Below are 72,089 nucleotides of genomic sequence, written 5' to 3' on the forward strand. Positions count from 1 at the left end.
TGTACGTTTTTGTTTTCTTTATTTTGCTAATTATATAAAAATTTATTCGTCTTATTGGCATTTTATATGGTTGGTAAGATTCACATAAGTATTTACACATTTTTTTCTAGTGGAAAATTGTTTACATTTAAAACTATGTATTTCCAATTGTGTAATTTATAATTTAAAAATTAAAAATTTAACATATTTGTTTAATTCTAATTTTGTGACAAGTTTAATTTGGATTTTGTAATAATTTGGTTTTCAAATTAGTTGTTTATTAGTTTATATACTTTTATCATTTCTTTTGGAAATATTTGAATTATGCCCCCAATGTTGACTCAAACCACAATTAATGAAGTAATTAAAAATTTGATAGTAATCAACTTATGAAATAATGACGAAAACGACAAATATAAGAAGATTTGCATCTATAAAATTTTATGGCCAATAGAATGCTTATGATTTGAGATCATAACTTTTTTATAGTAACAATTTTTAGGGTAGAAGAGTCTATTAAAAAAGAGTAAGTAGTACAATGAAAAATAACATTTATTAATATGTAATTGTTTTTTGAAAAATAATTTAGTTAGAATGAATATGTATGACCTACTTATACACTAGAAAAATATTTATGGTAATTTTACAATTATAGTTTCAACTATATTAAACTTTGTAATTTGTAAAAATATCTTTGCATTTTTTATTTAAAGTAAGTCTTTTCACATATAGTTTTATATATAAAATTTTAATATAAGTTCATCAGTTTATATTATATAATAAATATACATCATTTCATAGAAATAAACATCATGATGATAACCATCTAACAAACATAAACATAATCTATAATACACATTCAAATTCATTAACATCATCTAATTATATACACCTCTAGCATGTACAAACGTCATTAGATAGCACACAAATCTAATAAGTTAATAGGTCATCATCATCATGATCACATCTAACAATATCCCATGCTAATTATATTATTTTTTATTTGCCTTGTTCGCGTTTTATATAATTGGTAAGATATTAAATTTAAATTTAAATTGATAAGAGTTGGTATAAATATTAAATTTAAATTGCTTGAAACTCTCATAACTTTAGTGATAAATTAAATCGAAATTAATTATAAAAAAATCTAACTTAAGTTATTTAAATTTAACAATAGATTGAATTTTATAAATAAACTTAAAAAAATATTTTTATATTATTTAAATAAATGTTATTTATAATAAGTTATTGATTGCAATTTTTTATTTATTAATTTAAACATTAGAAAAAATATAATTAAAATTTAAAAAAACATATTAATTCAAAAATTGTATTTTAAATAATAATTTTAATTAATAAATATATGTTTTAATGATGCTTCATTCACAATTATTATTAGTAAATAAACTTTAATTTATTAAATTTATAAAATCAAATTAATTGTAATGTTATTTTTATAATCCAATATTCTATGAACAATTTTTTTTTTTTTTTTTTTTAAATTATAATTGATTTTAATAAGAATTTAGTTAGAATGAATATGTATGAACTATCTATGCAATAGAAAAATATTTATGGTAATTTTACAATTATAGTTTCAACTATATTAAACTTTGTAATTTATATAAATTATTTTTTCCTCTTTTATTTAAAGTAAGTCATTTTGCATGTAATTTAATATATAAAATTTTGATATAATTTAACCAATACATAATCTATAATAAATATTATTTCATAAAAATAAACATCATGATGATAACTATCTAATAAACATAAACATCGTCTAAAATACACATTCAAATTTTCTAACATCATCTAATTATATACACCTCTAGCACATATAAACATCATTAGCTAGCACACAAATCTAATAACCTAATAATGTATCATCATTGTCATCATATCTCACAAAACAAAACCATTCTCTAACATCATCATCACACACACCCTCAAATATGAATCTCATGTCAAATAACTGCTATAACATACACATCTATCTGCAATCACATTAAATGAACATATCTAACATGACCTAACAATATACACATCAACACTAACATATAAATTAAGTACATCAACATGAACACAAAAAATGCACCATATATATTTAAACAAGTCAAATAAGTACTATAAAATATATGATACAACGATACTCATGGTGCCTGGTTTGTAGCAAAAGATGATGGATTGTCAACTGCCCCAAGAGTTGAAGAATGAGGTGGAGGATGAGGTGGATGGTATTCTATATGAGAAGAAACATGAGGTAGTGGGTCATGAGGTGAATGAGGATGAGGTGGAGTGCTACCAGAAGGATCACCACCCTGATAATCATCTGATAGGCTAGTATTTCTGGGTGAAGACTATGTATTTGCTACAGGGCCATTTGGAGGAGGTGGAGTACTACCAGAAGGATCACCACCATGATCACCATATGATGGCGTAGTACTTGGTGAAGACTGTATATTTCTAAATGGTCAATATCCCTCCTAAATGCTAGTATAAACCTGGTAGCTCTGAATATATGATGCATAATGACTCATCATATCATGTGAAAAAATCCTCCAAAGCTCCAAGAGCCTAAGATCTACCCTGATGTCTCAATCCATTGCAAGGTGGACTCCCGCCTCAACCAAAATCCTAGAGAGTCGGTCACCTAACTCCATGTTGAATCTAATATCAAGCCTATGGTGCAGCCGCATGCCCACGTGTATCTACATTCAATCAAGACATCCCTCACCCTCCGCAACCTCAACCATCTTTGCATTTGCATCTAGTGGGGGAAGAGGCATGTCTTAAACAAATGTGTCAATTTTTACAAAATATATAGTACACACCAATAATTAGATAATTTCATTAAATAATTTAATAAAATACGTTTAAGAACGTACTAGAATAAATTTTATTCCAACTAATTAAGATAATAAAATGAAACCAGATTAATTTAAAGAAAATATTAACATTACATCTATCATCTGCTAGCTCATCCTGTGTGGATAGGATGTTGGGAAGTTGTCGCCAATACATCCCCATGTAAGGACACGACACCAAGATGAACATATGGTCGGCCTGACTTTCTAGTAGCCCTAGTGCGTCAGTGGAAATCTTGGTCGGATACTCCAGGTGGCCCCTCTTGGGCATCATCTCTTCCCACATGTGCATCTGCACCTCAATTATTGGCCTAGGAGGGTGATGGTCAAAAGTAGGCCTCGTCTCCAGAAACCTCTCAAAAAATAAATAAAATGGCTCTAAAGAAAAAGGGAATTTTACCCTCCCATGTATCATAGCACAAAATCTATATAAAGATATAAAAAATTGTCACCAAAACTGGCGTACCATCAGATACATCGTGGCCTCTACACCATATAATCAACATAAAATAAAAGAGGGCAAATAATGCACTTCCCATCACTAGTAGAGTATGAAATGGTACTCACTAATAATGTGAGGCACCTAACCTCCTCTACACCAAAGGAAGTGATCCTTAGTTGTCCACCAGACACCTAAAAATCTACTAGAGAAGCTACATGATCCCCATAATATCTCTAAGAGTAGAGAAGTTGACTCTCTATTTCAAAACCATGGGGGACATAAGGAACTGGGGAAAATCCCCCCCTCTCCTAGATAGGTCAGTGATAAAATAAATTTCCTCCTTAGTGGGCTCATACCACATGTCAGGATTGACACAAAAAGCTTATTGGTGGACATCCCACAGATGGATCAGTTGTGACAAAAACTCAGTGTGCCCCTTCAGGGCTGTAGCCTCCTCATAGTTCTTAAGGTGGCCTACATTCCTCAAGAGGCCTTGGGTCACTGAGGTAATAGGGTGAGGGTACACATCCCTCTTCCTCTCTCATGCCTCCCAGTCTTATACCATATTGTATTCGTCCACTCTTTTCTCTTGTTGTTATTGTTCCTCTCCCCTCTAATGTCTCTGCATGACAAACATATAAAATAAATCATCCTCATACATAAAACACTATTTTTTTTATTAAATGAAAAATATGTTTATAAATATGGACATATAACTTTCAATTAAAAATGAAAAATTCAACCTTGGTTGTCCAAAAAAACATGAGCGCATTAGACACGGTGCGCCAAAAAAGTAGGCATTCATTGAAAATGGCACTTACATTTACTTGACACACCACATTCGATTCACATAAATACATAACATTAGTTAATTTATTTTTCAATGTAGTGCATTGACATAAAATTTCACAAAGGTGCATTAAATTTACATCGACACAGTTCAATGGAACATTTAGGTTAATGAATGCACCGAGATATATTTTTTTAAATATTAAGGTGTGTGTTTAGAAAAAATAAACACTAGGAAGTTACTTTTACCAGTCACACCGCTGTAAAAATTATAATTTTTAAATTGTGTATCGCGGAACTTTATGGGCATGTACATTTCCATTTACCAAATTCAACGAACCACTAACAACGTGTTAACAATAAGCACCAACTTACGGTGCACCTTGTAAATTTATAGGGTGCACCATGAATGGTGTGAGCCTGTCAAGCCATGAGTAACTCTGAATGAAATTGTTGTATTTTTGTTAAGATAGAACATAGAAATTTACAAGGAGATGGAGACTATTTGGTTTCATCTTCTAATGTATCTTCATCTTTCAACTTCCTTTATTTCTCTATTTACAATATTTACATAGTATTTCCTAATCCCAATGACTAGGTGTCAACACTCCGGCCCTCAATTTCAAGGGATGTTGGTGATTCCAAGCATCATTCTGAATCTTCCAAACTTTTCCTTTCCAAGTTATTTGGTGAAGATGTCTGCAATTGACTCATTTGTGGAACAATTTCGTAGTTGGAGTGTTTTTGCCTCAACATGATGTTGAATTAGATGGTGTTTGTATTGATGTGATTTGCTCGATCATGGAACTTTGGGTTATTAACCAATTTTATTGTAGAAGTGTTTTCAATAAAAAGAGTTGAATGTACTTGTTTCTCCTACAAATAATCTAGAATTTTCCTAAGCCACACAATTTCCTTTGTTGCTTCAGCCGCTGCCACATATTCTGCCTTAGTTGTGGAATCTATTGAAACTGATTGTTTGTGTGACCTCTAGGAGATAGCTCCTGATCCAAGACTCATAACATAACCTGAAGTATATACTCTAGTTTATTTATCTCCATCAAAATCTGAGTCAAAGTATCCAATCAAGATAAGGGCATCCACCTATGTATACTTGATTCCAAAGTCTTGAGTTCCCTTCAAGTACTTTAGAACTCCTTTTTCTAGTCCAATGACTCTCACAAGGCTTTTACATAAACCTAGAGAGGATTCCAATAGTAAATGAAATGATTCGTTTGGTAGTAGTAAGGTAGTTCATACTTCCTACGAGTTGTCTATACTTTGTTGCATCCTCAAACTATTTTCCTTTAGTGGATGTGAGCTTTAAGTTCCTGTTTAAATAGGTTAGTCAAAGGATTTCACTCAACCATGCCAAACCTATTCAATGGATCTCCAATATACTTCTTCTAAGAGAGGAATATAAACTTTGCATGTTGATTTACTTCAATACTAATATAGTAGTGAACATAGCTCAAATCTTTCATTTCAAAACCTTTCCTCAGTTCATTCTTTATGGATGCAATGTAGTTCTCATTGTTCCATGTCGTCAAAATATCATTGACACACACTAAAAGATATACAAATGTTTTTCCAACTTTCTTGAAAAATAAATTTGCATCATCAAGATCATAATGTTTGAAATTTAGTTTCAGAAGATGCTCAGTTAATTTCTTGTACAGGGATCGTGGTGCTTACTTGTGTCCATAAAAGGATATTACAAGCTTGCATACTTGGTGTTCCTGTCCCTTCATAACAATTCCCTTTGGCTGGGAAATAAAAACACTCTCTTTCAAATCTCCATTCAAGAAATAATTTTTTACATCCATTTGATGGAATTTCAAACCTTTCTGAGATGTCAAGGCATAGAGTGTCCGAATTGTTTCCCATTTTGTTGTGGGGGAAAAAATTTGCTCATAATCGACCCCTTATTTCTATACTAAGCATTTTTCCATAAGAATGGCTTTGTGCTTGTCAATTGAGCCATTTTCTTTATACATGTTCTTGAAGACCCACTTGCAACCTATTGGTTTGGTTCCCAATGGAGGATCAACCAGCTTCTAGGTGCCATTCTTTATCAAAGCATCATATTATTTCTACATTGCTTCTTTCCATTCATCATGACAAGTGACTTCTTTGAAGAAAGTTGGTTTAAAATATGTAGAAAAATTCAATTTACAATCATAAGAAACATCCATATCAACAAGTGAATCAAGATCGTCTAAATCACCTCCATTTTATTTAACAGATCTTTTCATTCCTATATTTCCAACCTCATCAGGATGAACACATTCAAGTGTCTTTGTCAGCCATTTTGGAGGACCTTTTTGAGATGGCCCAGGTTGCTCAGTTGACTAATATGGGCCTAAATCAATATTTATCCCTACAATTTTGTTAATAAAATCACTCAAAGTGTCATCTTGATCAGTGGTTGGAGCTTCATGAGGGAGAGAGAGTGCTTCAGAAGAAGATTCCATAGATTGTTCTAGTAAATAGATCCCTCCTTCAGGATGTGGAATCTCATTATCAAACTCTTGAAAAGTCTTTGCATGTTTGAATCTATCCAAGTGATCATGCTGATGCTCAACAACATTTTCAGTTTTGGAAGATTCAAGAAATAGCACATCTCTAGATATTTTGAACTAGTTATTCACTTCATCATATAAACGATATTGTTAGCTCTACTACAGGTTGTTGATGTTCAAGGAGCATAAATAAGCTCGGACCTCAGTTCTACTCAAAGAAGGCCTGCACCAGATGTCCTCACCTTTCTCCATTTCCTTGTCCATTCCCCTTTTACCTCCTTTGCTTATGCTCCTGTTTAAAATCACATAAAGTGCTTTTCTTAAGCCTTGGGCCTTTAAAGACCCCAAAACCCATATAACCGCGTGCTTTTGCAAAACCCCAACCCGCTGTTTCCCTGTCACATCAAACGAAACCTACACAGTTAAGTCCCTACCATCCAATCATCTCCACCATGATTGGACGACGTTCACTCTCCCTACGCTCGCAAACTAACTACCCGTTAACTCGCGATCAAAGCAGTTTCCACTGCCACGCGTCATCCTCTGAGTGGTATCGCATGCTGTAGTACTATTACCACCTAGCCTCCATCGATAGTGTGAGAAATACCACCCATCGCCGAAACCGCTCGTCCTCGCCAGTTAACACCCGCGTATCTCCTCTGCCTGATGGCCATCGGATCTGTCTGCCCGAGATCTAACGGCTCATAATTGTTCGCTCCCGCTTCTGCCCAATACCTCCCGATAAGAGATCTCCATTGTCCATTCATTTGATCCAATGGCTGATACCTATTCTTGTCCTGCCTATGCATCTGCCATGCAGTCCTCTCACCCTTGACTTGTCCCATGCATCCGAAGGACAAAGGTGGCCAGTGTCCAGTACTCGGCGTAATAGATCATCAACAACTACATTCAAGAGGCAATATGGGCAAGAAGGAAAGGTACAAAGTCAAGCAAGGAAATGCATTCAATAACTATGGGACTTCATCCCATATAACACTCCACCTACCCGAGAAGGACAGCAGAGCACCCGAGAATATCAAATCATTCACTACAGCAAGCAATTGCACTCAAAAGTTCTAACAGACAGTTAATGTGGTTGGTGGTCCATTATGGCCCCTCCACACATAGAACAACAAAACATTTTTGTAATCAAACTCTATATATACCCAGAAACCAGATGTAATTAGGGTTGATGGTTGTTGCTTTGATGTGACGTTCAACTTCTGGAGACTGTAACTGCTTTGATACTTGCAGCGTCTCATCTTCATTTTCAGCTAATACAAGCTTCTTTTGCTATTAGTTGCTCACTTTGCATTTCTATTCTGTTTTAGGTTGTGCTTGATATGCATTCTTCCCAAACTCTTGATGTTTAGCATTAGAGGGGCTGTCATACCACCTCTGTGTTATAATCTTGCATGTATCAGTTAATGTGTTAATCAGGTTTCTTTTCTCTTAGTGACAGAGAGCTGTCATCCTGTCTGTGCACTAAGGAATTGAATTTGCAGACCTTTTTATTGGTTGCAGTTGGCCATCATAGGGTCTTGTGCATCCGCTGGTGTGGTCAGTGTTCTCCACAATCACCCAATCCTTAAATTGTGAGTAGTTGGTTGTCCAAAGCCTTGTAGTCTGGGGGTGTTCACGCATGTCTAGATTCAAGCAAAGTAGAAGTGGTTATCTAGCTTGAACAAGCATCACTCCTTCCATTCATCCATTTCCAACATTAAGTTGAGTTTGTAATGTTCCCGAGCATCTCTGAGATACAACCTAGGAGAGTTTCTTGGGGTGATAACATTGATTGGCGCTGCTGCCAAGGAGAGGAGATTGAAGCTCTGCTTCCCTGGGAGAATGACACAGCTCCATGCTTTGATGATAGACAAAGCCTGGACACATTTCTGGTTGTAATAATCTATCTGGCGACTCTACTGGAGAACCTACCTGGTGGTGACTCCACATTTCAGTTCTGGCTTAGTTTGTGAGGCATACTCAGAGAAATCCTCAGAAATCACCAGCTGACCCAGTGCCTGACCCTGAGAAGATTGCTAAGCGAGGGAAAACATCACATAAAGGAGAATCAAGGTCAGGTAAGCCCAAGAAATCTTATGTATCTTTGAAGGAGAAGGTTATAGCTGAGGATATACAGTTTCAAGATTTAGAGCCTAGCACTGTTAGTAAAGAAATACCTTCAGAGATTCATAAAGCTCCTTGTTCATTCAGTTCCCCTTTGGATCTCAGTCCAAAGAAAGCCTTCCATACGGTCCATCATATTCCTTTGTGTCTGTCATCTATTTGATTACTTCCTACCATTCAATCTGCTAGTATCCTTCCACCTAGCCTAGTCATGGCAGGTCAGCAAGCTCCCACGAAGATGGAAAGAATTATAGCTGCTAGGTATGGACCCCTGGTCTTGCCTGTTCCTTTGAATTCTATGCCTGCAGGAGAGTATCAGAAATATATGCCCAAATTCACTGGTACAGAGGGAGTAACAGCTGAAGAGCACCTTGAATCTTTTTATAGTTATGCTGATAACTTAGATATCAGTGAAGATGATGTGTGGATGAGAGTGTTTGTCCAGAGCCTTGATGGAGAGGCTAGGAAGTGGTTCAAAGAATTTCCCCATAGGTCCATAATAGACATTGAAGCATTGGATGATGCATTCCTAAAGCAATGGGGAGATAGAAAAGATCTGCTCTATTACCATACAGAGTTTGGAAACCTAAAGAGGGAGAATGGGAAATCATTTCCAGATTTTAATAAAAGATTTAACTGTATGTATAGTAAGATACCCGCTGAAGTAAAACCTACTCCCACCTCTGCCAAACTCACTTATGCTAATGCTTTTGACTCTGATTTCTGCCTGCTTTTGAGAGAAAGGAGATGTTCCACTCTAGCTGATATGCAAGATGCAACACTGGAGGTGGAATCAAATATTATGGCTGCAGAAAAGCTTAAAATTCATGCTGAGAAAAGAAGGCAGAGAAGTGAGGCTTCTTCTTCCTCTGCTTCATCTTCAAAACCCAAATTAGATAAAATGACTAAAATGATAGAGTCATTGGTTGCTGAGATATCCAAGCTAAAAGTTGAGCAGCGTTCTGGGAAAGAAAGGTTTCAAAACACACTTGCTCCAAAAAATCCAAATCCATTCAGAAGAGCAAATGAACAATTACAAATCCTTCAAAGGGGTAAAGAAGCAAATGAAGAACAAAAGGTTAAGGCTCCTTTCCAAAATGTAGTCATGGAGGAGGAGCAGTTTGAAAAGGAGGATGAAATCCGTTGCATGGAAGAGAAAGGTAGTGCTACCTTTTTGACATTAGCTACATATAAAGAATCATTACTACTGGACCAAACCAGTCAAGATTAGGACAGAGAGGCTATTTTGTAGACTGGTGAACAACAAAGATATAATCTGAGGACAAAAGCAAACAATGTCAAGGAGACTCCTTCCCAAAAAGCTAATGTCTAGACAGAGTCATAGAATATCAGATAAAAAAGACCAGCAACTGATCCAGTCATCCTCAAAGTGCAAACCCAAGAGGTAAGAGGTCCTGATAAGTCCCCTTCCCCTTTCATTTTTGAGTCAAAAGTATAGAAGTTAAAAATATTTGTGCCTCTGTTAGAACTTGTAAGGAGTGAAGTTTTTAGAAAGCCTATCCTTGAGGCTCTTGAGCTGAAAGCCACACAAACCCCTACTAACTATGTCAATTTGCAATATGACAAGCCTACAATTGTGCTTAGCCCTATGATCAAACTTGTTGATAATAATTCTCCATCATTTTATGTCTCCTTGACCATTCATGACAAAATCCTCCACAATTGCCTGCTAGACATAGGGGCCAGCCACAATCTGATGCCTAAAGCTGTCATGGAAGAGTTAGGCCTTGATATCACTAGACCATATCATGCCTTATTCTCATTTGATTCAAGGAAGGTAAAATGCCTAGGATTAATCAAAGACCTAGCCATTACCCTGACTCAACTGCCCATGAAGAGCATGATGATGGATATTATGGTGGCAGATGTCCCTCCTAAGTTTGGCATGTTGCTGTCTAGAGGGTGGATTAAGATATTAGGTGGGACACTACAAAATGATCTATCTTATTCCACTGTCCCATTTTTTGGAGGAGAAAGCAGGAGATTGTACACAGAAGCACAACTGGCATACATCATCAGTGATGAGAAGAAACCTTCTAATCATCCCATTTACGTTGTGGGCACCGAATTTGGAGCTTGTATTCTCCAAATTGAAGAATCCTAGAAGGCCTCAATGTAGATCAAGAAACTAGTCAATCAGACCAAAGGTGAGCAAGGAAGTCAGGTTTGGAAAATGTTCTTTGATGGAGCATGTTCTAGGGAGACCACAGGAGCAGGGGTGGTGCTGATATCTCCAGAACAAGAAAGCACACATCTATCTTTTAAGCTAGCCTTTCAAGTCACAAAGAATATATCAGAGTATGAGGCTTTGATATTGGGCCTTAACGTAGCCAAAGAGAGAGGAATCAGGAACATAAAGGTGTTTGGAGATGCTGATCTCATCATTCAATAAGTGAATAAAAAATTTCAAACAAAGCACCCAAGGCTAAAAGCATACAGAGATGAGGTATGGAGACTCAAAGATTCTTTTGATAATTTTTGTATCTCATATATCCCTAGAGCCAAAAATCAGCTTTCTGATTCCCTTGCTATGTTTGCTAGCATGTTTATCCCTCCCATGCCTCCCAGACTAGTTTATGAAGTCCATATGAAATACAGACCATCCTTGCCTGATAATGTCCAGCATTGGAAAGTATTTGAAGATGATGATGAAGTAAATAGGTTCCTGCAAGTCATTGACGAATTTTCTGAAATGCAAATTGATCAAGAAAATGAAGCCTTGGAAGAAAATCCCTAGTCCCAACTTAGAAACAGAATTGGTAAAGATAGCATTGTCCAACTTCCCAGCAATCGTATACCTAAGGGTCTAATTCCATTAGAAACGCAGTTTGACTAGAATGATGTGCCTTATAAGGCTACCCAGAAAGAAGACCAATCTACAGTCTGTAAGCATAATATAGGGAGTCCAGATCAGCCCAGATACATAAATCTGTCCACTCATCCATCTGCTGCCCATAGTGCTAAATATTGCAATTTAATGAAGCAATTTGTTGATGTCTTTGCCTGGGAGTATAAAGACCTGAAAACATATGAAAAGAAGATCATCTAGCATAAAATCCCTTTAGAGAAAGACACCATCCCTTTCAAGCAGAAGCTAAGACCAATAATTCCTTTGCTCCTCCCTTTCATTGAAAAAGAAATAAAAAAGTCACTGGCTACCAAAATCATAGTCCCTCTCAGATATTCCAAATGGGTAGCCAACTTAGTAGTAGTGAGGAAGAAAAGTGGAGAAATCAAACTCTATGTTGATTTCAGAAACTTAAACAAATTCTCTAAAAAAGACAATTACCCTCTGCCCAAGATGGAGCATTTGCTGCAAAAGGTCTCAGGGGCGAAAGTGATGTCTTTCCTGGATGGGTTTTTAGGCTATAACCAGGTTGTTGTACATCCAAATGACCAAGAGAAGACTGCATTCACCACTCCTTGGGGAACTTTTATGTATTCCAAGATTCCTTTCGGGCTGATGAATGCTGGAGCCACCTTTCAGAGAGCTATGGATATAGCATTTGTGGGAGAGAATGATAATTTTGTCCTTATTTACCTTGATGATATAACAGTATACTCCAGCAACCATCATGACCATTTGCAGCATTTACAAAAAGTGATCCTGAAGTGCAGAAGGTTTGATATTTCAATCAATCCTAAAAAGTCACAGTTTGCTTTAGAGGAGGGCAAGTTGTTAGGACATGTTATTTCTGTTGTAGGGGTCAATATTGACCCAGAAAGAGTAAGAGTAATACAGACCTTGTCTGTCCCGAGATCAAAGAGAGACATTCAGTCCTTTCTGGGCAAAATAAATTTTGAGAGGAGGTTTATCCCAAATTTTGCAGAACTTGTGAAACATATTACCTCCATGTTGAGAAAGGGGTCAGAGATCAAATGGACTGATATAGCAAGAAGATATGTTGAGTCCATTAAGAAAGCTATTATGGAGGCTCCCATTTTAAGAAGTCCAGATACAGCCAGGAGTTCAATATATTTTCATTTGCCTCTGAAGACACCCTTGCAGCAGTTTTATTGCAAGCAGATGAGGAAGGCTCAAAGCATCCAGTGGCATTCTTCAGCAAAACCTTAAGGGATGCTGAGATAAGGTATGATATCATTGAAAAATAGGCATATGCTCTTATAAAGTCTTTGAAAGCTTTCAGAGTTTATATCTTGCATTCCAAGATAATTGCATATGTACCCTTTGCTTCAATAAAAGATGTCTTAATAGAGCCTGATGCTGATGGAAGAAGGGATAAATGGATTGCAAAGTTAATTGAATTTGATATGGAATTGAAGCCCACCAAGCTTGTCAGAGGTCAGGGCCTTGCTAGACTATTGGCTGAAGAAAATTGTAGAACATTGGACATAAATATCATAAGCATAGTTGCAGAAAATGCTCAAATAGAAGAAGAAACAACTGAACAAGGAAGAAATCAATCAGTGGCAAAAAGTCTAGCTTCTTGTGATTGGTACTATGCAATATTCAAATTCTTGTTGAAGCTAGAAATCCCTCTAGACTTTAGTCCAAGCCAAGCCAGAACTGTTAAGCTCATGGCAGCAAAATATTACATTCATGAAAATTTGCTCTATTGGAGGGATCCCTCTGGAATCTTGCTAAGGTGTCTGGACAAAGAACAATCCATTGAAGTCATGTAGCAATTTCATTCTAGCATACGTGGAGGGCATCATTATTGGAAAAGTACAGCCCACAAAATTCTCAGAGTTGGGTACTATTGGCCCACCTTGTTTTCTAATGTCTTTTCATTTGTTAAATCTTGTGACAGGTGCCAAAGATTTGAAGGAAAGCAACAATTGAAGTCCTTGCCCTTGAAACCAATACATGCAAATGGTCCTTTTCAACAGTGGGGCTTGGATTTCATTGGAGAAATCAATCCACATTCTAGTGGCCAACATAGATGGATCTTAGTAGCCACTGATTATTTCACCAAGTGGATTGAAGCAATTCCTACCAGAAAGGTTGATCATCATGTGGTCATGAGGTTCTTGACAGAGAATATCTTCACTAGATTTGGTTTTCCACATAAAATAATTACAGACAATGCAGCAGCCTTCAGGGCAAAAGAATTGGTGGACATGTGTGATTCAATGGGCGTTAAGCTAGTTCATTCCACCTCATACTACCCTCAAGGCAATGGTCTAGTAGAATCTTCCAACAAAAGCCTGATAAGGATAATTAAAAAGCTGCTGGAAGACAATAAAAAGAGCTGGGATTCTAAGCTCAAATATGCACTATGGGCTGACAGAGTGACCACTAAGAAATCCACAGGAAATTCTCCATTCAGGTTGGTGTATGGCACTAAAGTTGTATTTCCAATTTAGTTAATTCTCCCTGTGGCAAACTTCTTACAGGAAGGACAAAATGAGGATGAAGACATGGCAAAGAGGATCACTGATTTAGCGGAGGTACATCAAATTAGAGAATAGCTGGTTGAAATGTCTGCAACACATCAGAGGAAGATCAAGGAAGATTTTGATAGAAAGACAAAATCAGATAATTTTCAGGTTGGAGATCTGGTTCTGAAGTGGGATGCATTGAAAGAAAAGAAAGGCAACCATGGGAAGTTTGATGCCATCTGGACAGGGCCTTCTATTATTTTTTGGATCCAAGGGAAAAATACCTTCATGTTGAAAAGTATGGGAGGAGAAGCGATTTTTGATGGCCCAGTTAATGGGCGTTTTCTAAAAACTTATGTGGTTTAAGGTCTTTGGCCTTAAAGTTGTAAATATGTTGTTTTATTAGTTTTAGTGTAAGATTAGTTAGACTCCATACCCAATGGAATACTAGGAAATTTTGCTAATTTGTTTTCATAGGAAAGGCATTGATCTGCAAGTTCTTGAGACCTCATAGGGAGGATCTCATCCCTAGAAGGAGCCAGTGTTAGCTCTGCTATAGGTTGTTGATGTTCAAGGAGCAGAAATAAGCTTGGACCTCGGTTCTACTCAAAGAAGGCCTGCACCGGATGTCCTCACCTTTCTCCATTTCCTTGTCCATTTCCCTTTTTCCTCCTTTGCTTATGCTCCTGTTTAAAATCACATAAAGTGCTTTTCTTAAGCCCCGGGCCTTTAAAGACCCCAAAACCCATATAACCGCGTGCTTTCGCAAAACCCCAACCTGCCATTTTCCTGTCACATCAAAGGAAACCCGCACGGTTAAGTCCCTACTGTTCGATCATCTCCGCCTTGATCGGATGACGTTTGCTCTCCCCGCACCCACAAACTAACCGTGTGTTAACTTATGATCAAAGCAGTTTCCACTGCCATGCATCATCTTCCGAGTGGTATTGAACGCTGCTAGATTATTACCGCCTAGCCTCCATCAGCGGTGCGAGCAATACCGCCCACTAATGAAACCACTCATCCCAGTCCGTTAACCCCCGCGTATCTCCTACGCCCGATGGCTGTCGGATCTGTCTGCTTGAGATCCAATGGCTCACAATTGTCTGCTCCCGCTTCCACCTGATACCTCCCGATGAGAGATCTCTGTTGTCCATTCATTTGATCCAATGGCTAATACCTATTCCCATCCTGCCTATGCATCTGCCATGTAGTCCTCTCGCCCTTGACCTATCCCATGCATCCGAAGGACAAAGGTGGCTAGTGTCCAGTACTCGGCGTAATAGATCATCAACAACTGCATTCAAGAGACAATATGGCCAAGAAGGAAAGGTACAAAGTCAAGTAGGTAAATGCATTCAATAACTATGGGAATTCATACCATATAACACTCCACCTGCTCAAGAAGGACAACAGAGCACCTGACAAGATCAAATCATTCACTACAGCAAGCAATTGCACTCAGAAGTTCTGCCAGGCAGTTAAAGTGGTTGGTGGTCCATTATGGCCCCTCCACACTGTTGTGACCAGCAACAACCCCCCCTTCTCATTTAAGTGTTATCCAAAATACTAAATGTGTGGGGACCCTTAGTTAAAATTTAGGAAAAGCAAGAGTAGGGATTAGCTTTCTTTTCCTCAAAATAAAGTTACCATCATAAGCTTAGAAAACTCCTTTGAATACTTAAAACGTAAAGCTTATGATGAGGAAGAAATCTTTAAAAACACATCGTATAATGGTAGTAGAATCCCACCATACAAGTACAATCCTGACATGTGCAAGATTATGGTATTAAAACAACTATCGCATCGCAATAAGTAAAACTTATAAGAAAAACTTCAAGATTTACCGATTTGCGATGACGCCGATCGCAAGATCGCATATCGCAGGAAACAAGTTAAATAAATTTGTCATACATAAACTTCTGCGATCTGCGATATTGCGATATCGCGATATAGTGATGGTTGCGATGTCAAGCCACACCAACGCTGCAATATTACATTTGTGTGATTTTACAATGGTGCGATCTGCGATGTTGCGAAGAAAATCGCAAAATCGCTCCATCGCAGATCGTTCGGGCACAATATTCAAGAAAAGCCACTTGCCATAAGCTGACACATAATTACGCGCTTTAAATGCTAATACAGGAGTTAGTTGCCAGTTATTAATAAAATATGGACGCGTGCTTTTCAAAGAATCACTTCACGTAAGGTGGTGTATTTGGTATGTCTGAGGCATTTAAAACTCTCCCATCACCTGTCCGGGTCATTCATTTCCATTTCACTTGTGAATTGTAGGAACGGAGAACGAAGGATGATACAAAGCAATACACAGGTTGAAATGGAGAAGAAAAACAAGGCTCAGAGCTCTGAAGAGAAGGAAATGGCACCTTTATACACAGACACAGCCTGTAACAGAGACGCAGGAATATCAATGTGGGAAGGAATGTACAGATTGATCGAAGAAGAGAATCCTAGAGTAATGAAGGTTACTACTGTCGTGGGCTCACAGGGCTCTTCTGAAGCATCCCTAGAAGAGCTAGCATGCTCATTCCTACATCGGATAGCAGCGAGGCCCAAAATTCTCCCATACACAGATATGATCAAGTGATACTTGATAGCGCAGAAATGAAAAATAGACAGTTCAAGATTCATGGTCAAGGGCTCATTGGGTCATTCGCTGCATAGGATTTAAAGCTTATGTATCATCTGCCTGAGCCACAGGCAACTTATAATACGCAATTCATAGAAAACTTTGTGGCGGAAAACCCGAACCTATCGGAGACCACTAAAGATTGGTCCAGAAAAGATGAACCGCTCAAGAAAGATAAACACGGTATGTACAGTACTGGTTCCCTTACCTCCCCATATTTCTTTGCTGCTGCCATGCTCTGTAGATTATTTGGAATGCCAGATATCAACAAATTTTCATCCAAATGGTTACCATTACTAGATGTTGCCACAAATGCCACTATTGTAGATTGGGCCAAGATTTTATTTGATAACCTAATCACGACTATTGTCAGTTACCGGTCCAAAAGATCTACGTCTCAAAGGATTTATCCTCCTTTTTATCTAGCCGCATATGTTATGGATTCAATATGTTATGTTTCTAAGTTCCCTGTTATGGGTTGGAAGTGGACAACTCAAGACCCCTTACCTATCCATGTCTATCATAAGATATTGTGGGACTCTCAGTTCACTTCATATTTCTACCAGATTTGTCATGGACTCATGCTGCCCTTGTATAGAATGTTGTATGATAAAGAACCCCCGAGGTGCTCACCTGAAGCACAGATAGATATCCTCCCCATCGCAAGATGGTTCGGAGAAGAATTGTTTACTTCTGTTAGAGTTTTTGGAAGTATTGTACCCCCTCATGTTCTACCTTTGTATATCCCTGATAAGCTCCTAGCTCGAGAAATTGCATATCAAACCTGTTCAAAAGGCGGCCTAACTAAAAACTTAAAGGACAAAAAGAAGGCTATATGGCCACAGTTTCCTGTGGCTTGTGGGGCCTTTTCGATGTTTGATGTAGGTCACGCGTTCACTGAAGTACAAAATATGATGTGTCTACAACTATTTAAATTCCCGGGAAGACCATTTGACCCAAATGAGGTTGCCCAGAATTTCACAACTACAGTCAAGATAAAAGTGTTCTTTGGAAAAAAGGATTTATTTGATGATATATTCCAAAATAAAATCTCACTTCAAGAAATTTTGCGTGAAGCCCAATTGCAATTGTCTCCAGAAGACTTTCAAAAGTTCATGGTATACAGGGAAAGAAGACTAGCCAGTGTTCCTCTAGAAAAGTTGCGACTATCTGCAAGAGAACCAACTCCAAGCGTTAGTCTCAGTGGGAGTTCAAGAACTAACGGATCTAAAGCTAAGTCTGTACAAGAAATGCCTGAAAATTCTAAAAGATCCGGAAACGACCAACATAGGAGCGAGGAGTCAGCTAAAGACACCGCTCAGTCAATGGAACTTCCACAACAGCAAGTTATTACCTCCCCGCAAAGAGATCCTCCCCCTCTCGTCATTGAAGCACCACCCGTCACGACAGAATTAGATAAGGAATGGGAAACCTTCAACGAACTGATCAGTCTTGAAGGACAAACCCAAAAAATACCTGTGAGCAATACACAGGTAGCACAGGAAGTGGTCCCAACCATAGTCAGTGATGTCTCAGAAACAGAGCATATTCCTATCGCTCCATCTTCTGAGCTTCTACTTAATGTAGAAGAAATTCCCCCTCTAGACATATTTTATAGTCCCCAACATAAAGCAGTGGTAAGAAGACAGAGAAAGAAGAGGAAGTTAGAAAATACACTCTCTCAGGATGCTGAGCAATTAGACGTCTTATGGAAAGATCCCACCAGTAATCCGACTGAAAATCTCACCAAACTATCTCAGATCGCCGGAGCGTATGCCTCTGCAACTATTGACAAAGCATCAAAAGTACAACAATTGTTGAAAGAGCGAGAAGATCAAATACAGGTACTGCAACTACAATTGCAACAAGCCAATACCAATAATGAGGCACACAAACAGCTTAAAAAGTTGCAAGAAGACTTCCAGCAAATGCAGATAAGTTATCAGAGAAGTTTGGACAAAAAGGGAAAACAGTTACAGGATGTACAAGAAATGCATAGGGACGACCCTAAGCTTACAGATTTTATTTTAGAATCTATTTCCTTGAATGAACAACTACTGCAGCAGCAAGAAGTGTTGGGCCAAAAGATATCACAGTGGAATTATTATTGCGAAATGAGTGATAAGATCACTAATCAAGTGGTCGACTTACGAAGTGATTATGATCTGATTGAAAAACGAGTGACTGAGTACTTGGCTTGGCAGGATGAAGACGAGGGAAAAAGAGCAGGTGTACCCAAGATAAATGAGAATCATAAAGAGCTGCTCTTTAACAAGTGGGACGATCAAATCAGCGAGGCAGAACAAGCGGCAGAAACAACAGCCACGACAACAAGCATTCTTATTGACTGTGTAAATGAGAATTTTCACAGAGCAAATTTAATCGCAGAAACCACCCCGGGGTATTTACCAAAGAAACTACAACTAGAGGCAGAATGGAAGTAGAGAGTGCAAGAAAAGGGAAAGGTAATCCAAGCACTAAACAGGTTAAATTGGGAATGTTACTGAACATACTTGGTGAAGCCGCATAGTCAGTGGATGACTGTGAAGTGTATCATAAATGTGGCCGAAAAGGTTGGTACCAGCTCTCATCGATTCTGTTTTCACAGCCCAGCTCAAAGCAAAAGTCAACCAGCCGACTCTCCTTAAAACAATGCTGAATACATGCAGTTTTAAAGACCAGATACAAAAGTAGTTTAGTTCTGAATTTAATTTTCGCTTTAAGTTTTTCTTAGAAAAAGGGCGGTCATTTTAAAACCGCATCTTGAATTTTTGTAAATAAACTATTATTAGATTTAGGAAGTAGTATTTAAACCCTTCTCATGCATTTAGAGAAGGGTCCAGAAATTTATCAAAAACTTGTCCTCAGAACATGCACTTTTGCACCCTCAGAGGAGGTTTTGGTGAATGAATGGATCAAGATTTGTTGATGTTTGCATTTGATATCTGCTACTGATGTTGCACTTCTGTACTCTTAGTAGATGTTAGAGCAAGGAGAAATAAATCATTGTTGCTTGAAGCTTATGAGTAGGACTAGTCATAAATGGTACTTTTATCTCTTGACCATTTCTGCTTATATGTTAAAGTGATATGCAGTTTTTAGTTGTTTATATGTTATTGCATGAATGCTTGAGTTATCATTTGGCACTTTTTTACGGTGGTAGCTATTTATTTATGTTTAATGTATGAATAGCTTATTATGCGATATGCTGTTCACAACTGTTTTTCCTAACTTTTTATGCGAAGTGGTTCATCTTAATTGATTTCCTTTCTTATATTTGCTTAATGATCTTTATTACCAGTTGTTATTTGAAATCTCTTTAGATCGCATAATAAAAGAATTACATCCCGGGTTAGCATAGATTAGATGTGTTGTTTTTATTAGATTACAATAGCATAGAATTATATTAAAGTTTGAATTAGAATAGCTTAGATAGGAACTATTAGATCAGCAACATCCAATTCTACACAGACACACCCATAGATTGGGAAACTGGTCCCATTATCCCCAATCGGACCCGCTATACCAAACGGATAAGGAGTTTCCAACCAAGGTCCGGACCGGGCGGGTATCCCCCTATTGTCGACTCGATTTTCAGGGCTTCAACACACACATAGAACAAAAAAACATTTTTTTAATCAAACTCTATATATACCTAGTAAACAGAAGTAATCAGGGTTGATGGTTGTTGCTTTGATGTGAGGTTCAACTTTTGCAGATTGTAATTTCTTTGATACTTGCAGCATCTTGTCTTCATTTTTAGCTAATACAAGCTTCTTTTGTTGTTAATTTCTCACTTTGCATTTCTATTCTATTCTAGGTTGTTCTTGATATGCATTCTTCCTGAACTCTTGATGTTTAGCATTAAAGGGGTTGTCATCCCACCTCTGTGTTATAATCTTGCATGTATCAGTTAATGTGTTAATCAGGTTTCTTTTCTCTTAGTGACAGAGAGCTTTCATCCTGTATGTGCACTAGGGAATTGGATTTGTGGACCTTTTTACTAGTTGCAACTAGCCATCACAGGGTCCTGTGCATCTGTTGGTGTGGTCAATGTTCTCCACATTCACCCAATCCTTAAACTGTGAGTAATTGGTGGTCTAAAGCCTTGTAGTCTGGGTGTGTTCACACATGTCTGGAGTCAAGAAAAGTAGAAGTGGTTATCTGGCTTGAACAAGCATTACTCCTTCCATTCATCCATTTCCAACATTAAGTTGAGTTTGTAATGTTCTCGAGCATCTCCGAGCTACAACCTAGGAGAGTTTCTTGGGGTGATAATAGATATTATTTGGATTTATTTGAGTACCCCAAGAAGATACATTTGTGACTCCTTGCACCAAGTTTCTTTCTTTATTCGTTAGGTATCAAGGTATAACAAGTTGAACCAAAAGGCCTAAGATGCCTCGCCAAAGGAATGCTGGCATACCACATTTCATAGGGAGTCTTATTTTTGATAGCATGAGATGGACACCTATTCTTTATATACACAACACATAGAACTATATCAGCCCAAAGTATCAACTTAACATTCTTAAAAAACGTCATCGAATGTACGATATTTAAAATTGTCATGTTCATTCTTTTAGCTACTTCGTTCTATCGGGGATTACAAGGTATGGTTGTTTGATGTTTGATCCCATGCCGACGAAGATAGTTTTCAAATTCATTTGAAGTATATTCTTTTCCATTATCAATACGAATAGAGCCAATATGAGATTGTGCATCATTTTCAATCCATGCATGAAAGTTCTTGAATGTTTCAAAGGCTTCATATTTGTTCTTAGATAAATAAACCCAACACATTATGGTGTAGCCATCAATAAATTTCATCATATATTCATTACCATTTGCAGAAGGAAAGGGCATTGGGCCCATAAATCAAAATGATTGAGTTCAAGTTTTCTATGTGCTTTGGAATGAGAATCATGAAATGGTTGTTTTTTTTGCTTTCCTAAGATACAAGCATCACATTGCTTAAGTTTCCTAGGAATAGTAGGAAAACTAGTAACACTATTTTTCTTCAAAAAATGAAGGTTTTCATAGTTCAAGTGTCCAAATATAGCATGCCACAAAAGACTTGATGGAAGTGTACCTTCATCATAGTGAGAACTGCATGCAAAATTTTGTGCACGAGCAAAGGTTCCTTGTAACTTTAGTACTATTTCTTTTTCTATCCCAGTCATGACAAGTGAGTGATTTGATGCTTTTTTGACCTCAACCTTGCCCTCAAATATATGAATGGAGTTTCCTTTTTGGTGGATGTAGACCAAATACAACAAGTTTATTTTAAGCTCCAGGAGGTATAGAACATCATGCTGAAGAAAGTATGGAAGACTAGGCAGTTTGAGCCAGATGGTGCAAAGCCCTGATGGCTTGAGTTTTGACTTGTCTGTTAAGTATAATGCTCCATCAAAATTATCATTGAATTCTTCAAAGCAATCTCCTATGAAATTCATGTAGCAATTTTCTCCTAAAGCAAGCAACCAAGCATCTTTCTATGAAGCAAGTCAAGCATTAATATAGTCTTCAGTTACTCCAATGTTGCAATGTGCTACAACATAATGAGCAGACTCGGGTGCTTTTCCTTTCCCTTTACCAGGTGTTTTACCTTTTTCTTCATTTGTTTCCTGCTCAATTTTTTCCCAAGGAAACTTACATGTGGAAGCATCATTTCCATCTCTATTTCATCATATGCAATGAATATCAAACCTTTCTCCTTGGAAATGTCTGCCCCCCTGCCTCTAAAATTCTTCCATCCTCTTCCTCTTTGGCCACCTCTTCCTCTAGAATAATCTTGTGAACAATTCTTCTCTTTTTGTGCAAGGAAAAAAATATTCTTCATATGACTGAGGAGTTTTATTCTTCCCAAAATTCTTCTCTCTTTCAACAAACTTATTCTCAAGGGAGTTAAAGGAAATCTCCTTAATTTTTCCAATTGCTTGCAAGGACTCAATATAATGTGAATAGGCAAGATATATTTTCTTGACATAGGCCATGAGAGGAACATCTATTTAGACACTAGTGGCCTTTATTTCATGCATAATGGATGTTGTTTATGATGCTAAGGCAAGAGGGTCATCGTTTTTCAACTCACGATTGAACAACTTGATCATTAATTGAACAACTTCAAGTTCAGAGTGTGAGTCATACAATTCCTTCAACTTCTTTAAGAATTCAAAGGAATTTGAAAATGGTGAAGTATGTCAAATTTCCTCTTCATTTACTGGCACTATAATCAAGGCATAGGCCTTGTTGTTCTTGTTTTCCCAAATGGCAATCTCCTTATCTAAAGTGGGATTTTCAAGTACATTGTCTCCTTCTCCTTCAAAAATTCCTTTCCAAAGTTTATTGAGAGGGTGTGTTTTATCTTCCTAGACAACTCATGATAGTTATCCTTTCCATAGAGAAATATTCCCACAATGGAGATTAGTGAATTCATCCTCAAAAGGGACTATGTGCTTTTGATTTCCAAAATAATTGAATCCTTACTTGATATCTTCTTACAAAACCGATTTAAAAACTTAATCAATTCACTACAAGAAAAAAGGACATTGGTGAGGGGTGAAAAATGTCACCATAATCTCATTTGTGATGGTCAAAAGAGCATTCGTCAACAAAAATTGAATGTCACCAAAGATGGTGTCGCCAAAAGTATAGGTGTTGTAGTGACATACAAAGTCTATCACCAATAATTATTTATAATGATGGATAATGACTGTCACCATTTCATATGAGTAATGGTGATGGACCATAGCCTCCATCAGCAAAAATTGAACGTCACCAAAGGTGGCATCACAAAAAGTATAGGTGTTGTAGTGACATTCAAAGTTCATCACCAATAATGATTTATAATGATAGATAGCGACTGTCACTAGTGCATGTGAGCAATGGTGATGGACCATAGTCTCGATCACCAAAAACTGAATGTCACCAAAGATGCCATCGCCAAAGTATAGGTGTTATGGTGACATTCAAGGTCCATCATGAATATTGATTATAATGATGGATAATGACCATCACCATTTCATATGATCAATAATGATTTATTGTGATGGCTATTTAATGGTCGTCACTATTGATGCATATATATGGTGACGTTCATTGACCGTCACCAAAAGCTGCATTGCTAGAAGTATAGGTGTTGTGGTGACATTGAATGTCCATCACGAATAATGAATATAATGATGGACAATGATCGTCACCATTTCATATCAAAAACAACGATTTATGGTTACGGACCTTTGAGGGTCATCACTATTGATGCGTATATATGGTGGCGTTCGTTGACCGTCACCATTTCATATTTTTGGTGAGGGTCAAAAAATGTCACCAAATCTCATTGGTGATGGTCAAAAGAGCCTCTGTCACCAAAAATTGATCGTCGCCATTCCATATGGATGTTAGGGCACGATGGAATCGAACCACCAACCTCCTGCTTGTAAAGCATGTGCTCTTCCATTGAGCTAGCACCCTTTAAAGAATTATATTTTTTAAAATTAGACCTTGAAACTTCATAAATTGTAAATTCTAAAACTTTCAATAAATTAAAGTCTCAGCAATATTTTACTAAACAAGCAAAGAAACATTGAAGATGTAGGTCCCTACCTAATGGTTATTGAAGTTATGAAAATTGGGTGGAGAGAAAAATAGTTATGTATAAGAGAATCAATATGTTTAGTTGAATACTCAATTAGAAGTGAAACTGTGAAGACATTTATAACCTATAAATGACCTATAATTTTCAAATGCACCAAATATTGCAAAGGAAATTTCATAAGTGGATATCATATGGAAGAATAGGAGGCAGGAACTTCGAACCCTTGTACATATTGGCATGCCTTAGCACTTGGCACATCTTAGCTTGCATGTCTTCATACTATCTGGCACATCTTAGCATATCCTAGAATTCCCTAACACACCTTGGTAGTCATGACCTCACAACTAGCATTGCATTTTTCCATGACTTTGGAACCTTACATTCACTAGAACACCTTAGCACTCCCAAGCTGATGAAGAGATCAACGGAGGTAACCACTGACCAAGATTTTAGTTTGGTAGCTAGCCCTACCAAACTAGAGAGGACTCTTTCTCTGAAATCACAGCCAAGAGATGAATGGAATGTAAATGATTTTAGGCTAGATAGCTACGGTCAGGTAGGCTTTTGTAAAATTTAGGGACTTGGAACTCTATCCACTGGTGTCTTGTCTGGTAGGGACTTTGTCAAGGAGGCAAGGACTTGGAACTCTATCTAGGATAAAGCACCTAACATGCATGACAAAAGCTCCCTAGAATAAAGTACCTCCGACATAGAAGAGTGTCCCCTGCTCAAAATATAGAACCCTTTTCTACTGTGCACTTTTCTTAAAGATAAATATGTGCATAAAATAGTACTAAGAAAAAAACCTAAATTAAGAAAAGTGAGCATCTAAGTCAAACTATAAAAGTATAATAAATATGGCTCTATATAAGTTTGGGAAACACTAGACAAGCATGCTTTCATACAACAACAATAAGATGCCTCAAATCGATGCGATCCTTTCATCGTTGTTATACCCTCACAGTAAAACTGGAATCTATAGCATGTACCCCAAGGCTATATGCATTTGTTGAAGGTGTAGATTGAAAGGATCTATTGAGATGAAGTACTATTGAAGGAGAAACACCTTCAAAACAATAGATAAAGTCTATTGTGAATTCAACCCATTTTCACACAGACCAAGGCTGCTACTGGGTACACTTCTCTACTGAATGGAAACTACAATGTATTGTAGTGTTGCTGAAGGAAAAACACATTTAGTCCAACACGGATAAAACTCTAACAAATATTTTCACTGTGGCCTCAGTTGTTGATGATCTCATCAATATAGGTAACAACTTCAATAATTGAAAAACCAAAAGGTGAGATGCATAGATCATTTGAAATGACAGATTTGGGCATACTGTATTATTGTTTAAGAGTGTTAGTATAGAAAATGCAAGGTAAATTTTTGCGTCTTTAGGTCACAGGCCAAGTATGCGAAGAAACACATAAAATATTAAATAGCATGATATAAGTCAATTGCAGGTTATTTTGAAACAGGAATGGAATTCTCCTTGTGCAGGTTCTAATCTATTGCGTATAACTTTAAATAAGAAACTCATAGTTATGGGGTTGAAATTGTCTCACAATTCATGAAAAGCCCCAAATTTTTTCACTAGAAATAAGTAGAGCGAGTCGTCAGGTTTATGGAAGGGAACACCCTATTCGCAGGAAGATAACTTGAAATTAGTCGGGCATATTATTTCTCATGTTCTTGTACATGTGTGGTTTGAAAAGATAACCACATCCAAAAACTCAATAACAAATATGGTAAAGTTTATGGATGTGAAGCACTTCTGAGAAAACCCATCACTTAATGACAATTGAGCGAGGAATATGTCGAAGGATTCAATCTTGCACTCAGTCATAAAAAGGAAGTTGGGGTATCCAACATCTTGCCAACAAATCGACTCCAACCATAATGTGAAAGGCAGGTTAAATGCAAAACCTCTTTCCCACTTTGTAGTATTGTTCCCTCTTGAATTCCAACAGGTATCTGGCTGCTTAGATCCACAAAACTCATGCCAGGTAAACTCTGCATGATACAATTGTGACGTGCAAGCTTGACACACACTCTAGTTTCCCTCTAAAAGAGGGTAAGTCAAAATATTATGACAATCTTAACTATAATTTGATCATACAATATTGAGGTATTGCATGGAATAAACAATATACTATCAATGCACTAATGAAGAACTCAAAATAAATGAATTTCTTATTGCTACAATAGTGCCTCTTGGGATTCTCGGATAAAGCACCTAACCTACATGGAAAAAGCTTCCTAGAATAGAGTACCTCCTACCTAGAAGTGTGTCCCCTGCTCAAAATATAGAACCCTTCTCTACTGTGCATTTTTCTTAAAGATAAATCTGTGCATAAAACAGAACTAAGAAGAAAACATAAATTAAGAAAATTGAGCGTCTAAGTCAAGCTATGAAAGCATAGTAAATATGGTTGTATACAATATTGAGGTATTGCATGGAATAAACAAAATGCTATCAATGCACTAATGAAGAACTCAAAATAAACGAATTTCTTATTGCTACAATAGCACCTATTGGGATTCTCGGATAAAGCAACTAACCTACATGGGAAAAGCTTCCTATAATATATTACATCCTACCTAGAAGTGTGTCCCCTGCTCAAAATATAGAACCCTTCTCTACTGTGCACTTTTCTTAAAGATAAATTTGTGCATAAAATAGAACTAATAAAAACACCTAAATTAATAAAAGTGAGCATCTAAGTCAAACTATAAAAGCATACTAAATATTCCTAAAATCGATGCACTTCTTTCATCACTGCTACAACCTCATAGGAGAACTATAATATACAACATGTATCCCAAGGCTGCATGCATCTACAAAAGGTGCAGACTGAAATTATCTACTAAGATGAAGTATTGTTGAAGGAGAAACACCTTCAAAACAACAGATAGAGTCTAATGTGCATTCAACCCATCTACACACATGCCAAGGTTGCTACTGGGTACACTTCTCACCTAAATGGAAACTACAGTGTATTGCTGCTCTACTGAAGGAGAAACACCTTAAGAGAAACACAGATAGAACTATAACATATATTGTCGCTGTGGTATCGGTTGTAGAAGTTCTCATCAATATAGGTGACAACTTCGATAATTGAAAAACCAAAAGGTGTGCTACATAGATCATTTGAAATGATAGATTTGGGCATACTTTATTATTTTTTAGGAGTGTTAGTATAGAAAATGCAAGGTAGCCTGTTGCATCTTTATGTCATAGTCCAAGGATGCGAATAAATACAAAAAATATTAAATATCATGGTACAAGTCGATTGCAGGTTCTTTCGAAACAAGAATGGAGTTCTCCTTGTGTAGATTCTAATCTATTGGGTATAGATTTAAATAAGAAATTTATAGTTATGGGGTTGGAATTGTCTCACAATTCATGGAAAATCCCAAAGTTATTCACTAGAAAGAAGTAGAGAGATTCATCAGGTTTATGAATGGGAACACCCTATTCACGGGTAGATAACTTCAAATTAGCCGAGCATATTATTTCTCCTCTTCTTGTACGTGTGTGCTTTGAAAAGCTAACCACCTCAGAAGACTCAAGAACAACTCTAGTAAAGTTTATAGGTGTGTAGCACTTCTAAGAAAACCCATCACTTAATGCAAATGAGCGAGGAATATGTCAAAGGATTCAATCTTGCACTCAATCATAAAAAGGAAGTTGGGGTGTCCAGAATCTCGCCAACAAACCAACTCCAACCGTAATGTGAAATCTAGGTTAACTGTGAAACCTCTTTCCCACTTTGTAGTATTGTTGCCTCTTGAATTCCAACAGGTATCTTTCTGCTTAGATCCACAAAACTTGTCCCAGGTAAACTTTGCATGATACAATTATGATGTGCAAGCTTGACATGCACTCTAGCTTCCCTCTAAAAGAGGGTAAGTCAAAATATTATGATAGGCTTAACTATAATTTGATCATACACTGTTGAGGTATTGTATGGAATAAACAATATACTATCAATGCACTAATGAAGAACTCAAAATAAATGAATTTCTTGTTGCTACAATAGCGCCACTCTTGGGATTCTCCAAGGAGCCACTAATTTATACACATTTGGAATCTTTACTTGGTCTACAAAAAGATTAAGCAATGTTAGTGATCACTCTTTGCCCTCCCATTGAAGGTCTATACAGAGTCAGCAATAAATTGATTTAAAAGTGAGGTATATGCTTGAAAAATAGAAGTTTGACTCTTCAACTCTAATTTAGCGGCAAGGAAATATTCAACTGTAAATTCTTGATCTTCTACAGTGTAAATTTCTTGATAAATGGTTAGCGTAAATCTATCCATTGTCCACATATCCCAAAAAACCATGTATGTTTGGACTTTGGTTGTGTGTAAGAGGGGATATCACATAAATAATCCATTATGAAAAGAAAACGTTAACGCACAACATTCTATGGAGATTTTTTTTTAATTTTATTACATACCTTAGAAATTTTGAAAGGATATAACTGAAGCTTCCCTCTCCTTCCACACTTCATTAAATATGCCCCTTTTCCAATGCAGATGTGGCCTGCAAAGTCACAATTAGCAAATAGAATATGAAAAGTAAGTTTAATGAATTAAAATAGCTTTGTTATACCTCAAGAAAATGGACTATGAGAAATTGGATTCATTCTCTACAAAAGATGATATAGCAATATCTAATTACATTTTTAACTGAAACAAAGGTAAATTGGATTCATGCTCTGCAATAGATTGTATAATGATATATAATGACATTTTCAACTCAAAAAAAGGTAAGTTGAGTAAGCTCAAGCTCTAAAATGATGGGATCCAACTTCTGAGTGGCAGTTACTATATATATCTAGCTAGACGCTATAACATAAAGATATTTTTTATATGTGAAGATAAAAAAATGAAACGAATGTGAAATTTTGACCATCAACTATAAGTTCCTTTCAAGGAATAGATCAAACCATAACATTGTTATCAAGATAATCAACTCACCCATTATAGTACGCTTCTAGTAGTTTCATCATAAAGCTCAAAGTCAATAAACTTCAAACAACATAAATTAACCAACAATATGTCTAAGGTTGGTTGCCTAAGGATTATATCATACTAAATTACCTTTTGCATCTAACATTAAAAATTACTGTGAAAGAAATGAAGACAAATCGGTGATTATGATGGATGCATTTGATGAAATAAAATAAAAATATACCTTTCTTCTTGCCACTGATGAGCCTTCTAGGGGATTCTTGAATGAAGTTGATCCTGGTCTTCTTTCTAAAAATCAAAGAGACACTTTCTAGCTACTCTGATTTGATGGACAATAACCCTAATGCTTATGAAAATGAATATGGAAAGCAATAAGCATCGATGAACCTATTCTTGAAGAAGGTGTCTCAAAGTCTAATATGGATAGTATTTTAAATTTCTACAGCTAGCAGAGGGTTTTCCCAGTTGGGTTCCCTAGATTTTTTTTTTTTTTTTTGCTATAGTGTGATTGTGTTTTATTTATGTTCTATTCCACTACAAATTTGTAGAGATATTTTTTGTCTTCATGCTACAATTAGTTTCAGATTTATTCATTCAAGAAGTAGCAGAATTTCAAGGAAATTCTACACAAGGGACAATTAATCTATATTTTCACTTATATCTTTTGCAAGTAAAATTCACAACTAAATTTTCATCCAAAGTGTTTAGGTTACTAGCAAGTGATATCACAACATATCTCAACATTGCAAGGCATAAATCATACTATTCAGTAAGGTTGAGACTTGAGATACAAAAATCTTCCCAACTTATGCAAGTAAGAAAACTGCTCATTTTTAGTTCTAAATCTATCCAACCAGAACAAAATTATGCCATTTTCAACACCCTCTAGTCAAAGATTTTCATGGCCTCATTCAACCCAATTAAGAATATGTCAATCTAGTTGAGATTTATTCTTCATTTCATGCTTCTAAGTTATATATTTATGCAGCCTAATATATCATTTATGTTAAGTGATTATTCATTAAAAATTATTTAGCCCATCCAGCTCATCTACCTATGTTTCTGATCAGATTATGGGAAGAATCTATTAGACATTTGCAACAGAAAATAGAAGACTATTTTAGTACCTAGTGTTATAAAACTCTAATCGGGAAAAAGTATTTTGGGTTGTTTCCCTAAAAATATTTACAAAATTTTCAATCCCAAAGCCATTTCAGGGAGAATTTTAGTCAAGGAGAAATTTAGTATTATTTTTGGAAAATTTGAATGCAACTAAAAGAAATTCTTCTCGTTTGCTCAAAAGATTCCAACACCAAATATGAGTGAATTCACGGAACTTAAGATTCGAAAATAATTAAATTTCACTTTGCTTTTCCACGACCATATATGAGTGAATTCACAAAACCTGAGATTTGGATTCTGGAAACACTTAAATTTCACCTCATTTATTAGTATTCGAAGTTCCCTGAGATACAAAAATTTATCATTTAGGATCTACTTTGCTTGTTTAAGGACAATGTTTGGTTTATAAATAGTGATACAAGAATCCTTGTATACATGCCTGACACAGTTCTTTGGTCACAACTAATGAACCTGAACTCCATCAATACATAATAGACATGGTAGAATGTAAGAGAGCATCTACTTTTCAACATATACTCTAACAAAAATAAACATCTATACAGTCATATAAAGTTGTCACCACACCAAAGAAGGAATTAAAAACCAAAATAAAAATAGGAACAGGCTTGGATTATTATGGTTACTCTAACAAAATGTTAAATAGGATCAATATGTTAATATGGAAAATAGTGTAGTTGATTATGATTTATTGGGCCCAAGGGGTTAGCCCAACCGAATGCCATTAATGTTACTGGGTATTTGGCTAGTTCTGTGCTGGCAGGGCCCTGTTTGAAATCCCTTGGGTGAGGTGAACTAGTCAATGCCAATGGGTTTACTAGGGATGCCATCCATGAATGTGGGGAAACATCCATTGGGATTCCCCAGAGAGTTTTTCTCGGAGAGAATAAAAATAGGATTTCCTAAAGAGAAATTTTGAGATGCATACAGTGTACACCTAGTAAAACCAACTCTATAGAGACAAACCATAAAAGAAGGAAAAAATACATATGCTTTTACCTATGATCCCTCATTTTCCCTCCTACCCTGTGAAAAGTGAAAATATGTTACTCTTAAACTTAAAAGAAAGGATGAAAAAAATAGTGAATTTTGAACTAATCCTCCTTGTGTGGAAGAAGACTAAAAGTGGGGTGGAAATGCAGCTAGGTTAGAAATGAAACATACCTGGGTGCCATTAATGGATTTAAGAGTTAAAACCTTAACTCACAACTCGACAAACCATAAAATAAGGAAAAATACATATGCTTTTACCTATGTTCCCTCGTTTTCCCTCCTGCGCTGTGAAAAGTGAAAATATGTTACTCTTAAACTTGAAAGAAAGGATGAAAAAAATAGTTAATTTTGAACCAGTCCTCCTTGTGTGGAAGAAGACTAAAAGTGGGGTGTAAATGCAGCGAGGTTAGAAATGAAACATACCTGGGAACCATTAATGGATTGAGGATCTAATGGTAGGGGATCTGAGGTGTGTGTACTCCTCCCTGTGTGGAAGAAGACTAAAAGTGGGTGGAAATGCAACGAGGGTAGAAATGAAACATACCTGGGTGCCATTAATGGATTGAAGATCCAATGGTGGGGTTCGATATCAGTCTGCTACTGGTAAAACATTAATTCACAACACTCTTCAATCTCCTTTTCCCTCCCACCCTATGAAAAGTGAAAATATGCTACTCTTGAACTTAAAAGAAAGGATGAAAAAAATAGTGAATTTTGAACTAGTCCTCCATGTGTGGAAGAAGACTAAAAGTGGGGTGGAGGTTAGAAATGAAACATACCTGGCTGCCATTAATGGATTGAAGATCCAATGGTGGGATTCAATATTAGTCTGCTATTGGTAAAACCTTAATTCACAAATCTCTTCAATCTCGTTTTCCCTCCCTCCCTGTGAAAAGTGAAAATATGCTACTCGTAAACTGAAAAGAAAGGATGAAAAAAATAGTGGATTTTCAACTAGAGATTTGTGGTGTGTGTACTCCTCCCTGTGGAAGAAGACTAAAATTGGGGTGTAAATGCAGCGAGGTTAGAAATGAAACATACCTGGGTGCCATTAATGGATTGAATATCTAATGGTGGGGTTCCATATCAATCTGCTATTGGTAAAACCTTAATTCCCAACTCTCTTCAATCTCGTTTTCCCTCCTACCCTATGAAAAGTAAAAATATGCTACTAGTTTTCCCTCCCTCCACCTTATGAAAAGTGAAAATTTAATTCACAACTCTCTTCAATCTTGTTTTACCTCCCACCCTGTGAAAAGTGAAAATGCCTACTAGTTTTCTCTCCACTCTATGAAAATTGAAAATATACTACTTATTTTAGAAAGTAAATGAAGATTGGAATTAGGAGGGCTTTGTTACATCAAAATTAAGGCTGAATTTTTTCAAAAATGTTAAAATTTCCCTCCTTAAAAAACAATAAATACAATCTCTATAGAGCATAGAGTAGATGTGTAGGTGTAATGTAAGTATGTAAACAATTCTAAATATGGGCTTTGTTAAAGAATAATATTAATAATGATAATAAAAGTCAAAAGTATGGGGATGAGTGTAGAAATCTAAATGTTGGCTCAATTAATAATAAAAATAATAAAATTCAATTTGGTATATTTTTATTTTGTTATTAACTTGTGAATAGGTTTTGTTACAATACCATGAACCAATACCATGGCTTATCAATACCTCAAGTCCAAAAACCATAACTTATTTCACAACCAAAATCTTTTATAACAATATGACAAGATTCTTAACCACGGATATTCAGCTCCCACTTTACGATGGATATTATTAACTTGTAAAAAATTGGTTTTGCTATAATAGCATGGGCCAATACTATGGCTTATCAATACCACATGCTCTAAAAACATAACTTATTTCACAATAAAAATATTTTATAACAATATGAAAATATTCTTAACCATGGATATTCATTCTCACTTTACCATGGATATTATTAACTTGGAAATAGAATTTGTTACAATACCATGGGCCAATACTATGGCTTATCAATATCACATGCCCAAAACAACATAACTTATTTCAAAATCAAAATATTTTATAAGAATATGACAGGATTCTTAATCATGGATATTCAACCCTGCTTTGGCATTGGTATTATGAACTTTTGAATAGGCTTTGTTACAATAGCATGGGCTAATACCATGGCTTATCAATACCACATGCCAAAAAATCATATCTTATTTCACAATCAAAATATTTTTATAACAATATGACAAGATTCTTAACCATCAATATTCACCCCCACTTTACCATGGATTTTATTAACTTGTAAATAGGCTTTGTTACAATACCATGGGCCAATATCATGCCTTATCAATATCACATGCCCAAAAACCATAACTTATTTCACAATAAAAATATTTTAATTTAAGTTTATAACATTTTTTATTTGAAGCTAATAGGAAAAGGGTTGTAATTAGATTTGAGATATATATAAACCCTGTATCCTCACTACTACTAAAATTATTCCCATAAAAATTAAATTAAGGTTTTAATAAAATTAAAAATGAGAATACTTTTGTATTTAAAGATGTGAAATTTATATAATACAAATATTAGTAAGAACCAACATAGATCTATCTTTACTAAGGATCCAAGTGATGATAGTAAGCAAAGTGAAGGGAAGAGAGGGGGAGGGAGATAGTGACAAATATGGAGGGTGGAGAGAGAGAGAGAGAGAGAGAGAGAGAGAGAGAGTGAGTGATGGGGGGAGACAGAGAGAAGGAGGTAGGAAGAGAGATAGGGAGAGAGAGAAGAAGAGAGTGGGGGAGAGAGAGGGAGGAAAGAACTAAGGCATAGGGAGATAGAGGTGGAGAGAGAGGGAGGAAAGATTTAAGGCATAGGAAGATAGAGGTGGAGAGAGAGAGGGAGAGAAGAGAGGAGGGGAGAGAGAGAATAGGTGGGGATAAAGATAGGGAGAGAAGGGAAAGAGAGAGAGAGGGAGGCACAAAGATGGAGGAGGGTGAGAGAGAGAGTGATGGGGGGGTACATAGGGAGGTGAGAGAGAAAGGGAGAGAGAGGAATTAGAGAGAGATGAAGTTAGAAGGGGAGAGGGAGGAAAGGAAGAAGAAAGAAATAGAGGGAGAAAGGTAGAGAGAGAGAGGGAGTGACAAGGGAGCGATGGAGAGATGAGAGATAGAGGGAAGAGAGAGAGGTGGAGAGGAAGAGGGAGGGAGAGAGAGATAGATATCGAGAGAGTGTGTATGTTTGGGGGGTGAGATGGAGAGAGGGAATAAGAAAGAGACACATAGATACAAATATAGATATTATGTAGTATTATATAACCAGCCTAGATCCATCTTAACCTGGATCTACCAAGAATCAGAAAAGAGGTTTGCACATTGAGAGATTGGATCCCTCTCGGCACTTGATAGATCCAGTTTAATATGCATCTAGGCTGGCATAATAAGTTTGTAGTTGTATTTGATAAACTAACATTTTTTTTATGGTTTTGTTTGAAAACAATTTTTCCATATTTGGTGTATTTATCATAATAATAATAATCCAATTTTAATTTAATTTTAAGCTTACATTTTTTATGCAATGAGTTTGTTTTTAGTTTATAGAGATAGATGTGTTATACATTTGGAATTTGAAAAGGAAACACATGCTCTTAACTTGGTTGTATTGAAAACATTTAAGTGTAAGAAAGAAACATGCCCTCTTAACTTGGTTTTATTAAAACATAAGTGTTATTGTATACTAGGTGGGTGCAAACAAGAGAGAGTATATGGTAAGTGTTGGAAATAATACTGCTGCAATTTGTTTCTATCTTCCTTTAATAAGAAACTTCTTTTACAATGTACTGGTGCAATCCTTTACCAGCACGCAGGCTACAACCTGCAGAGGGCTACAACCCTCTCTTGTTTTCCAGCTTCTTCTAGAAGGGAGCTACAACCCCCTCAGCTCTTGTACTAGCTGATATACTAGTACGTAGGTGCTAACCTACAGAAGGCTACAACCTTAGTTTCTTCTAGGGGCCACGTTTCATACATTTTTAGACTGGATCCATAAGTACAAAACAATCACTACTGCAATACAATCATCAACTTATACTTGCATCATAAATCTCTAAATCACCCAATACTGAATCATTGAAACCCTGTCATCAAAAACACAGAACGCAGACTAGAGCCTAGAACTCTGCAACAACCACTAGAATCAACAGCAACCTGAAACACAAAATCTCATAATGCATACGCTACTTGACTATATCAAAACCGTGTGTATATGCACTTTCACCAGAGACAACCCGCGTACAGATCTAAAGATAATTACTTATACCTTCGCTGTCATATCCAACCTGAGCCAAGAATCACAAACCCATAACTAGATCTTCCCACTTCGTCAGACATCCATTCCTTGCATACCCCTTTGCCTAATGATCTTCTCCTTATATAGGTTAGGCTTCTCTCAATACCATGGTCCAAAACCATGTAGAAACAATACCATGGACCCAATACTTGGGATCAACACTTCTAACGAGATACCATGGTCCACAACCATAGGTTCAAATACCAAGGACTAAATACCATAGACCAAAACATAAGTTCTCCCACATGTACGCACTTTTCCTTGCGTGAAAGTGCGTGTATACGCATACACGTCTTCGGAATGTCTAACCCGCGTGTATACGCGGCTTTGTCACAATGAACCTGCGTATATCTCTCTCTTGACCTATTGTACTAAGATCTGTCCTCTGATTAAGTTGCCATCACCTGTATCAAACCTCTGAGTGAGTTGCCATCAAGGACAACACTTGTATCATAATGCCAACAATCTCCCCCTTTGGACTTGATGGCAACCACCACACCAAGTCACTCTCCCCCTTTGACATCAAGGGTAAAGGGCAGACCAAGAAGTTCTTTCCCTCTGCTGTTCATACTCCCCTGAGTACCTGTTGAAATCTCTGATTGGGCTCCCCTTTGTATATGCCAAGTTGTATCAATCCATCCATGCTCCCCCTGAGCAGATGCAAGTTCTAAGACCAGCAATCCATTCAAGACCATGACTATCATATATCATATATGATCTACACCATAAGCATCAGAATCCAAACCTGCATTACCATTCCTTTGATCAAACAGCAAGATGTATCATTTAGCTTTATAAACTTCATCAAAAACTTCTAACCATAATGCCAACAATGTGTTATTTGAAGTATATGCTCCCCCTGAGCCTGTGCCAACCATTACATATCATGACTGAACCATTTCTTGAGTCTATTCTGCTGCCTTTTCTTTTGATCTCCATATACGCGACTCTGCAACCTGTAACTCACATATATATGCGACTTATCTTCATTATATCAGCGTATGCAAGATGGAATACTGAATTTCTTCACTTTCAGTTTCCCCTGTGTCTGTTATGTCAGCTAACTAAGTTATGTCACACCTTTCTGTCTCTAATTCTGTCTTCTTCAATTCCTGGAACTGTGATGATGTATGGTCGTCTTGTTTTGAATTCTGAAATTTTCTCTTGCATTCCCTTGCTTTATGTCTAAGTTTGTTGCATGTATAACATCTTACATATTTCATGTTCCTTCTATTGCAATCAATTGCTTTGTGTCCAAACGCATTGCAAGCAAAACAATATCCTCTTAAATACCTGGAATGTGATGATCTTTTGTGATGGTCTTGAACCATTCTACTTCTACATCTGGCTGCAACATGTCCAAGATTATGACATACATAACATTCAACATTATTCAGTGGTGGAAATAATCGTCTATCACTTCCATAGTTAGGAGCAAAGGATTTTCTTTGAGGATTTTCTTTCCTTGGTTGTTCCTTGCTGAGCATTTCAGATTTCTCATTAGAGTTTCTTGCCTCAACTTGTGAGCTAGATTCACCTTCAATAGATTCATAAAAGCCAAGACCAGTTTTGATAATAGGGGATCTTTGACTACCAAGAATGTCATCCAAAATCTTAGTACTGTCTTGAAATCGCAACAATTTATTCTTTTCTTCTAATTTACCTTTTAAGATATTTACCTCAACCTGATGTTGCTCTTCCTTTTCCAGGTACTGTTTCCTTAGGTCTTCTTCAGCTTTTCTTCCTTCTTCCACTTGCTGCTTTAATTTGATCACTTCATGTTCTTGTTCTTCAAGAGCTTCTCTTTTTTGCTTCTTTGATTTTTCAAGATCTTCTTTTAGAGAGAGGATCTTTGATTCAAGTCTTTGAATTGTTATGCTCTGATCTTTTACTATATCTTGCAAGTTCTCCCTTACCCTGGTTACTGACTCCAATTGTTCGTTTAATTTGGTAACTTCTTCAGCTTCTGCATCCTTCTTTTCATATGCCATGAGACTTCTAATGTCTTCACTACCATTGAATGAGTCATTACTTTTAACATGGCTATAATAGCTTCTATTACCTTCTCCAGACATATTTCCTTTGTTATGGGGGCATCTAGCAGTGTAGTGACCAACTCTACCACATGAAAAGCATTTGAAAGGTAGCTTACCTTCGAACCGTCCAATTCCCCGTTCAAGGTTCTTGACAAAATTTACCTCATCTTCTTCTTCTGACATGTATCCTGATGCTTTGAATGCGGCTTCTGATGGTCCCTCTTTTCTCATCTCAAAAGCCGTTAAGATTTCGTGAAGCTGTGACATGGTGATTTTCTGTAGATTCTCCTTTTCTTCTATGGCAGTCACTTTGGAATCAAATTTAGCAGACAGGGATCTCAAAACCTTTTCAACTAAGACAACTTCCTTAAATTCCTCACCCAAATACCTCATACAATTTACAATCTCATCTATACGCAGGAAGTAATTAGCTATGCTTTCATTACTATGCATCTTAAGATTTTCATACCGGATTCTGAGAGTTTGAAGCTTTGCTCTTTTTACCTGTTCATCTCCTTCGTAGCTTAGAATGATTTTGTCCCATATTTCCTTAGCTGATTTGAAATGCATGACCTTCATAAATTCTGATTGTGTCAAACTTCCCAATAAGATAGTAACAACTTTGGCATTGAGCTCATATTTCTTTCTCTCTGTTGTATCTATAGGAATTGCTGATGGGTATTGTATCCTCCTTCCACGATTCCCCAAACTTCTGCTCCAAGCGATTGTAGATATGCCATGGTTCTTATCTTCCAGTGGGTAAAGTTGTTCCCGTTAAAGATTGGTGGCCTGATGTGTGCCTCTCTTTCTAGATTAACCATTCTGATGGATCTTTCCTTCAAGCGGTCAAGCTTCTTCTAAAGGACCTACTCTGATACCAATTGTTGGAAATAACACTGTTATAATTTGTTTATATATTCCTTTAATAAGAAACTTCTTTTACAATGTACTGGTGAAGTCCTTTACCAGCACGCAGGCTGCAACTTGCAGAGGGCTACAACCCTCTCTCGTTTTCCAGCTTCTTCTGGAAGGGAGCTACAACCCCCTCAGCTCTTGTACTAGCTGATATACTAGTACATAGGTGCTGACCTATAGAAGGCTACAACCTTCTTTTCTTCTAGGGACCACGTTTCATACATTTTCAGATTGGATCCATAAGTACAAAACAATCACTACTGCAATACAATCATCAAGTTATACTTGCATCATAAATCTCTAAATCACCCAATACTAAATCATTGAAACCCTATCATCAAAAAAATAGAAAGCAGACCAAAGCCCAGAACTCTGCAACAACCACTATAATCAACAGCAACCTGAAACACCAAATCTCATAATGCATACGCTACTTGACTATATCAAAACCATGTGTATACACGCTTTCACCAGAGACAACCCGCGTACAGATCTAAAGATAATTACTTATACCTTCGCTGTCATATCCAACCTGAGCCAAGCATCACAAACCCATAACTAGATCTTCCCACTTCGTCAGACATCCATTCCTTGCATACCCCTTTGCCTAATGATCTTCTCCTTATATAGGTTAGGCTTCTCTCAATACCATGGTCCAAAACCATGTAGAAACAATACCATGGACCCAATACTTGGGATCAACACTTCTGACGAGATACCATGGTCCACAACCATAGGTTCAAATACCAAGGACTAAATACCACGGACCAAAACATAAGTTCTCCCACATGTACGCGCTTTTCCTTGCGTGAAAGTGCGTGTATACGCATACGCGTCTTCGGAACGTCTAACCTGCATGTATACGCGGCTTTGTCATAATGAACCTGTGTATATCTCTCTCTTGACCTGCTGTACTAAGGTCTGTCCTCTGATTAAGTTGTCATCACTAGTATCAAACCTCTGAGTGAGTTGCCATCAAGGACAACACTTGTATCATAATGCCAATAGTAAGTGGATTAAATAGTTAAAAGCAAATGTTAGTTAAGGAGAAAGCTACAAAAATCTAACAAATATGCTAGGGTTGGGATATTACTGTTTTTGGACATCTAAAGTTGAAGGTACATTTTATGGAGGTGTAGTCTAAGCCCTTGGGTGTAGGGTACATATTATGGGTATCTTTGACTTTTGGTGTGTGTTAGTGGTGTCAAATAGTGGTGGAGTGTCCAACCAATGAGTAGGCAAAGTTTTTCATTTACAAGCTTGGCATCAATCAAGTATTCTGCCTCTCTACCCAACTCTAAGATGAGGAGTGTGCATAATGGACTTATTATTGTAATAGATTGCAAATATTTTATTATCTTTAAGTTCAAGGACTTGAAGTGGCTGCCTCAACCTACAAATATTTAAAGGAACTATGTGTTTTTCAATTAAACCCTTGTGGTGAAGGCACTGCAAAAGAGGAAGGCCTTATGGCTATTTTTAAGGGGATATAATGACCCTCATCTTGTGGTAAATATGTAGATATGATGCTAATGGTCCTGATCTTAGTACATTCACGTATATAATGTAAATATTTTCTTATCACCTTGCATTGGGTAAATATTATAAGTATTTTGTGGTTACCTTGATGTACATGTTGAAGTTCCACTTGCATGATTATGGGAAACACTTCTCAGTTATCCTTGTGTACATGGGGAAGATCATAATTACTCTATGCGATAAAAACACCTAGTAATATTTTCATATTGAACACTATACAATAAACTTAACCCTAATATCTTAGTGAAGAACAAGTAACTAGCTAGACTCTGGAAGGGTTTTTGGATTGACTGTTAGAGAAAATCATTGCAGTTAGGTGTGCCAATGTGTGGTGAGTGTTAGTGAGTTCTAGGGAAACACAAGGGAGCACTAGGTTAAAATGCATGGAAATAAGTCGATCTTGTCCGCAAGATCGCCATTATTCGACTTAATCTGTTACACAAAAATATCGTCACCATGATTATTTTCAGTGAGTATGGGTCTATCATCACTTGTACTGTCCTCCTAAGCAAGTATCAGACCTCAACTCTTCAAGTCAAGCTTTGAAAATAAGAGAAAGACATTAAAAATCAATGAAACTCTGGTTCCGCACTTTCTCTCATTGTTACCTGCGGTCCCGCACCTTCTGTTTACAAAAACTGTGGACCTGCCCGCTCTGTCCCTAAAGGTGTGGGTGCGGATCCCTGTGAAAGTCAAAAAGGCACAAGTTTATTCTAAAAAACTCACTTTGGGTTAATTCTAGATGATTCTAGAAGGAATTTTGACATGGATTTGCTGCTCTTAGGTGGTTCATGCATCCCAAAAGAGAAGGAGCTAATCCCTTGATGAGAGGAGCTATCCCTTTGAAAGAGGGCTTTATCCCTTTGAAGGAAGACCTAGTAACTTCCCTCCATTGCACTATAAATTCAGGCATTGGGCTGGTTGCTAGGGAGGTTGGAAGCTGAACATTTTTTAGGGTAAATGCTGGTGAAATTAATACTTCCTAGTTGAGCTTGAGAGGAGAGATCACATACCATTTTGGCTTCATTGGGAAGTGAGTGAAACTTGTCAAAGTAGAGGAGACTTCTTGCTGGACCCTGGGAGGAGCTTGTACAGCGTCAAGGCACAGGTTGTAAAGTTCTTCTTCTTTTGAATTAATACAATCAAACTCATTTTTCTCAACAAGTATCTCATGTTATTTGTTTCATGAACTCCTTGACTTTCATGTTAAATATGTTTTATGATATTGGCTTTTCAGGTGCTATTTAATTTGTTTGCTTGTTTGTGTTTGCAGATTCGCGACAAAGGAGCTCATTTGGATCGAAGGAGCGAGGGCATCCACAAACTTGCGTTGGACCTAAGGTAGGCCCTAAAACACTTGTTTGCCTTTGTTTATAAAAGCATATTTAGAGAAAGATAGTGTCTGATTGGTTTGCTTGTCATTAGGTCTTCTTTAGATTTTAGGAAGGTCTATCTTGTCCGCAAGATCGACTTATTCCGTGTGACAAAATGGCGACTCCTCTGGGGACTTGATTTTTTTCCTTGTTTTTAGTTTGACTTGAGAAACTGTGTTTTTGTTTTTGTTTTTGGCTTGTTGTGTGTAAAATTGGGTAGAGTTTGTAGATCCAGGGTTATTTTTCGTTTTTTATAGCTTTGGGAGAGGACCGCACCCTAGCCTTTTGACACAGTGCGTACCTATCCGCACCTTTGCTTTTAGCACAGAGCGGTACCACACCTGTGTTAACTGTGGGCCTGCAGACCTTGTCAAAATTTTGAAAAACCTAAGATTTCCTCTGTTAGTTAGCTTGGTTTTTGTTTAGAAGTTATTATCTACTTCCCAGACCTACATATAACCTCTCAGAAGCTTTCCTTTAAGTTGATTTCATTAGTGTTAGGGTTTTAGGTGAAATTCCTAGGAGTTTTGCTTGTTGGGCTTGTTTTTCATTTTTGTCTTGTAGTGGCTCTGAGCTTAGAAGTTGTAGGGACCTTAGATCACCTTGGTGTCTACAAACCTTCTTATGAGTCTGACCATTTATGAAATCTCCCCTTGTTGAGGAATCTGCTTTGAGTTTTCTCTTTACAAAACTTCGAAAAGCTTGTGTTTAAAAGTTTGGATTTTCATTTTTAATAAGAAAACAAAATTGGTTGTTCTTGACTCATTTGTGATTCTGCATAAATTGGTCCTTAGCTTACATCTAGCTAAGTAAAACATCCTTAAAAAAGACATCTTGTAGGCTTTGACTTCAAATAGGTTTTTATAATTTATAGTTCTCAAAGTTAGTCATTTTCGTAGTTTTGAGTGTTTTATAAAAATAAAAAAACTCTTTTGGAGAAAGTTTGCTTTTTGTAGTGGTTGAGTGCTTTGAAACGAAAAAGGGAAATTTTTGTGAAATAACTAGTTGTCTCGTTTTGAGTGCATTGGAAAGGACAAAAACTCTTCTTTTAAGTTGTTTGTTAAGAAGGATTTGTGTTTACAAAGTATTTGCATTCTCAAACTCTTTCTTAGCTAGAAGTTCCTCGAAGAGAAAAGATTGTTTAAATCATCTTAGGTGCATTTTTAGTGATTTTGAGTCGAGTCTTCATACCACGAGTTTCATCTCCACACCTTTTGACTTAAACAAAAACCAATAAAAAATAATGCTTAAAGTAAAATTCATCTAGCAACATTTTTATTTCCAGGGCTCTGATACACCAACTTAGCTTAGGCTAGTGTCTTGGAGTAGGAGAGTAATTAACTCTCCAAGACAATAAAAACAAACAAGTAGCTGTATCTTGTGGTAGGGAAGAAATCCAATTGTTGCATTTATGCTCTGGGAAAGCTCCTCTTAAAGGAGAAGCATGAGATCGTGTCTGAACCGGTGTGGGAATCAATCCTTCCTCATTGGGAACGATGCTAGATATTCACGTATTAAAAATGGTAAACCTCGGATTAACCATTGTTGAGGAGCCTGGGGTCACTTGTTGGTAAACCTTGGATTATGTCAAGGAGCCTTCAAGGGGATTGAGCTTGCTACTCTGCCCTTGCGTGCGTATCGGATCATAGACTGTTCCCCTAGGTATATTTGTTTCATTTGGTAACCTTAGTGGCCATATTCTTTAGGATTCTTCCTTAGGTGACAGTGGTGGGAAGATCCCACTGTACCTGGAGCAGACGTCGGCTAGACTCACTTGGATTTTCTGGGGGGTTCTCTTCACTCGAGACGGTTAAGTGGAGGAACTTGTACCAGTCTATTCATTAAGCAGGTTGCCGGGGTAACTGTTCCAACTGCCATTTCTGTATTGAACTCTGCGATGTTGGATTTCATCACCAACTAGTGTTTTCAGTACGGAAAGTTACTATTTGTGTGTGTTTGATCTCCTAGATTCTTTAGGCGTGTGATTCAAATTTGTTTGGTTCTTTAGAGGATTTAGGTGGTTTTCGTTGAGATTTTACTTTGTTTGCGTGTGAAGTAGTTAAAAGTTTTTAACTGTGGCTGAATTACCAAGGAAGTCCCGTAGACGTCGGGGCCAACCTCCTGAATTTTCACCGAGCCAGCTTGAAGGCTTGAAAGTCCTCGTAACTCCTAGAGACAGTAGAGTTGGGTCACCTGAAGAATGAGAGTCTTCTTTGGTGGTACATCTTGATTTTCAAGCATTAGTAGCAGATTATAATCTGCAGTCAGTGTCTGTTTCCGAAGTTACTGGTAGCTTTTCATCTACTAGTGATATAGGTGAAGAACCTGAAATATCCGAACATGAAAGTGAATTTTCTGCTACTCCGACATCGGGGTTTGCTTCTCCAGCTTCTAGTGGTCCTGGTTCACCTAGGGTAGAAAGAGTAATCACCCAAGATCTTCCTTCTGGACTTATAGCTATTGAAGAACTCGCTACTCCGGAAGAAGAAGTAGGCATCCCTATCCCTGAAAATCAACCGTTGATTGAGCTAAGGGAGTGTGAATCAATTTTTTACAGTCCACCTAGGAGCAGTACTTGGTATCTTTCTTTGACTAATTTCTTAGAAAACCCAGGGTTAAGTTTTTCACCACCTCGTGTTCCTTATCACCCAACACCTAGAGGTTATTATCCTCTATTAAATATGTCAAGACAGTCGTCCATGTTTACTCAATCGCCCGAATCCTTATTGTACGGCGGTCCTTCTATTCCCTCTGGGTATCAGTCACTTTCTGGTACTTTTTCGGGAGCATCTCCTCAACCCATTGAGCAAGGGTTATTAACTGGAAGCAATGGTACTAAGCCGTTGAGCGTAGAAGACATTCTCATGATGTCAGGTTCTATTCCCAATCCTCAACCTCAAGGTGGCCAGTTACCGCCTGGGGGGCAGCCTCAATTATCGCCTGGGGGGCAACCTCAAGGTACCCAATTTGCATCTGGGGGGCAACCTCAAGGACAGTACATACCTACGGGACAGTACGTTCCTCAAGGTCAACCCCAGACTCAATATGTACCCCAAGGTCAACCCCAGTATCAATTTATACCTCAAGGTCAACCCTAGTATCAGTACGTGCCTCAAGGGTATCAACCCCAAGGTCAGTACTCGAACCAAGGTTTCCAACCACCCTCCGGTCAAACGTATGTTCAAGGAACGGGAAATGTACCTTTAAATTATCAATCCTACCCTCAACCCGGTTATGGTCCTCAATATTCTCAACCTGTTATGGGTCCGTACCCCGGAATGAATATAGTGTGGGATCCATCGCAAACTCAACAGGTGTTGCAGCCAAATGTACAGTTGTCATCTCAAACTGGACAACCCTTAGTTTCTGGTACACCCCAGCAACCAGTCCAGTCTAACATTCAAACTTCTGTACCTTCGGTAGTTTCTCAGCCTGGGCCTAGTACGCCTCGTACTTCGCCTCAAACGACTGCTACAACTGTCGCAACATCTGTTCAATCTACCCCACCTACTTCCGAAGTATCGACAGCTCTGGTTTCTACTGTTCCTGTATCTACTCCTCAGACATCTTTACCACCATCTGGATCCACGATTCAAACTTCGGTTCAGATGCCTGTAGGACAACCTGGTTCAAGTACGGTTGTCACAAGTCAACCACAGTTTACTTATCAACCGTACCAGGGACAGTACCAATTCGGTCCTGCTGTGCAGCAGCCAGTCTATCAGTATCAACCGTACCCTGGGTACACTTATCAACAACCTCAACAACCCCAGTACGGTCCGGTTAATCCTGGTTTTCCGGGAGGATACAATATCCCAAATGCAATTCCTATTCCTAGTTATCCCGGATATCCTCCTCCTGGGGCTGGTCTCATGACCCAGAGTTTTAGGGACCCTAATCATCAGTTACCGTTTATCGCAACTTTGGACTTGCCTGACTTGTCGCGCCTAACAAACAATCCCATTAATTATCTTCCGTTTTGACCACCAATGCCGAATAAGTTGCCTAGTGACATTCCTAAGTTCGAAGGTAAATCAGGAGAGGACCCATCGAACCATGTGATGACTCACCACCTCTGGTGTGTGTCTAACTCCATTTCAGATGATTCAGTCCGTCTAAGACTTTTCCAGCGCACTCTAATTGGTCTCGCGGCCAAGTGGTACATTGAGTTACCACGAAGCACTTTTTATAATTTTAGTCAGTTAGCTACCTTGTTTTTAACTCATTTTCAGTTTCCAGTCCGATATGACAATGGCACGGAATTGTTAACTTCATTAAAACAATCGACATCCACTTAAATTTCAGATCATATTCATGAGTGGAGACGTCAACGGCATTTAGTGAAGATTTTTATTCTGGATCAGATCTTGGCTGAGTGGTTTGTAAAATCTTTGTTGCCAAAGATCACTGAAGATGTAGCGAAAGCCGAAGTTGTTACTGAGGAGCAAGTAATTGCTTAAGCACAGTACCTTGACTTGGTCTATACTCAGTCAGGTACGTTACACGAGAAAATCCCTGATCTTCCCAAGCAAAATCAAATCGCTGCAGCTCCTTTGGGATCTCATGCCGCCGATGGTATGATTGGTATGGTTAACACTAAAAGTAAGAAGAAGTCTTCCAAGAATTCTTCTCCTATCATAACCTTGCCTGATTCCTCGACAAGAGATTCTTCTGCAAAGATTTCCGTCGATATCCACGTTGTAGAGTCATCTAAAGCCAAATCAAAATCCGGTGGGAAGAAGAAAGGAAAGAAGAAGAATAAAACAGACAAAAATTAAAAGGAGAAACCTGAAAAATCGGAATCCAATGATGAAAAACGCAAACCTCGTTATCCTTGTCTCATTTGTGACGATGAACATTTTACAAGACACTGCCCTCATCGTGCAGAGGTTGCAAAGATTGTCAAAGGTTCCCAAACGCCTGCTGTTTTGAAGGATCCTTTTCCAGCTCAAGATAGTAAGATGATAGGTTCTTCCTCGAGTGCCAATGAAGAACCCATACTGATGATGTCCCATGTTAGGATTGCGACTCGATCATAAGATTATGGTAGTAAAAGTCCTGTTGATGGTAAAGAAGTAGAATCTTCTCATTCTAATCCATCAACCTCAGCTCCTGGTTCCGATCCACTACAGATTGAGAAACCTAATCCAGACTTGGTAATCAAACCGCCCGCCAAGGGTATACTTCAAAAGTTAGCTTTCAATCCACATGCGAGAGTGGTTCAGAACTATAACATTGTTGAGGATTTAGCTGTTTCACCCTCAGCAATGTCAGCTTTGGAGGTGTTGCAATCATGTCCAGCACAACGTAAATTACTTTTGTCGGCTTTAGGAGCTGTTGACGTTCAGGACTCGAACCTAATAATTTTCGATCTAGAAAATAGTACACCGCATTTGCCTCATCAAATGGCTTTTCAGATTCCAGTGATAGTCAAAAACAGGCCTATTCATCGAACTGTGATTGATGAGGGAGCCTCAACGTGTATTATGTCGATACAGTGTTGGAGATCACTTGGTTCTCCTTCGCTAAATCAATCCCCGAAAATTCTAAAGGCCTTTGATGGCCGTGGGTTTCATCCTTTTGGAATTCTACAGGATTTGCCTATAGGGGTTGAAGGAAAAACCGTTAATCTAGATGTGGAGGTGGTTGATGCCCCTCTAGATTACAACCTTCTCTTGGGTCGAAGTTGGTCTTACGCTATGACAACGGTCATTTCATCGGTCTTTCGGGTTATAAAGTTTCCTCATAATGGAAAGATCGTAACAATAGACCAGGTGGCTTAATTTTCATCCGACCCAGCCTCTTTTGAAATTATTCAGCATGTCGGTAAAACGACTATCCCGTATAAGGATGTTGGAGTAGGACTAGTTAAAGATGTCGGTTTACTGGGAACTTTTCCTTTTCCTCCGATCAACGCATCGTCTTCATTTGCAACCATTCATATGATTACGTCAGACACCATTGTTTATGATGATCCTTGGATCATTCCTTCTGAATTTGAGATAGACTCATTTGGTGATGTCATGCCTTTGAGTCCGTATGAAACTATGTATGAGGCCGTGCAATCATTTACCGACCCATTTTCAACCGAAATTGACTTCATGAATGTGGTCCGTGAGGAATCACGTTTCACATCAAGCTTGGATTTAATCATGTTTTCTGAATTTGTTCACTCTGATGAGCAAATTCGTGAAATCCTATGTGTAGATGATTTACCATGGGAAGATCTCCATCACAGATCTTCATTTTTACCCGAGAATGATCGTTTTGAAAATGATTTCTCATCAATTTTTATGACTGAATATGTCAAGGAACTTCAGAATCCACTGAAACATCCAGATTCAGAGTTAAATTTGGGAAACATCTCTTGAACTATTCCCATTGACATTTCGGTTAAGCCTGGAATTGTTGAGAACATTCATATAGGTGCCTCATGTACAGATGACGAAATTCAAATATATAAGGCCCTATTTCAAGAATTTCGTGACGTGTTTGCCTGGTCCTATGAGGAAATGCTAGGAATTGATCCCGCGATTGTTGTTCATGAGATCAAGAATTACCCGGACGCTAAACCCGTCCGACAATGTTTACGTCAGATTCACCCAAGAAAATCTGCTGCAATTAAAGCAGAGGTTGAAAAATTACTCAAAGCAGGTTTCATTTATCCGATCCCGTTAACGGATTGGGTATCGAATATTGTTCCGGTTAACAAAAAGTAGGGAACAATAAGAATATGTATCAATTATAGGGACATCAATCGAGCCTGTCCAAAGGACAATTACCCAACTCCCTATATCGATCAAATCATTGATGATTGTGCCGGCAGCAAAATATTCTCCTTCATGGATGGTTTTTTCGGATACAATCAAATCGACATTCTATCTGCTGATCAACCAAAAACGGCTTTCATTTGTCCATGGGGGACATTTGCTTATTGCAAGTTACCTTTTGGGCTCAAGAATGCCGGAGAAACTTTTCAAAGGGCCATGTCTTATGCGTTTCATGACATCAAGCACATTGTGCAACCCTATCTCGATGACTTGCCTGCTCATTCATTACATCGAGCTGATCACCTCATCCATTTACGAGCAATCTTTATGAGGTGTAGGCATTATCGGATTCAGTTGAACCCACACAAATGTGTCTTTTGTATAGAAACGGGTCGATTGTTGGGGTTTGTAGTTTCGAAAGCCGACATTCGCGTCGATCCCTCGAAGGTCGAAGCTATTGTCAAATTTCCTCCTCCTTCGAGTCTTCGCCAACTCCAAAGTTTGCAAGGGAAAGAAAACTTTTTACGACGATTCATTCCTAACTACGCCGAGGTTACAAAGGGTTTTACCCGGTTGTTGAAACAGAATACTCCATTCTATTGGGATGAGATAGCTCAGAAATCTTTTGATGCACTCAAACACGCGTTGACCCATGCACCGTTATTGCATCCTCCCAACTACAACCGGGATTACTTCTTGTATCTCGCTGCCTCTCATTCCACCATTGGAATGGTCTTAGTTCAGGAAGATGAATTCGGAACTGAGCATGTGATATATTACCTTAGTCGAACCTTAAATCCAACTGAGCTAAAATACTCACATGTGGAGAAATTAGCATTGGCAGCTGTTCAAGCTGTCCAACGTTTTCATCACTACATTTTACTACGTAAAACTACAGTAATTTCAGATTGCAACCCTATGATCTATATTTTGACCAAGCAATTGATAGGGGGCAAGTACTCTAAATGGATTGTTATCCTGCAGGAGTTCGACTTGGAATTTGAGAAATCCAAGTCTAAGAAATCTTTGGTTTTTGCGGAGTTAATGTGTGACTTCCCGCGTGCTGACACGGAAACTGTGGCGGAGGAGCCCATTGCGGATGAATCCTTGTTTCTAATTAGCACTTTAGATCTGTGGTATGGGGATATCATCGTTTATCTCCAGACCCAATCCTTTCGGCCAGAAATTTCAAGGTCAGAACGTCGGAAAATACGATTCCAGTCCCAACAATACAGGATTATTGGAGATGCTCTTTATCGTCATGGGGCAGACTCTGTTTTTCGACGTTGCTTAACTCACGAGGAAGCTGAAAGGGTCATAAATGACTGTCACTCTGGAGCGTGTGGCGGTCATATGTCTGGGTATGCCACAGCCCAAAAGATATTGCGCGCTGGCTACTTCTGGCCATCTTTGTTTAAAGATTGTATTACTGCGGTCCGAAAATGCCACAACTACCAAATTTTTGATCGAAAGATGCGCGCTCCACCTACTCCTCTCCACCCTATAATTGCCGTTGGTCCTTTTGCCAAATGGGGTATCGATTTTATTACATGTAACCCTCACTCGGCTGGGGGGCATGCGTATATCATCCTTGCGGTAGATTATTTTACCAAGTGGGCTGAGGCAATGCCTACATTTGAGGCAGACGGCAAGACAGCTGCAATTTTCATGTTCAATCATATAATTGCTAGGTTTGGTGTCCCGCAAGCGATAATCATTGATCATGGGCGTCATTTTCGAAACGTTATGATGACCGAACTTACAGGCCAGCTTGGTTTGCGTCATGATAGTTCAACCCCTTATTATCCACAAGCTAATGGTCTGGTTGAATCCATCAACAAAGTTTTAGTCATCATGATCCGACGAATCATTGGGATTGATCGGTCGAATTGGCATAACATGCTATTTTCAGCGCTTTGGGCATACCGAACTTCAGTAAAAACATCATCAGGGTTCACTCCTTTCCAACTAGTCTATGGTCTGGAAGCTGTGTTACCCATTGAATGCGAAATACCGTCACTGCAAATGCCCATCGAGTTACTTCCAGCCACTTCCGAAGAGGAAAAGCGTTTGTTATACTTGGCGCAATTAGATGAGAATTGACGTGATGGTGCATTGGCGATTGAGACTCACACAAAACGTATGAAAGCTCAGTATGATCGAAATGTGACCCCTCAAAATTTTTTGGAAGGAGATCTAGTCTTAGTTTATGATCAAGCTAATGATAAATTAGGCGCTGGAAAATTCGTTCCTATGTGGCATGGTCCCTATGTTGTCAAGCGAAAGCTAGCAAAAGGGGCCTATGAATTGGTAGACTTTGACGGGGACTCTTTGGGTAAACCCAGAAATGGTCTTTACTTGAAGAGGTATTATGCTTAAAGAATGGGTATGGAGATTTTTAGTTAGGATAGCTTTTCTTTCTAGCTGGTGTGTTTTAGTTTAAAAAGTGTGCTTAACCTAGAGAGTGTTTTTTTCGTCATTATTCCTGCTTATCTTGGTTTTACTCTTGATATTACAGATGTTGATGCCTCTCCAAACATACATTGGTTTTGCTGATGGTGCTTGTCGTAATACACGGAACATTTCTTCCGCAGCTTGGGTTATCTATTCGCCCTCTGACGAGTTAGTATCTATGCATGGGGTAAGCCTCGGTCAAACAACGAACAACATTGCCAAGTATAGTGCAGTGATTGAGTTATTATCTGAATCTATTTCATTTGGGATTCGGAGTTTGATAGTGAGGTTAGATTCTGAACTTGTTGTATTACAGCTTAATAGAGTGTATGCCATTAGAAATCCAATATTATTAAGATTATTTTTGAGAGTGTGTCTCTTGGAACGTGAATTTGATTATATTGAATATCAACATATTCCAAGATCTTTAAATACATTAGCAGATGCAATTGCTTCTCGAATGTTAAGTAGACATTTGCAATAATCATACATGTAAATTTAAAACCATTCCATAACATGATTTACAAGATAAGCTGGTAATAGTGATATATATATATATAGGAGTGTGTCAAAAAATACATCGTCCTTGATCATAGGTTGAAAAACACCTTATGATCGGCAAAAATGATAAGTACAAAAAACAAAAATGTCATATGTGCCCACAATAGGCGATCATCCTATCACTGGTGATGATCTCGATAAGAAACCACTGCACGGGCCACCTTGCAAAGGAACCTCCTAAAAGGTCCTGGGACCCCAATCACATAGCGCTGAAGTCGACGAGGAATGTCATCTATAGTGGTCTCTGGAATATCTCCTGTCAAGCGCTTGAGATGACCCTCCAACTCGGCCAAAACCTCTGCTGATTCGTCCTGTGGGGCTGGCGTGGCTGCAACTGGTTGTTTCCTCTCGTAAGGCCGGAGAGTGGCTGGTCGCTGTGGACCCACATCTGCATTTGAAACTTTTTCTATCAGTTTTGGGACGATGGAAAAATAATAAAAAAAAATTAAATAGGAAAAATGTTGAAAATGATTTTACCTGAGTCATCCCACTACTCTCCTGGTGGAAGAGCCATGTCTGGGTCACCATGAAAATCTACCCCAGCGTAAGGGAAGTCCTGAATAGAAAAGACCTGGTTTTCCAACCATTGGAAATACTTAGGTTTGAATCGAGCAACCTCTGTCCTCTCGTCCGGGTGACGGGCCATAACTGTGACCCATCACATCAGTTTGGGCTCTCGAGGAAGCCCAGCTCCAACAGTAAGGTGCTGCAGGATCAACATGGGAACCCTCTCCAGACCAAAACTCACAACCAAAGCCCCATAACCAAAGGTATTTAGTTGTCCGTTCTTGGCCCTGGTCAGTTGGCCTTTCACATTGGCCAACACAGCATCGCACCCGTTGAAGATGGTGCCTTGAAAGCAATCAACTGCCAGACGCATCTGGGATCCGGTGGAAATATGTAATGCGGCACTCCCGCAAAGTCTGGTGATAGTAAACGCGATCACCATGAGTTCAGGATGGGATATGGTTTTTATGTCTATCCCTTTGTCTCTAGCCTAGCTGTTGCAGAACTCTAGCCGGAGGCTATCGACAGACTGGCCACCTGGCCTAGCCTCGAATAGAGTCAAGTCTTCACCTCTCTTAGGCAAACCAGTCAAGAAATATATGTCCATCGGCTCGATTTCGAGCTGGTGGCCACCAATGAAGAAGCATTGGTCCTGTATGCTCCATCTGTCAACCAGCCACTGTAAGAAATCCACCTGAGCCCTCATGCCAAGAATAGCCCAGAATTTGTACAAGCTGCACGCCCTCAAAGCATCAAGTGAAGGTTGATGGTTCCATACGGCAGCATCCACGTCCTCATGCTCTCGTTCACGCCAATCTAGCATGATGTACTCTCTGCATCAAGTAAAAAGATAAATTAGAATGCTAGAAATTATTTTGTTTGGTCCAATTTTGAGAATTTTTGGGTTAAAAACCCTTGCGGCGGGGACCGCACCCTCCGGGTTAGACACAGTGCGTGGGATCGCACCTTGTCTACATGGAAGGTGCGGACCCCTGACTTTTTCCCAATGGAGAAAAAGTTGGGGTCCGCAGGCCAGCAGTGGTACACCTGCGGGCCCCCGCGCGCGGGTTTTAAGCCTAAAAACCCTCCCAAAAATGAAATGAAAGCCTAAAACAAAAAATGAAACGGTTAAAAATGAAGAGTAGGATGATGTGGATTACCTGGAGAAGACGATGTTCGATTCCGACAGTTGGATTTTCCGCAATCTTCACGAGAAGTTTTCTGAACAAAAGCACTATTTTCTCACCCAAAACTCAAATGGTAAAAATGAATTGACGAAGGCCCTTTTTATAAGTTTTTTGAGTAAATAAATTGTAAATTTGTTTATGTTTCACTTTGGAAAGGTATTTTTGCAACATTTTTATCCATTTCAAACAGGTATGAGTAATGTTTGCGTTTTGTTCAGGATAACGGATTATTCAGGCGAAATCTATCATTTTCAACGAAAAAACATTTAGAGTCACCTTTAAGCTCTTTTCTGACTCCTAAAACATGAAAAGATCACCGAGTTTTTCTTTTAAACTCGTTAAAACGGAATTAAAAGACGGTCCACTTACAGCTCTTTTCTGATCGTAAAAACATGAAAAGATTGTCGGATTTTTATTGTTTCAAATTCGATATTGGTTATAAAACGACGTGTCGTTGATCACTTTTTTCTTTTTCGGGTCAAGGGCACTAATGACGAAAAGTACTCCTTGTTCGTAAAAGATCAAGCGGTTCTCTCAAGTATTATTTTATATTTTTTCGGTCTTGGGAGACACAAATTTACGAAAAAGGTCAACCATGGAGTTTTCTTAAGTTTTTTTAGACTCTCTAAAATTGAAAAACGCCGAGTTTCTCCTATATTGGACTCGTTAAAATTTCACAGTAAAGGACCTGCTCAATTACAAATAGGAACAAACCACTCCTTCTTAGGGTTCGAATTTAAACTAAGTTGGACTCATCCGAAGGATGAGCTTATAATCAAGCAAATGTTATCCTCCTCAAGCTTGTCAAAAATAAAGAGGTACTTGCCAGAAATGGTGGGGGAAAAGAGAGAAAAATGAGCTTGTTTGTCATACTTTGTAACCACTCTTGAAGACGGCACTTTTATTCACCTGGGTTGGGAAATCCTTTGCCTAACAGTTGATCAAACCACATTGAAAGTATTTAGCCGGTTTCTGGGTATTAACTTTGGGTCAATTGTCACCAAGCCATATGTCATGTCATTATGTGTTCAAGAGGTCACTGCCAATAAGCCATTCATCTGCAAAATATCTGTCATCCATCTTGACCGTCCCTGAGTCAGTCCTTGCAACTAAATTTCTTCAACTTGATCTATGATTGCGTGTTGTGGGCTTGCCTACGACGGATCGCTTTCTATCGACTTCAGCTCATTATCTAGAAAGATGATCTAGAAATCGTCAGTACCTTGAAATCTGCATGCCTCAATGGCAGGTTTCTCGCCTTTGATGACAGTTTGCATCATTGACCTTTGATCAAAGGATTCCGTGACATGTTCGACATCAACACATTTATTCACATTTCATGGATTGTACTGGGTACTTTGAGAGCCATTGACATCACTGGTGGTTTCTCTCACACTTGTTAACAGTTTACATCATTGACTGGTAATCAAGTGGTTTCTACCATGTTCAACATCAACACATTCATTCGCATGGATAGAATCGTACTGTTTCGGGAAGTAGAAATGAAGACCCTGGATCTAGTTTCCACAATCCAGGCTGTGAGGAATTTTGTATTCAATATATAATGGACTATTCATAAACAGATGGCTGCACCGATACTGTGTCCACATGAGTCTATACTTGTGATGTTTTACAAGATCATTCTTGTATCAGAGTAGTGGTTAGTTTTCTAAGTCAGTTTTGATCTGAGTATGGGAATGCCCACCTCAGCGATGATATGATCTCATATATATATCTTGCATTGAATGTTTTTATAGGTTCCAACCGGTCTCCACAAGATGATCCTCGAAATGATAAAGTACTTCACTCTTCCTAAATGATAAATGAAATCCTCATCTACTACAGACTTCGCACTTTAGGGGGCAATCTGTTACACAAAAATATCGTCACCATGATTATTTGCAGTCAGTATGGGTCTATCATCACTTGTACTATCCTCCTAAGAAAGTCTCAGACCTCAGCTCTTCAAGTCAAGCTTTGAAAATAAGAGAAAGACACTAAAAATCAATGAAACTCTGGTTCCGTACTTTCTCTCATTGTTACCTGCGGTCCCGCACCTTTTGTCTACAAAAACTGCGGACCTGCCCACTCTGTCCCTAAAGGTGTGGGTGCGGACCCCTGTGAAAGTCAAAAAGGCGCAAGTTTATTCTAAAAAACTCACTTTGGGTTAATTCTAGATGATTCTAGAAGGAATTTTGACGTGGATTTGCCGCTCTTAGGTGGTTCATGCATCCCAAAAGAGAAGGAGCTAATCCCTTGATGAGAGGAGCTATCCCTTTGAAAGAGGGCTTTATCCCTTTGAAGGAGGACCTAGTAACTTCCCTCCATTGCACTATAAATTCAGGCATTGGGCTGGTTGCTAGGGAGGTTGGAAGCTGAACATTTTTGAGGGTAAATGCTGGTGAAATTAATACTTCCTAGTTGAGCTTGAGAGGAGAGATCACATACCTTTTTGGCTTCATTGGGAAGTGAGTGAAACTTGTCAAAGTAGAGGAGACTTCTTGCTGGACCCTGGGAGGAGCTTGTACAGCGTCAAGGCACATGTTGTAAAGTTCTTCTTCTTTTGAATTAATACAATCAAACTCATTTTTCTCAACAAGTATCTCATGTTATTTGTTTCATGAACCCCTTGACTTTCATGTTAAATATGTTTTATGATATTGGCTTTTCAGGTGCTATTCAATTTGTTTGCTTGTTTGTGTTTGCAGATTCGCGACAAAGGAGCTCATTTGGATCGAAGGAGCGAGGGCATCCACAAACTTGCATTGGACCTAAGGTAAGCCATAAAACACTTGTTTGCCTTTGTTTATAAAAGCATATTTAGAGAAAGATAGTGTCTGATTGGTTTGCTTGTCATTAGGTCTTCTTTAGATTCTAGGAAGGTCTATCTTGTCCGCAAGATCGACTTATTCCGTGTGACATGTAGATATGATGCTAATGGTCCTGGTCTTAGTACATTCACGTATATAATGTAAATATTTTATTATCACCTTGCATTGTGTAAATATGATAAGTATTTTGTGGTTACCTTGATGTACATGTTGAAGTTCCACTTGCATGATTATGGGAAACACTTCTCAGTTATCCTTGTGTACATGGGGAAGATCATAATTACTCTATGCAATAAAAACACCTAGTAATATTTTCATATTGAACACTATACAATAAACTTAACCCTAATATCTTAGTGAAGAACAAGTAACTAGCTAGACTCTGGAAGGGTTTTAGGATTGACTGTTAGAGAAAATCATTGCAGTTGGGTGTGCCAATGTGTGGTGAGTGTTAGTGAGTTCTAGGGAAACACAAGGGAGCACTAGGTTAAAATGCATGGAAATGAATGAATAAGAGTGTGTGGCAGGGAGTGTCAATGAGTTCCAGGTTTGGTAAGAGGGGAGTGACATGGTATGCTAAGTAGTGCTAAGTCATTCTAGTGTGCCAGAGCGACATGTAACCAATATGTGCTAGGTGCCAAGGTGTGAAAAATAGTGCTCGGAAGTGTTAGGGAGCATTCAGGAAACACAAGGGAGAACTAGGTGAAAATAACACATGCAAATGAAGGATTAAGAGTTTGTGATATGAAATGTCAGTGATTCAGGGTGTGTTAAGGAGGGAGGGACAAGGTATGCTAGGCAGTGATAAGCCATTCTAGAGGCCAGGGAAACATGATAAGATGTGCTAGGTGCTAAGGTGTGCCAATGCATGCCAAGGAGTGTTATGGAGTGCCAAGGAAAAACAAGGGAGCACTAGTTTCAAATGCATGGAAATTAATGAATAAGAGTGCATGACAAGGATTGTCAACAAATTCTAAGTGTGTTAAGGAGGGAGTGACAAGGTATGATAGGTAGTTCCAAGGAATGCTAGAGTGCTAGGGCGACATGCCAAGATGTGCTAAGTCTTAAGGTGTGCCAATGTGTGTCAGGGAGTGCCATGAGAACACAAGGGAGAACTAGTTCAAATTGCATGGAAATGAATAGATAAGAGTGTGTGCTAGGGAGTGTCAACAAGTTCCAATTGTGTTAAGGAGGGGGTGACAAGGGTATATTCTAGGCAATGTCAAGGCATGCTAGAGTGTTAGGGCATGTTAGGGAGTGGCAGGGTTTGTTAGGGAGTGGAAAATCATGCCAAGGAATGCAGGGGATGATAATGTGTGCCATGTAGTGCCAATGGATTGTTATACGTGCCAGATGTTATGGCATGTGAATATGTAAACTATGTTGCTTAGTTTTTCTATGGGCACTATTGGATGTGAGCCTTGACTTGGTAACTTGTTAAATGGGATGAGTTAATATTGGACATGATAAGCCTAAGATGATTTATAGTCCATTAGGGGAACAATGCATAATCTAGTTCTAGTAAATGTAACTTGGTAAAGTTGTTGTAGTCAAGGCAAGACTTGGTTGGGTTCCTAAGTCTAAGAGAAAATAAGGGTAGTTATGAGGGGATGATAATTAAGGAGTGCCATGCCATGCCAAGGAATGAAAATGTGTGCAGACATATGCCAGATAGTGTCAATGCATGTCAATGAGTGTTTGGGAGTGTCAGGGAATCATAAGGGAGAACTAGGTCAAGGTGCATGGAAATGAATGAATAAGAGATTATGCCAGGGAGTTTCAGTGAATTCTAGGTGTCCCATGGACGAAGTGTGTAGGAGAATTTCATATTAGGAATTTTAGGAGGAAATCCTACTATTGTGATAAGAGGATGGAAAAACCTGTTTGAGACAAAGGGAGACTTTGGTCTAGGCACAACACTATTTTTTCAATGACTTGGTTGGGTTCCCAAGTCACCAAAAAAGTAAGGATATCTATGAGGGCATGAAAACTAGGGGGTGCCAAGGTGTGCAGGGAATTTAAAGAAGTCTTAACACATGTTATAAAGTTCCGAGGAATGTTAGACATGTCAAGACATGCCAAGTGCTAAGGCATGCCAATATGTGCTAAGTTCTAGAATGTAGCGCCAACACATGCTAGGGATTGGCAAAGAAACACATTCGATTACATGTAAATGAATGAATGTGTGTGTGTGACAGGGATTGTTAATAAGTTATAGGTGTGTTAAGGAGGGAGTGACAACGTATGATAAGCAGTGCCAATAGACAACAGAGTGCTAGGAAATCCTACTAAGATGTGACAAGTGCAATGGTGTGCCAATGTATGCCAAGGAGTGTTAGGGAAATACAAGGGAGAACTAGGTCATAATGCATGGAAATGAAGGAATAAGAGTGTGTGGCATGGAGTGTTAGTGAGTTCCAAGTGTTTTAAGGAGGAGTTACAAGGCATGCTTGGCAATGCTAAAGAATGCTAGAGTTCTAGGGTGACATGTGACCAAGAAGTGCCAACGCGTGTAAGGAAGTGTTAGCTAGGAGTGCCAGGGAAACACAAGGGAGAACTATGTCAAAACGAATGGAAATTAACAAATAAGAGTTTCAGGTTAGAAGTTTCAATGATTTCTAGGTGTGCTAAGGACAAAATGACAAGGTATGCTAGGTAGTGTGAAGGCATGCTAGAGGCTAGGGCGACATGCCAAGATGTCATAGGTGCTAGGGTGTAACAACACATATCAAGGAGTGATAAGGAGTGCTAGGGAAACACAAGGTAGAACTAGGTAAAAATGCATGGAAATGAATGAATAAGAGTTTGTGACCAAGAGTGTCAACGATCTTTAGGTGTGCTAAGGAGAGAGTGACAAGGTAAACTATGTAGTGCTAAGGAATACTAGAGTGTTAAGGCGGTAGGCCAAGATGTGTCAGGTGCTAGGGTGAGCTACGGAGTGTTAGGGGGTGTCAATGAAACATAAGGCAGCACTAGTTCAAAATGCATGGAAATTAATGAATAAGAGTATGTCCAGTGAGTTCTAGCTGCGTTAAGGAGGGAGTCACAATGTTATATGCTAGGCAATGCTAAGGTAGGCTAAACTACCAAGGCATGTCTGGAAGTTCCATGGTGTGCTGGGGAGTGTCAAAGCATGCCAAGGAATATAGGGGATGTTAACGCATGCCACATAGTGCCAAGGCATTCTAAGACATGTCAGGTGCTATGGCATGTCAAGATGTAAATTGTGTTGCTTAATTGTTTTAGACCAAGGTTGGATGTGATGAGCCTTGTCTTGATAACTTGTCAAGTGGGATGAGTGAGATTGTACATGAGTACCCTAAGATGAGTTACAAGTAGTTCTTAGGTGAACAAGGCATATGTTGAATTTCCATGACACATGAGAATCCGAGTTTGGCTTCAGAATCTTTTATGCAAACACACTGAAGTGCCACAACACATCTACTATACAGAACGAAATCTGCCATGAAAGAAAAAGTAATGGATTGAATGCACATAGTTTAGGGTCTACACATATTCATATGTTAATGCTTATTATTGTGATATACAATAGCCATTTATATGTCTGGTGTAAGACTACTCTGGAGATTTCTATCCAACAACAACATCTCTGTGGTAAAAGGTGTACTATCAGAGGTTGCTCCATCAAAAGTAGCAACCAAAAGCGACCTTGCTATGCACACAGATGAAGAATTAAGAAAATTGTTATCTATGAGTGCTGATGTGGAGGTATGGGACAAATTACACAGGAAACAAACCTTTTTGTTCAACCAATAAAGATCTAAAAAGGCAAATGTGTGATTATATATACATGTGTGATAGTATTTGGAGAAATGCCAACCTAACCCACAAATTTGTTGACATTTTGTTGGAGCTGACCTATAATTGTTCCTAAATTTAATAAACATGTAAAACAGGGCTGACTTTTCAATACAAAATATAAATTGATAGGAACATGGCCAAATTGTGAAAGTGAAAAAATTGGTATGTTTTAAAGGGACCGATCCCTTTGAGAAGTCTTAAATGTGGTGATGAAGGTTGAGCCTCGTTCTAGAACCCCTTTGGGAATCCATCTTAGGAATTGGTGTAGGATGCAACACTTTAGAATAATTTTTGTAGCAGTGATGTCAACACTTGTATAGTAACATGGGGTTGGAGTTGGCCTATCAAAGCTCATTGGTCTACCTTGGAACTTCTCTAGGGTGATGCCATAGATGATTTGGAGTACGAGGGCATGATTTGATATTTAGTTTGCATTGAAGAGGATTTGGAGGGTAGATACTGTAGAAAAACCCCATATTCTAAATAGGGAAGCACATGCCACTGAAGAAAGTAACAACAAGTACACAGATTTGAAACTCAAATCACATCACTATTTATTACTCTTCGAAACAAGAAATAACTAAAAATTTCAAACAATACTATTCACTTTTCCTTTAGTCTAGAAGGTACAATGAATCTAGAAACATGTACAACAATGTCTCAACTTTCTTAACTCCTAATCCTAGTGCACATTCCCTGCATGGATAGATAAGAAAATTAAAGTATGCTGCTAGTGAATATGATATGAGATATGTAAACATGCTTCCTTAGCTAACGCTGAGAATTAATAATTAGGGAAGTGCTCCTTTTAACTGTGCATGCAAAAACTAAATAAAGCAAAGAGTTTCACTACTCCAGGTGCTAAAAACGAATCCACTGCCTAAGGTAAGTGTTACACTAAAAAATGTCACCATGACTGTTTACAGTTAGTATGGCTCTATCAACAGTCATGCTATCCTCTTAGGCAAGTCTTATACCTCTGCTCTCCATGTCAAACTCCAAAAAAGAGAGAAAGTCTTTATAAATGTATTTATCTCTGGGTACGCAGGTTCTCTCAACCTTACCTGCGGGGACGCACCCAATGTTCACAAAAGCTGCGTCTTTGGACGCTCTGTATGTAAAGGGGCAGGTGCGTCCCCCTGTAAAGGTTAAAATGCGCAAGTTTCATCTTTAAAAAGTTACTTGTGGTCATTTCTAGAGCATTCTAGAAGGTTGTTCGACGTGTATTGAGTGCCTCCAGATGGTTCATGCACTCCTACCAAAGAGGAACTTATCCCATCAATAAGGGAGCTATCCCATCCAAAGAGGGGATTATCCCATTGATGGTGGACCTGATTAACTTCCTCTTGAGCACTATAAATACAGGCATTGGGCCAGAAGGAGAGGAGGTTGAAAGCTAAACATTTCTAAGGGTAGATGCTGCAGGAATTAGGACTCCCATTTAGAAGCTTGTGAGGAGAGATTGCCATCTTTACTTGTTCTATTTGGAAGTGGGTGAGCTTTGTCAAAGTAAAGGAGAACTCTTGATGGACCCTGGGAGGGACTTGCACAACACCAAGGCTCAGGTTGTATTTGTTCCTTTTGTTACCTATTAATGCAAATGAGTCCATTCTTCTCAATAACTTGTTATTTATGAGTTGTTTCATGTACTCCTTGGTCTATGTGTTAAATATGTTTTATTCTATGAGATTATCAAGTGCTATTTAATCGTTTGATTGTTAGTGTATGCAGGTTTCAAAGTGAAGGAGGAGCTCATCCGGATCAGCGGAGCTGGACTGCTACAACAGCGTTGGATTATAGGTAGGATCTAAACACTTGATTTCCCATATAGTAAATGCATGTTTAGAGAAGGATTTCTCTTGTTTGTCTTGTTTGTCACTAGAGAGTCTTAGGCTCCTAGGGAGGTTGGTTGTGTCCGCACTATCGACTCTTTCCGCCTGACAGTAAGTGCTTTTCCCATAACAAGATATTAGGACTCAGAAACTTTGTTGCTTCCTTCAAGGGATGTGTATGCCAAACAGAACTAAGCTATCATGCACTATCCTCCAAATTCATTCACCTTTAACAGAAATCTTGTGCCAGAAAAAGAAAAGAGACCAATATCCAACAGAATTCGTTGACCAGCCAGAGACCCTTGTGCTCAAATAGTGAGATGACAAGGGAATGTCAACTACAGTGGAATATTTCACCACCAAAATTGACAAGAGATAGAAGGGGTAAAAAAATATTAGACCTAATGCTCAAGAACAAATGAATTAATCCACACTTGGTGATCCAAAATGAATTCAATCCTTCTTTATTTATAGATTTTCCATAGGGGTTTCATATTCTTAAGTGATTGAGTAAACCTTACTCCAAACCCCAAATTTGGGTTTTTTAAGCCCAATTTCCCCAAAAATTTCCCAACAATGGGTATTTTGGGTTTTTTTTTCCCTTTATGGAGGACTATAGTCTATGGGGATGGATAGGATATTACGTCCCATTCATCCTCAATTTGTAGAGGATGTTACATGGCACCTAATAAAAGAAACAATGCTTTAGTTTAGGGGGTAATAACTAAGTGCTTATTTCTTTCCACATAGGACATACATCTTGCAAAAATGATCATGGGGTACAAATACTACAAAAGGCCTAAGTCTTACTAGCATTGTCATAGTCCAGGAATAAAAACCCTTTCAGGTGAAACAAGGTCAGTACCACATACTAGAAAGCACAAATGACAAATTCAAAAACAATATAATTATTCAATGAAAGAATGACGAATCATATTAGCGCACTATAAATTTAATAGCTCTTGAGTTGCAGTGTCAGTCAAAATTTCTTAGGTTGGATCATAATTAAGTACTCAATGTTGTTTTGGGTCCAATTTGGTGAAAAGGAGGAGCTCTTGGAGACAATGGGATGATCAGGCTTTTCAGAAGGGAGCTCTACTATACTTTTCAACATAGAGGCTATTCATTCTAGTGGAGGAGATATAGAGAAGCCTTTAATAAGGACCTTTCCAAGATCAATTTGGAGGAAAATCCATTTTAAAAGCTTAAACATAGTTCTAGATTCAAACAAGAGTAGTCATTTTTCAAAACAATTATTAATTCCCAAGAAATTGGAGCCAAGCTGACATGTTGACCATTTATTCTTCTACTAGACAAGGAAGCATTTATGAAAAGTCCTTGGCCCTTTGATCCAGTATTTGATGTAAATATCTTGATTAGAAATGTAATAAGAGATGTAGTTTATATTAAGGAAAAGGGAAAAGTAGAGGGCCAGTTAATAATTATCTCTAAAAATCTCTCAATAGAATCCTAACATATTTGAAATGGAAAAGGATAACTCCATGGTTATTTTTTTCTTTAGAAACTTTGCTAATTTCCATGATTGAAGCATGTATTCATGCCTTCAAAGAAGCTCACAAATGCTTTTGATATTGGTTGAAGCAAAGAAAATGTGCAAAGTTACACTCACATAGTGTTATAGACATATTTGGGCACTTCAACGCCAAACTTATATGTCGATAAACTAGGGCTCTTTAACCCCTAAAAGTGTTCTTTCATACCCTAAAGAACATGGTCATCTAATTACATCATTCCCCAAAATTTCTACCTGAAAAACCATCTAGAATTGGCCTAAACTAGACCATACTAACTACTCCACTATTAGGGTGCGATGCATACTGACTTCTACACTAGCCAGGTGCAATGCATACTGATGAGGTCTTTTGTAGGGTGCGATGAGCAAGGATGGACAAATGTCCAAGACAGTTTGCTAAGTGGATGCTCATGGAATCTTCTAGAAACTTCTCCTATGACATTTGCCTCCCTGAATTCGCCCAAGGATGAGTAAGAGATCAAAACTTCAGTTATCTCCCCTCTTGTGGAACCAAATGTAACAAATGGAATGACACTAATCAAAACCCCAGAGATGACTCACACCCTTGCACACATCTATAAATGGATCCCCCATCTAAGAGATCCAGAGGCTGGAATATTGTGAATTACAAGTAAGTGCTGATAGTTTGAAGAAAGAGCATTGTATTGTTGGTGTGATCTTGATATTTCATGAGGTGAAGAGGGCTTGATGCTGGGAGGATGATGCTGGATCAGACAACTGGGTTGTAATTCTCCTTTCTATTTAATAAAGTTCTTCGAGTTTCCTTCCATATAACTGTGCAATTGTGAATGTTATTATTTGTAAATGCCATTGTATGTTAATTATATTTCTAATTTCGTAATGATTATGCTATAGTAGATCAAGATGCTTTGACGGTTCTTTGTTACTATGTTTCTACAGGTACTCTTCAAGTGGGATAAGTAGAGAGAGGAGTTGCAAGTTCTGTCAAGGGGGAGAGAGATCAAGCAAGGAGTTAAGTGGAAGATCCAGGTTGGTTCCTTTGTCTTTCTCTTATCTATTATACATAGAAGAAATCACGAATTGCTTTAAACTATTGTTTCTAGGATAGCTGCCAAACCTAGAGAGCTAGTCGATCAAAAAGACACTAGTTTTCCCAGAAGAAAATTGGCGACTCCACTATAGACGGAGCCTAAAGTTAGCCAGGTAGCCTTCAAACTGCTCTTGCTTTGCAATTGCATAGTAGACGAATGTTGCTTCAGTCAATCTCTAGTTTAGTTTATGAATTAAACATTTGACTTACAAGCATCCTAGATGCCCTTTTGGTAGCTCAATAACCTCTCAAGATCATTCCTTTGTACTTTTATTTTTTACTTTCCATCATAGCTCAGCTTAACTCACTGAAATCAGCTACAAATTTGAGCCAAAGCCCATTTCAGTTGCGCTCCCTGGCCCATCGTACTGTCTGTCACTGTGAACCAGTATGAGTCACACCTCCCGAGTCTGTAAAGTGAAATTCATCCCTGTTTGTGTGAATCCCAGGTGCGATGACTGACTGAACATATTTCCATTCTTGAAATTTGGAGTTTTTGTCCTTGTTTTCAATTCTATTTAGTTGATTTTCCGCTTATGAACAGTGCCTCCTTACTGAAGCCTCCTTGCATCACATAGATTAGCCTCCATTGATTAGGATTAGTAAATGTTTTTATGTATTTTTCCATCATTTAAAATCCTTTGTAGAAAAGTTGCTTAAATCAATCTGTTGTTTTGGTACAAAAAGTGTCGTAACTACCATTTTGTGTCAAAAAGAGAAGTGTCATTGAGTCTTCCTTCCCTGGATAGTCAATTGAAATTTTTGTCATGTACTTGATTTGATTTGTTGATATTTGAAGTGTTGAAAGCATTTTCTATTCAAAATTGAAAAGTGTCGTTTAGCCTTCCTTTCTCTTTTGAAGAAGAAATTGTCGAAAATGTCGCTTTGAAAGAAATATTTCAGATCTTTGTTGCATTTAGTTTTCTTTTTTGGCATTTTCACATTAAAGAGAATGAAAACAATACATGCATTTGCATTTGCATTTAGTTTGTGTGTGAAATATGATTTAGGAAAAATGCACTAGTATGTGCTCTTTGCTCTTTGTTTGAAAGAATTGTGATCTTCTTTCCCTAGTAGCTAGGATTTTCATTGATCGAAACAAACAAAGATTGTTTATCATTATAGATTGAATTTTAGGAATTTCAAATCATCATCACACAGTGAACCATTGAAAGGCAAAATTTAAACAAGATCAACTTTAAAATAAATCTCAATGAACTTAACAACGCTTTGGAACTTAATGCAACATATCTAGAGGTCTAGGCTAGAGACGTGTTCCGGCGTCGTAAAATCTAGTAACTATCGTTTTCATTGAAGGTTGGGTGATTCCTCCTCCTTGATATGACAAGTGCTATCATGGACTTGTGCTCCCCGTACCATCGCGTATATATTGGGAGACCACAATAGGCTTATATCCTTTATCCATAGGAAGCTGAGTCTGCCGCCTTATTGATCGCAATGCACTGAACACAACATTCGGGAAGATTGACTGCCATACATAAGTCCTTGGTAATTTCCTTTTAATGTATCACCAAGGTGTATTTTGCAGTTTTGCAATTGGTTTGGTAATCCCTCTGTCTAGATTTTCCAGAGTAGTCACTTTCATTCCTTTTTTACTTTTTAAAAGAAAATGTCCATTTGAGCACTTGTCACTTCAGGATCATTAAAAATTAAAGGGGAATAGAGTCATCTTTAGATTTTTCTCGACTCTTAAAAATTGAAAAAGCAAAGTTGTGTCAAAGTGTCATTAAAATTTATTAAATTTGGAATAACATCCCTGTTCCTTCATTGATCTTACGTTGAGATAATGGAGTCCACCAATCAAGGAATCCCTTTTGAGGGGAATTCTAGTCCTTTTACTTCTTGGGGAATATTGGTGCTACTCATATGGCCACATTGTCCCTTCCGGGACTTACCATTGGCCTACCAGTATGGCTGTTCTCAACCTCTGTGGTTCAAAATACTATGATTCCTCCACAATCGAATCAGCATCTAGTTGATACTGAAGTTGACCCTTCACCTTCTTCTTCGTTTGTTTCTCCCTCCCCTTCTTCCTCTTCACTTGGTGAAAATAGTGATGCTAGTAACTAGGTGGTTGAGAAGAAGAAGAAAGGGAAGGAGAAGAAGAAGAAGAAGCCGATTCAGCAAGGGGGCAACCATGAATCATCTAGTGAAAATCCACACATTAAATCTCCTAAACCCAAATTCCCTTGCATAATTTGTAAAGGAGACCATTTTCATCAAGATTGTCCTTGCCTTCCTCAGATCTTGAGAGAATGGTCTCCCCATTCACATCGTCAGGTGTCATCAACCTCTGGTGATCATGTTGACAGCACACCATCAACTAGTAATACTGAAATTCATGGATAGAAAGGAAAGGTCAAAGTTCCATGTAGGTTATGTGAAGGAGACCATACCCTTCACCGTTTTCCTTTTTAGGAAGAAGCCAAAAGAGTGTTTGATAACCATCTTGCTTCACCAAAGTGACTCCCATATGGATACAGGAAACTCTCCCCAAGTCCTTTGTTAGTTGAAAAACTGAATGACTTAACTCAACCGTCGGTCGAAACACCTATCACTGAAAGTGAATCTTCTGAATCCATACCTGACAAAATTCAACAGGTCGAGGTGACAGTTGACCCAGTTTTACCTTTAGAAGATCATACCCTTCCCAAAGAGATTATGAACGATACCGTTCAAATTCATTTTGTTACTTCAGAGTCAGATGAACTTGGGGTCAGTCCACCCATTCCTTCCCAACAGGAGGAAAATCCCCCAGTTCCTGCTACTCAAGGGTTAATTCAATCGTTTATTCGGTACCCCCTCAAAGCAGTCTAGTCACTTCCTTTGATTGGAATTGAATAGCAAGATCCTACCTTCCATCTTACATGCCCTTTTGGATCATAGTACAAATTTACAAAATGATCGTGTTTAGCACTATCATAGATGAACGGGCATCAATGAGTATCCTTTCCTCAATTTCTTGGAAAGCGATTAGTTCGCCATCGCTTATGCCTGTTACACAGAATTTGTCAGGCTTCAACAAAGGAACTAGCCAACTATTAGCGATTCTTCCAAAGTTACCGATAACTTTGGGAAGGAAATTTGTTCACCTGAATGTGATGGTAGTCCTAGGACCATTAGATTACAATCTACTCCTTGGACGTGACTATGTTTATAACATGGAGGCTATCGTTTCAACACTCTTCCAAGTGATGTGTTTCCCACATGAAGGAAAAATTGTCACTGTTGACCAGCTTTCATTTCCCAGTTCAAGCATAGCTCCAAGTCGATCATCATCCCTAAATGGTCCTTGTACATCAGCAGTGTCTCTCGAACCTTCATTCCATCCACCTAATTGTTGCGAGTCGTCTGGTAAATGTAATGAAGCTTAGGGGGCATGCACCCTTGTCTATTTGGCGGATGAACCCAGCTGAAAAGATAAGTTTCCCTATAGAGATAAGTTTCCTTGTAGGTTATGTGATTGGTCTGACACACCATTCACCTTTGTCTATTCTGCGAACGAAGCCAAGGAAGTGTTTTGTCTATTATGTGGACGAAACCATCTTGCATAACCACAGTAAGTTTCCATATAGCTACTGGAGACTCTCGTTTTCACCATGCTAGGGGCATGCAAACTTTTCATTTCTTTTTTCAAATTTCACTTTCTAGCTTTTTAGCTTTGTCATTTTCTAGCTTTTTAGCTTTGTTGTTTCTAGCTTTTTAGTTTTTAGCTTGTGTAGAAATAGAAATTTATTCATGCATATCTTCCCGTTTTAAGCTTGTAAAAAAATGAAACTGAAAACCGAGCATAGTTCCCCCCACGGTTCAAGCTCGTTAAAAAATGAACCCATCTTCAGCAAATAACCTCTGTGATTTCCGTTCTATCAGCCTTTTGAGCCTTGGTTGTGTACCTCTCATCACCTCCATTATTTTGGCTGATCATACGCTTCCACTTGGTTGTTTACCATGTTGAGGAATAACTGTGACGAGTGGTCTTTTTAGCCAACCTCTTCCTAGAAATCACCATTTTTGAGAAGTTCCAAGCTTACTCGGAACCAGTTGCTACCCTAAACACCACTCGTTCCTAAAAAACAAGCCTTCTTTAAACCATTTTGAGACTCGTTAAATATGAAAAGATTGTCGATCAATTGGCCTTTCCAGCTCGTTAAAGTGATTAGAAGTGCCATCCCTCCTATATATTTTAATCTTTTTCGGACCTGAGGGATTATCTCACTAAAAATTTCGAGCGCTTTTCTTTTTCAGCTCGTTAAAGTGATCGAAAATTCATCCCTTTTGTATTATTTTAATCTTTTTTCAGACTTAAGGGATTATCCTATGAAAAAGAACTGCTGGAGTTTCCTTTCATTCCTTTTCAAACTCTCTAAACATGGAAAGGATCGAGTTATTCTTATTGTTAAACTCATTAAAACAATAGTGGCAAACTTGTCCACCTAGACAAGAATGAGTTTCACTGTCGCTAGACTCATTAAAACATAGTGACAGGTTTGCCCGAAGGGCAAATTATAGAACAAGCATATGTTATCCTCCTCAAGTTTGACAAAAATAAAGAGGTACTGGTCAACAATGACTGGGGAAAAAGGAAGAAAACTTGAAAACTTTATGGTAGTAGGTCACTCTTGAACATGACACTTTCACTCCATCACCGTGATTGAGTCAGGTTGGGTTATTCCATTCACCGGTCACTTCACCATTGGTCTTTCACACAATCCATTTTTGGGGTTAACGCTACCAATCCATCTTAGTGTCGCCAATATGTTCAAGAGAATTCATTCAGTTGAGAATTCACCATCCAGTTAATGCCTCATCCACTGCAATACCTTCAACCTCCATTTTTCATGATCGCCATTCCTGAACCTTGTGTCGTCAAATCATTTTCACCTCTAGAAAATCATTTGCCTCATTCCGTGTCATAGATGTGGGATACATTAAGGCCCTCCTACGACGAGTCACTTCTTGTCGACATCAGCTCATTATCCAAGAAGTTGACTTGGAAACAACCCTTTCAGTAGTTTGAAGCTTGCATGCCTCAATGGCAAGTTTCTCACTTCCGGTGACAAGTTGACATCAATGGCCTTTGACCGAAAGATTTTGCATGGTGTTCAACATCGGATCATATATTCACACCACATGAATTGTACTGTAGTACCTTAAGGGTCATTATTATTATCGATGATTCCTCTCACGTCTGTTAAAAACTCACATTATTCGCTGGTAATCAAGCGATGTCTTTCCATGTTCGACTTCAGAACATATTTTCACATGGATCCACTTTTACATCAAGAGAAGATTGAACAAGTTTGAAGACCCCAGATCTAGTTTCATCCATCCAGGCTACGATATATTCAGGGATATAAAAACATCAAATGTATGAAGATGCTGCACAGATGGTCATCCGAACCAACGATGATGACTCTACATATGAAGAATCACCAGTCTGCATCTGCCGACAGCTATCTGATCTATGTACATGAAATGAATTTATAAAGCTGAGCATGGGAATACCCGCCTTAGCTAGAGCATGAAAATTATATTATGATGATGTATTGTATTGTATCTTATACAGGTCACCTTCCAGTTCGAAACCTCGGTTCCTCATGTTAGAGCATTTCACCCAACATCAAGATTTATGACTTCATGCTTTAGGGGACAACTTTTATAGACATATTTGGGCACTTCAACTCCAAACTTATATGTCAATAAAATAGGGCTCTTTAACCCCTAAAAGTGTTGTTTCATACCTTAAAAGAACATGGTCATCTGATTACATCATTCCCCAAAAGTTCTACCTGAAAAACCATCCAGAATTTTCCTAAACTAGACCATACTGAATTCTCCACTATCACAGTGCGATGCATACTGACTTCTACACTAGCTAGGTGCGATGCATACTGATGAGGTCTTCTGTAGGGTGCGATGAGCGAGGATGGACAAATTTCTGAGATAGTTTTCTAAATGGATGCTCATGGAATCTTCTAGAAACTTCTCGTATGACACTTTCCTCTCTGAATTCGCCCAAGGATGAGTAAGAGATATAAACATCAGTTATCTCCCCTCTCGTGGAACCAAATGTAACAAATGGAATGACAGTAATCAAAACCCCAAAGATTACTCACACCCTTGCACACATCTATAAATGGATCCCCCATCTAAGAGATCCAGAGGCTGGAATATTGTGAATTGCAAGTAAGTGTTGATAGTTTGAGGAAATAGCACTGTATTGTTGGTGTGATCTTGCTATTTCATGAGGTGAAGAGGGCTTGATGCTGGGAGGATGATGCTCGATCAGACAACTAGGTTGTAATTCTCCCTTCTATTTAACAAAGTTCTTCGAGTTTCCATCAATATAACTGTGCAATTGTGAATGTTATTATTTGTGAATGCCATTGTATGTTCGTTATATTTCTGATTCCGTAATGATTATGATATAGTAGATCAAAATGCTTTGACAATTCTTTGTTACTATTTTTCTACAGGTACTCTCCAAGCAGGATAAGTACAGAGAGGAGTTGCAAGTTTTGTCAAGGGGGAGAGAGATCAAGTAAGGAGTTAAGCGGAAGATCTAGGTTGGTTCCTTTGTCTTTCTCTTATCTATTATACATAGAAAAAATCATGAATTGCTTTAAACTATTGTTTCTAGGATAGTTGCCAAACCTAGAGGGCTAGTTAATCGAAAAGACGCTAGTTTTCCCAGAAACACATAGAGCTTGTTGTCCTAGACTCCAAACAAATAATGGAAAAAAGGTGAAAAAAACCAAGTCAAAAGATATGTGTAGCTTTTTTTATGTAGAGGTAGGTGTTAACTCCACACTCTATAGCGAGGGCTTTGCAGCACAAGTGACACAAAGGTTTTCATACAAAACTTTGGATTAAGAGGAGTGGAGCTTGATGCTACATGTCCACTATTAAACCACTTTCTGTATGAGTTATAGGAGATAAAAATAATGATATACGGAAGATACAAAGTAGATACTATTGTTATTCAAATTTAATAAAAAATATTACTATATCTTCCTCGACATAAAAGAAGCATCTTCCATAAAATATTTTCTCGATGAACTTGATTTAAAATAAATCTCTTCCATTGACATGCCAGTCACAAATAGAAATGATGCCAATGGGCCAATTTCAGTTTAGAAAATTCACAATTAGTTTCAATTGTAAGATCTCCTATTTTCAGTTCAGATTTCAGTTACAAGCAGTGAAATAGGACTCAACGATCAATCACGATTAATCATGAGTCAAAATCTGCTCGCTGTCCAAATGATATGATCTACATATTTGTGAGTCAAACTCATGTTGACCAAGTTTAACTCATGGTCAATGCAAGTTTGACTTGAGACTTGCCGATTAAAGCAAATTCTTATGATTGATTCCAATTTATTCAATTTTCAGCCTTGACTCGACGAGCATGAGTTTTTCATGTTTAGGTATGCCACATTGCTAAAAACTAAACGTCAGTTGTTCCAAAATTTATTCCTCATTTCTGAGGCCCAAAACTCATACGTTAAGACCTTCAGTAATCAATCACTACTCACTATCACACAGTCATGACTCGATATCGAGGAACCGCCAAGGTGAGCCTAAGTCCAGACTCCATATCGGGCAGTCGCCAATGTGTGCTCTATCCATACTCCATATCGACTGTCGAGCAGTCATGCGTCACCTTCGGTGTGTGTTACCTTTAGGCTTAGCCGCTTCACTATTCAACAATCGAGGTACATTGGCACTTGGCTTAAATAATAGATATATTACTATATTGAAGTTTCAATGTCATTTTCAATGGCAAGTTTCAATTTTCACTGTTCAACAATCGAATGCTCGGTGTATTCTTTTGGTTATGACTTT

The sequence above is a fragment of the Pinus tabuliformis genome, chromosome J, assembly GCF_031772625.1.
Source record: "Pinus tabuliformis cultivar Carrire ecotype Pingquan chromosome J, CPIR1, whole genome shotgun sequence".
NCBI classification, from domain to species: Eukaryota; Viridiplantae; Streptophyta; class Pinopsida; order Pinales; family Pinaceae; genus Pinus; species Pinus tabuliformis.